Raw genomic sequence first — 72,089 nt, 5'->3', positions numbered from 1 at the left:
TATCTTTGTTATTTGGTGACTTTAGCATTAGACTGGTTTTTATCCATGTTTTTAATGCCGATTTTGAGGCATGGCATTAGTAAAGCTTGATGGAAACAGAAACATTTGAATCAGCTTACCTAATTAAAAAAACAAAAAAACATTTTTATGCTGGCTTAAGGTGATTTTTGACTCTTTTTTTTTTAAATAAATGCACTTGTTAAATAAGTTCTGACATAGCGAAAATTTACCTGACTTATTTAGTGCTTCTGCTGTCTGTGTCCTGAATACAAGCATTAGAATCACATTTCTCGGCAGATATCTCCAGATGGCATGTGACATTGCCAATACTGCCTGTGAGATGATAAAGTAACTAAAACAAGTCACATTCCAACACATTTATTGAAAACTTGCTCCATTACTGATCTGAGGTCTGAGCTGGCTTAATACCCCTACTTCCTGTTTCTTACAAGGAGTAGAAAATCCTAATGATACACACACATTGAAAGGTTAGGAGGAATTAAACAGTTAAAAAAAGGGCTGTAACACCTGCAAGTGTAATAAAGCACGAACATTATAAAAATATGCAGCTTTTAATGTAATAATAATAACGCAAACGTAATACATTTTACACAAATGTAATAGTCACAACCTACTACAAAGGTAACAGGAGATTCCTGTAAAACATAATAAATATTACATTTGCAGATATTTTTTGTTTTTAGGGGAACTAAATAACTTCCTGCAAATGTTATGTAATGATGCAACAAAAAAAATTGTCGTGTTTGTTTCTTGATTGTTGTTTCCTGCTACATACCTTCTATGGTTGTATATTTTAAACTTAGAATATTCAGGAATAAAAAACTTTTTTATTCTAAATTATTTCCTTGTTGAAAAGAATTAAGAAGAATAAAAAGAAATACGTCTCTAATCAACCAAAAATTAAGTATTTGTTATGGTTAAATATGAGAGAAGGGAAGAGAAGAGAAGAGAAAAGGTTTTTATTTGCTAATGAAGGAATAAATTAATATGTTTTTTATTTTCTTATCCTGTTTAAACTACTACAGGAAAAGGAAAAATGTCCCAGCTGACCACAGTTAGATGTGCAATGTAAACGGGTCTCCAAACAAATGCACACTTTTCAGTTCGAAAACATTGCTAAACAAGGTCTAATGTTTTCCAATTTATCTGCAAAAGTAAAGGATATATTGTTCTGTCAAATAACTCTTAGTGAAATACATTGAAATTTGGACTTTCATCATTGCTGAAGTGACAGTGAAAGATGTCTATTTGCTATAATTTCCATAATTGTCTTGCGAACAGCAAACACAAGACAGACGCACACAGGTGTACTGACGTATACTACTGTTTTAAGCATATAAACAAATATGCATAAAAGAGCAGTGGGATAGCTTAAGGTAATCCTCAGCCACAGCGAAACAGACACACAGATTAATTATTCATACAAATAACTTCTAAAACATAAAGAGAAACCCAAGCTTAAGAAAACATGTGTTTTGGGATGCAGTCAATGTATATTAAAGAATATGCAGATTTAAAGAAATGGAAATACATTCTGACCAATGTATTAATATCACCACATCAGGTAATATGGTGGTAAAATATCTTGTTTCAGCTGAGAGACATTTTCCTAAAATCTCTGTGACACTAACAGGAAAGACTAACAAAAACACAGTTCAGCACTTCATATCATAAATTGGTGATGAATAATATTGCAGGAAGTTGAGATTTCTAAGGAATTATAATTGTTGGTCTGTTCTTTAGGTTTATGTACAAAATACCAAATCTGAAAGGGATGATAACCTTACAAATGCTTACAAACTTGGTAATCCTGCTAATAAGTCCATATTAGCACCTCTAAAAAAACTTCCCACTGAAAAAATAATGCAGCTCTAAAGCTAGATTTGTAATCAAGCAAAAACAGACATAATATAAAAAGAGAATGTGGAAAGTAAAATTCCCCAATTTACCTGCAAAAGACATGAGCTGTCTGACATAATGAAAATAAATTTTACATAAACATTAACTAAATATACCTTCCTCTGTCAAACTTCCATGCTGGTTTTATAGGATGTGACCTTATAAGGAATTTTCCTTTTTTCCTCATTACTATAAAACATCCCAGTCTTGAGCCCTCCATAGAACAACCAGGGCTTTGTTACACTCAGCCTGTCTGTCTCCCCAATAATCTCCAAGCCATGGAAGGTGAAGAGCAGTGTGACTTGCTGCAGCCCGAGGGTTCAGGGCGGATCTGGGACGGCGGAAGATAATGAGCAGGGGGATAAAGTAGAGTTATGGAGGTCTTATCACCTTAAACCCCTGGGTATCACAGGCCTGACAGTGGTCACATGGACTTTAATCATTACAACTAAGATATAAATAATCTGTAAATCATCAAGGTACGACTTTTTATTAGAGGGGACTTAATATATCGAGCATCTTCAGAAAACAAAAGCTTTTAGCCTCTGCCAAAATATGTATTCTTTAAAAACAAAGGATGGTATGTTTTTTTTTTTTTTTTGTTTTTTGTTTAGCTGTGATTGATTTTAATCCTTGGTCCTGTCCGTGGTCTCTATAAACTGTGTGGGGGGTCAAGCAGGCAGACAGGGATGAGTGTCACTGGAAAAGGGAGGTATCTCCAGACCTCAGGCTGTGATTTGTTATAGTGCATCAGACGGGAGTTGACCAGATTGTGAATAAATCACTGCAGTGGCACCAGTGACAAACCTTGATAATACCACTGTTATCAACAAGGACATTTGTTTGTCTCTAATAAGACAAGAAAACAGTTAGACCCCCTTTACTGGATCAATAAACATCCAACCAAGACAAAGACTGATGGTACAGCATGTGTGGTGTGTTATGTACTAAGTTATTTTTTTCTGTCTTTACCTTAAAAAAAATGTAATTTAGCTACCTCCCTTAAATATGTGTAGAGTGCTACAGAGAGATTCTAGCTTCCACCCAGCACAATCACAGTAGATAGGAAAATCAACAATGTTTAAACAGGGTATTTTAAATATGTTTTCTAGCTTTAATTGAGCAATGCTTCTGCTTATAGGTTTTATATAAGATTTTTGAACTAACGGGACCATACCACTGATTCATTACTTAAACCGTGTCACGCATTGATTTGCAATATGGAAGCTTTTTAAAAACAAACATCCTGTACATATCTGTGTGGGTGTTAATTGCATATTTGTATATTAAAAATAAAAGTTGGAATGCTGCTTTTGTTGGCATAATGCTTCATAATGCATATTCTATATTGCATGGTATATTGCATTTTCAACAGTAGTCATACTACAATTAACAAAACCTCAACAGCAGTTATTGTTTCAGCAATAAAAATATTTTGTTTTTAAACTATAACTATTTTTTTTTTTTACTGCAAATCAGTTTAGCTGTGTATTTTTTTTTTGTAAGGCTACAGTGCAGTAAAACAAGGGCTTACAGGAAAGGTACTGGTGATAATATAAAAGTTAAATGTGAGTGTGATAATGGGTTGGATAATGACAGGGCCTATGGAATGAAATGTAAATGTAAATGTTGAGCAAAGTGAAAATTTAAGCTCAAAGACAAACAATAGCTAACTTTAGACAGCAAACAAAAAAACAATCCCCATAATTTTATTGAAATCTATATTTATTTTAGTTTAGAACCAGCAATAATATTTTGCTGGGTGTTATTCAAATATTAGTTGTCAGAATGAACAGACATGGTCTGAAAGAGTTAGAAGTTGATGCTACATGTTGCAGGTCTGCTACCATTCTCACTTCTCTAACACACACAGCTATGCTCCTGCACACACACACACACACACACACACACACACACACACACACACACACACACACACACACACACACACACACACACACACACACCATCCCAGATGGTTGAAGGTCATAGAAACACACTCTACTAATAACACCATTGCAGCCTGTGGCCTGATCATATAATACTGCCTCTATTTCAAATTTACTGAGTCAGTCACACAGTTAGAATTCCATGATCAGATATTACTTTGTACAGCAAATCTTCCATCGCATATGTAAGCAACCAGCTTCTAATATGTATGTCTGGAATGCTGTGAGGAAACATGAAAGAAACACTCCTAACACATATTAACCACATCATGCGTGATGAAGATGAACCTCAAATTGTTTCCTGTTATCTATACAACTGCAGACGTGTTAAAAATTGGGAACCTCAAATTCATTTTTAATATTCAATTGCATGTTTTATATCATCTTGTAGTATTTTGTGAAAATGAATGTAAAGTTTCCGTTCCAAAGGAACGCTGTTTTGCACTGGAAAGATGAATTTGCACAGCAGGGACAGGCAGGTCAGTGTAACCTGCAGGAGTATCATGCATGATCCCAGCCAGGATGAGTCAATGAGGGATTGCCTTACCATTAGCATTCTCACTGCAGGCCAACCACAGACGCAGCAGCTGATGAAAAGATTGATTGGAGAAGGTTAAAAAGCCATTTGATACTGCTGAGTTTGATTTAATGACCCGCTTTTAGGATTAAAAGAAAATCAGCAGCAGTGAGCCAGCCAACAGAGGGGATGACAAGGAACAGAGCTGTTCATGGCTAATCATTGTTATCCTACTTGTTAGGTGATAAACCTTAAAACTATCATATTTTTTCCAACATGTGCACCTGGTTATTAGGGACAAACATCAGGTATCCATCAGTTTTCAAAAGCAAAGCAGGCAAAAAAATAGATAAAAACACAGAAGGCCTCCAACTCTCTCCTCGAGTCAGTATGTATCCCATTATGATTGTACTGTGCGGACAGAGGTGCTCTGCCTGCTCACCACAGCTTTATTTATTTTACTGTCTTTCATCTGCAAACCACCGCCAATCTGCATCAGAGGGAAATCTACTCTGTGTATCCCATAGGTGTCATTTAGGATTGATTCCCTGGAATTAGCAGATGTCGAAGTAGAACCATGTGGCAGTCGGTGGGCCTGTCCTCCCCACACCTGTGATAAGACTGTTTGGATTCAGTGAAACATCACATGAGCACCTCTGAATCCTCCACATTATGGATTAGTTCTGAGGGTTTAAAACAGCCATTGTCTGCTGAGCATTAATATGGAACTACAAATTCTACTTCTTTCTGATCTATTCTACTTGATACAACATGCTAAATTATTCAATTTAGCAAAAATAACTCCTAAGAGAAGTGTTTCCATGAATTAATAAAGAAAAGTGCACATTTCTAAAGCTTGTCTGTGAACCAAAGAATCCCTATTAACAATTTTTATGTGATTAAAAAAATATATATATATCTAGAAGTCGGCTTAATAGTATAATAAATTAGAATATGCAAAGTTAAACTGTTAACTGAGGCATCATTAGTTAAAATCTGACATCCAATTGTTTTTTTGTTTGTTTTTTTGCTTTACTAGCTGCTTTTATCATGTTTTTATCTTTGCTTGCTTTAATTTTCTTTCTTTTTGTTGTTTAATTCATGTGAAGCACTTCAAACTGCCTTTGTACAGAACTGTGCGATTAAATATAAACTTTCCTTTCCTTGCATTCTGGGGAGGCTATTGTCAGATTAAAGGAAACATTTTGAAGGTGACCTTTAACTTTAAGCAGAAATTCAGCAAACATTTCAGTATTAAAAATTTCAATTCTTTAAATTAGTATTTTTGTTTTCTTATCTTAAATGTGATGTTTTCATTAGCTCTAAGAGGAAAATGATTATATTAAAGACAAATAAAGGCTTAAAAACTCTGCAAAAAAAATCTATATAATGTTTTTCCCTTTTTGAATTGAGTTAAATTAACATTTTTCCCTATTGTAATTGTTTTAATTGACCTGTATTATTATGCAACTCATGGTTGATGTTATTTATCATGTATCACTTAGCTGCAGGATCCATTTATTTAGATTAGTGGAGAGTATGAGGGCTACAAATCATTTTAAAAAAGTGAAATAATATAAGCTAAGGAAATAACAGGACCACCAGCAGCTTCCTCTTTGCTAAGTTTGTTTCTGACAGTGTTTGTATTTGCTGTAGATCCCACCACGGAAACACAGAGAAGTAATCAGAAGGTTTTTAAGTGGTTCTTGAATTTGGCAGACAGTACGACTCTAAAGCTAAATTTAAATGGAGCAGAGTGCTTTCGCACGTAAAACACTGAATAGAGATAAAATGCTGAATTTCTTTTAGTTTATGATTTTTCTATGTTCCCCGTCAGTGTTTTTAATATGATGTACAATTAAGGACGACACCAAAATCTAGAAGTTTAATTAGTGAATGTTTATTGTGAACATATGCAAAACAGTTTTCTTCTTTATCATGTAATTACAATACTATGAGAGAAATAATATCTCTCATAGTATTGCATTACAGAAATGTGCGGTATAAGAATGATTAAAGAAAAAAACATTTAAAAAAAACCTGATCAATTGCTTTAACAACGCACTTAAGGTATTTACAAGACATGTTGAATTTTTGAAATTCAGTCAAATAGTAACAACCTTCATTTCAATCTGAAAAACTCACACAAAGAGAAAAGATAATTAGAAGAATTTATTGATAAGAAAGTATAGTCTTTGGCGCTCAGACCTCGGCAGGAACATTCATGCTGAATTATGCTTTAACATGCATGAGTAGATGAATGTGAATAGGGATGTTCCCCCCGGGCCTGAAACTGGTGGTGGTTTAATCCGAGCTGGTTGATAAGGTGATCTGCTGGGCAGAATTGTGGGACTAGAAGACTGAGGGAGCTGACGCCGGGGCTTCACTCAGACTCGGATATAGAGGTCCTGCTTGGTGATGCAGGTACCGTGAACTGTCCATGATGAGCAAGCATGAAGCGACAGTGGAGAGGAAAAACTCCCCTTTGGGAAGAAACCTCTGGCAGAACCGGGCTCAACATGGTGGTCTTCTGCCGGACCAATGCGATGAGATGAGGGATGGTGACAACTGGGATTAATACTCTCTGATGAGGTTGAGGTGAAGTCGTGTCATGGAGGACGATTCAGCTGCGATGGCGGAGAAGGGGATGGAGGTGGGTGAATGTCGTCTGAATCGAAATCCGACATTGCGATTGCAGGATAGCGGCTGGGGTGAGATTTGAAAGTTTATAAAGTGGAAGCAGGACGCTGATTGGGCTTCGTGGTGGAGTAGTTCGAAGCTGATTGGCTCGCTTCAGAGACGGATCAGCTTCTGATTGATGGAGGTAAGTCAGAGTTTCTTCAATTGAACTTCCGCTAGAGCTTCATTTAATTTTTTTTACAAATAAAACAAGACTTTGAGGAAGCAGCTTTTGATGTAGTTACCCCTGATTTTTAACTTGTTCTCCTTTAGATTTCTTCTACTGGAGACAGATTTTCTTTTTTTCTTCTTTTGTCTTTTGTTTTTTTTTAATCAAAATAGTTCAAACTCAGACATTTTTGGATTGAGAGCAGCTGCGACCTCTCAAAAAGATTGCTACCAAATTTTATTCATTAAAAAACCCTAAATAAAAACCATCCCTTCAGCTGTGTGTTTATGATAGTTTTCCTGCTGGAAGGCATAACTAAATAAAACAGTTTCAGGGCTATTTTAGCTTCTAGCAGGTTTTCTTCAAAGATGATTCTGTATTTATTTCCATCTCCCATAGCATGACATGGCCCCCACAGTATTTTATGACCAGTAAGAATTGTTCAGGCAGCTAATTTTCTTCTACACTTTCCTCCTTTGCATGTAGGCCAAAAAGTTTATTTTCTTTAACATTTACCCCAAGGACAGTCTGCGTTAATTAATTTGTTTGTCCCCTAATAATTCAACAATATTTCCATGGACCTTTTGGTTGATTCTCTGTCTGCTGTGCTGTTTGGTCTTCATAAAGCTGTTTGTTTACCTATGTTCTGTAGGAAACTAAGTGGCCGAGGATTCGTTCTGAGATTCATTTATATACAAATAGAAAACATTTACAATTTCTGTGTTTCTGTTCTGTTCTATTTTTTTTATATGCACTAAATTTTATTTGGTGACCAAAATAGTTAAAGGGGTTTAATGTAAATATATGCCAGATATCTATGTTTTCATTTGTGACAAACTTTTTAAAAAACATATTATTTCCGTGCTCAGTGTTGATATGTCACAAAAAATTGTTACAAAAGACATTACTGTTTCTGTTTGTTTAAGCAGGTATTATTACCTTGCGAGGTGCAGTATATAGATTGTAAATACTGTTTGCTTTCTCATCAAGAGTCAACCATATTCACCCGCTTCTGCTATCTTGTACAGTAGTTTTTGCAGTCAACAGCTGCTAATTGCTAAAGTGGCTTCAAAAGGAGGTCTAAACACACCTATCTTCAGATAAAACTCTCTCACTAATAAGAACTTTGCCTCATGTTTTTTTTTTTTATCACTGTATATCACTACAGGTTTTGATTTTGTTATCTAAAGTTCTTTTTTTATGGGTGATCCATCAGTTAAGTTTAAAAGAGAGGTTGAAAAGTACAGGAAAAGCAGGACATAGTTGCTCAGTCGAACAGCAAACATCTGCCAACTGACTGATTACATACTGACCCAAACTGCCCAAGGCGAAGGCTCAAACTGCAGCTTTTAAAAGCGCTGTTTCAGCCTAATACATGGCCCATTACCAAATGGCCATTCATCATATGAACCCCATGTCTAAAGCTGCCAGTGTCTCAGAAAGTACAGTGCCACAGTGCTTTCTGTCTCCGTTCAGGACACACTTACAGCCCATCCACTTTGCCATGACTGTGTTTACCTCAGGGATACACAAATACAGCCTGCCGCTGGCTCTATTAACAAAGCGAGAGTGGATCTCTGCTGGTCTACAGACATGGGCTCATTAACTACTCTGTGTTAAATGGAGGATTTTCTGTTTGTACATAAACAATCCCCTTATAGTACTATGCTGCACTCTGTACTACAGTAAATGTCCCAGACAGTGCAAAAAGGCAACAATATAGTCATTTAAAAAAAGACACATCTATATTTAAAAAAAGAAAATGAGAAAACTAAACCTGTTCGGCAAACCTTTAATTAGCGCAAAGTTGGAATTAAGGAGCTTCAGGCTTGGCTGCGGTGAGCCTGATTTTTTAATAATATGGTGATTAAACACAACAATCAATCAAGGTTTGTGACAGCACTTACAATTCAGGAGAGATTGGCCAAAATAAGAGCGGTTTAACTCTCTCATTTTGGCGGTGTGTATGCTGCTGTGTAAAAGGACACCGACTGAAGTCTTTGGAGAAGTGACTTGCGCTAGAGTGATGATGGAAAGAATAAAAAGCATCACTTTAATTTTACAAGATACAACAGCGCTAACTGCAGCCGCATCTGGAAAACAACAGCTGTGCAATCCGAGCTGAAAAGTCACTCAGCCTTCGGGACAACAATGACGCTTGATGTTTGAAAAAGCAGAGGGAGCCACAGTAAACACCCCTTACAGGACAAGGAATATGCAGCTCTTCAGGGGAACAAAATAATAAGTGTCAACATCAGTTTACAGAGCCATCAAACACACATTATGATTGTGAAATTATATCACATTATATCACTCTATTTATAGTTAAGGGAAGCCAAATACACTGATTTATCAAGTCAAACATAACATATTAGGATGATAGTTAGGATAGGTCAACTGTTTACGTTGGTTTGTTAATTTTTTTTTTTTCACATCTCAATCAAAGCTATCATTTAGAGAAATGAACACAGTAATTGGATATTTTTAGAAATCTTACTGAGATTTGGATTTACTTACAAAAGGAGAAATATTGATTTTCAAGAACTTTCAGCCGAGAAACGCAGCAGTGTTCACTGGCCTCTCGTTGTCATGATTCAAATGTATTCATTAGAGATATATACAATAATTGTGCAAGCAAATCAGGGAGCACACATCACTAATGCATGTTGGATTAAGATATTTAAGACTCATATTTTTTAATTTTACTCAAAGAATAATTTGTACATTAGATAAATAGATAGTTACAGTGTGTTTCAAAAGTATTTCCATAGTAACCTCACACCAAGTTTTGGTATTTTTATATCAATTTCTCTAATATCTTGAAATAAAATCCAGTGCAAATACTCATATTCAGAAGTCAACCAATGCAAAGTAGACTTCACTTGTGGATAAATTATTTTCTTTCTAAATATAACAGTTTTCACCTGGAAGAACAAAGGTGGAGATGTTTGAAGTTGGTAAGACTCTCAGAGCTGGTCAGTCCATAATATAGATTGCAAATAACATGGCAGCAGACCTACAAGACGTGGTGAGGAACCTAAACTGAGAGGCATGGGGAGAGGAAAATGAATTAGAGCAGCAGCCAATAGGCCAATGGTGACACTGGAAGAGCTACAATGATCCACAGCTCAATGCTGGTGAAGGTTCTCAGTCATCCAGGTCATAGTCATTTCAAAAAACTTTAAAGTTATAAAAGTACAATGGACTTTGTTTTCCAAGTTTCAAGACCTTTCACTTCCCATCCAGGAAGCTTTTCTAATTCAAAATGTCTGGATTAGCGTTGAGTTTGAAGCATGCATGTTTTCTAAGCCAAAACAAGGCTTTGTTGGGCTACTCTATAAAGCTTGAAACTCAACGCTAATCCAGACATTTTGAATCGAAAAAGCTTCCTGGATGGGAAGCAAAACGTCTTCAAACTTGGAAGAGTGGTTTGTTTTTCTAAACTTGTTCTACTTTTTTGGAATGATTAATAGCTCAAGTATCGCAACCTTTTGTAATTAATTAAATAAGTAATTGCATTGCACTCCACAAATATGGCCCTTACAGATTAGCAAGAATGAAGCCTTTACTGAAAGAAAGCCAGAAAAGGTCACATCTTGCAGCTTTACAAAGGAAAGCACATAATACATGCAGCTCTCATTACATTAGGCTGAGGTAAAACTTTACATTGATTCTATGTCTGGAGTAAAACTAACACTGCACCCTAAACTCGCCATCCCCTTTGTGAAAAACAAAGGAAGAAGTATGAGGCTTTGACTAGTACTTTTCAGCTCTCAAACCGGAGAAAGGTACTTTTTTTCAGATTTGATGGAAAGATGGAGCACACACAGGGCAATATTGTAAGAAAATCTGTCAGAGGCTGCCAAAGACCTTAAAATAGGATGGAGGTTTATTTTTCAGCAAAACAATGACTCCAAACCAACAGCCAGAGATACAATGTAAGGATTTAGATCAAAGCATATTCATACGTTAGATTGGCCAAGTCAAATTCCAAACTTGAACCCGTATGAGAGTTTGTGGCAAGACAAAGTTCTTTATCCATTCTGACAGTGCTTCAGCAATTTTTGCATGAAAGTTATTCTTAAGTAGATGTTTGTAACTGTGAAGCAGACACCCCTACCCGTGCATCTATTGCATGCTTTGCTACTTGCAGTTGCTGTTTTCCTCGTCTTCATCTTCTGCTGCTTTCTGTTGGCTAATCATTCGCTCAGCAGAGGTGATGTGAAATAAATAACGTCTCTGAGAGGTAAATCAAAGCAGCTCCTCTCTCTCACCTCGCCTCTTTTAGCAGACCGTGGCTGATTTCCTTCCTTGCGTGACTTCGAAGCGTAAACACACGGCCAGAGTGACTCATCACTATTTCTCACTTCCATGGCCTGATATAAACACATAGAAGGGTCAGGGGTCATTTTGGGGTGGCGTGTGGGTGGCTGGAGAGGGGTGGGTGGGGTTGCAGCCCTTCTCCCCATGAGGCTTCTTCCATTCTCTGAAGAATTCATGGCTTCCTGTGGCCAAAGCCGCATGCCTACCCACTCGAGCCTGGAGGAAGGAGAAAGAGAAACAGTTGGAAACAGGCAGGGAGAAGGACAGGCGATTTGGGTGATAGATTACCTTCTCTACCATACTGCTCTTCAGTAAAATGGAAAGAATGCAGTACAGATGAGCCTGTGTCTCTTCCTTTACTGACAGGGACAAGAAAAGAGTGATAGCTGGAGGCAAGATGGAGCGGATAAGGCTGGGTCTGGCTGTGTGGTGTAAATGAACTTCACCGTGAAGCTGATAAATAAGTCATGAAAAGATAGTTTACACGAGTTTGCCAACTTATTCCGTGGACCAGTTGGCACTTAGAGAGCACTGATCATCACTTTGGCCTCTTTAACCCAGCATTATTGCAGGGAAGTTTGGGTGAATCGGAGGGATAGCCACTTCCTTTCAGGCCCCCAGTCTGAAGACGGGCCAAACGGAGTCGGGCATCAATCACTTTGGACTCCGCAGCTTTCTCAGTACCATTGTTATAGAGCAGACCAACGGAAAGAGGCCGGTAGCAGGTGAAAATAAAATAGCCCTACGACAATTATAGGGTAAGATTTCTCTCTCAGCATCGTTAACGTTTACACAAGCCAGAGGGAGCAGAGCCTGTTCACTAACACGCATACAAATATTTAGTCAACAACATTCTCCCACTGGCACTGACACATGAACACATGCTGCTACAGGCAGACATAAAACTGGCTGCTGACATATAAATTTATGTGTGCAAAGAAAAGTAGACAGATTTGTTCTAATATCTGCTAATGGCTCAATTACACTAAGACAAAAGGGATATTAGTAAAACTAATGTGACTCAAATTAAGTTAATTGCTTTTAAGCCTGAAGTATAGTTTAAAGATTGGCTTGCGTCTAACAGGTATATATATATATAGGGTTTATGTATATATATATATATATATATATATATATATATATATATATATATATATATATATATATATATATATATATATATATATATATATATTCACTCACCGGCCAATTTATTAGGTACCCCATGCTAGTAACGGGTTGGACCCCCTTTTGCCTTCAGAACTGCCTCAATTCTTCGTGGCATAGATTCAACAAGGTGCTGGAAGCATTCCTCAGGGAGTTTGGTCCATATTGACATGATGGCATCACACAGTTGCCGCAGATTTGTCGGCTGCACATCCATGATGCGAATCTCTCGTTCCACCACATCCCAAAGATGCTCTATTGGATTGAGATCTGGTGACTGTGGAGGCCATTTGAGTACAGTGAACTCATTGTCATGTTCAAGAAACCAGTCTGAGATGATTCCAGCTTTATGACATGGCACATTATCCTGCTGAAAGTAGCCATCAGAAGTTGGGTACATTGTGGTCATAAAGGGATGGACATGGTCAGCAACAATACTCAGGTAGGCTGTGGCATTGCAACGATGCTCAATTGGTACCAAGGGGCCCAAAGAGTGCCAAGAAAATATTCCCCACACCATGACACCACCGCCACCAGCCTGAACCGTTGATACAAGGCAGGATGGATCCATGCTTTCATGTTGTAGACGCCAAATTCTGACCCTATCATCCGAATGTCGCAGCAGAAATCGAGACTCATCAGACCAGGCAACGTTTTTCCAATCTTCTATTGTCCAATTTTGATGAGCTTGTGCAAATTGTAGCCTCGGTTTCCTGTTCTTAGCTGAAAGGAGTGGCATCCTGTGTGGTCTTCTGCTGCTGTAGCCCATCTGCCTCAAAGTCCGACGTACTGTGCATTCAGAGATGCTCTTCTGCCCACCTTGGTTGTAACGGGTGGTTATTTGAGTCACTGTTACCCTTCTATCAGCTCGAACCAGTCTGGCCATTCTCCTCTGACCTCTGGCATCAACAAGGCATTTCCGCCCACAGAACTGCCGCTCACTGGATGTTTTTTCTTTTTCGGACCATTCTCTGTAAACCCTAGAGATGGTTGTGCGTGAAAATCCCAGTAGATCAGCAGTTTCTGAAATACTCAGACCAGCCCTTCTGGCACCAACAATCATGCCACGTTCAAAGTCACTCAAATCACCTTTCTTCCCCATACTGATGCTCGGTTTGAACTGCAGGAGATTGTCTTGACCATGTCTACATGCCTAAATGCACTGAGTTGCCGCCATGTGATTGGCTGCTTAGAAATTAAGTGTTAATGAGCAGTTGGACAGGTGTACCTAATAAAGTGGCCGGTGAGTGTATATACGTATATATGGGGGGACTGTACTAATAAACTGCATAGATTTGTCCGTTGTAAATGTATTCATGCGGTTGGAGCTACGCATTTTTCACTCAAATATTTTGCTTTATTTATTAGGGAACAAATTGACTAATGGAATACAGTAGAATAATTTGTGGAAAGATTTAAATCTATCTATCTATCTATCTATCTATCTATCTATCTATCTATCTATCTATCTATCTATCTATCTATCTATCTATCTATCTATCTATCTATCTATCTATCTATCTATCTATCTATCTATCTATCTATCTATCTATCTATCTATCTATCTATCTATCTATCTACCTGCACGACTCATCCCTGTTTGTTTCCTGGGGGTTTACTGCCTGGATTTACTGCAGGGTTTTTTTCACATCATGCTACACATGTGATGCTTTGCTCAGGAAATGCATTCTGCCATTTTCCCACCCTGATGTTCCACAGTCATTAAACAAATGAATGCCTTTACCCCCCAAAAGCATTCCTGGCTGATTTTAACCACTGCTTTGACTATGAGCTTCCAAAGAAAATGGGGATATGCCCCAGGTTCGAACTGGCAGGGCGCTGAGTATCAAGTTGTAAGCTACCAAGGCTGTTTATGCCAGAACAGAGGAGTTTGAGCTCCACAATAGGCAATTATGCCCACTCATCCCCCTTCCCTCCTTCATTCATTTTGTGGTCTCTCTGTAGGTGGATTTGGTTGTGTGCAGATTAAAAATAGTCAGCTCATTCCAGACAAAAACTGTGAGGGACATGGAACACACATTGCACCAATGATTTCTCCCATTGGGGTGTACTGTTTGGGAATTCTTAATTGCTTTTTCCGAAGCAGTGTGCCACAGGAAAATCCCCCTTCATAGGAGAGCAGAAAAGGGTTGGTGGGTTGCGCGTAAACACCGTAGATGCTATGTAAACATCTACGTATAAACCCATGTTGCCCCATATGCACCCATCAAACTACCATCAAGGCAGTATCAAAGGAGCTAACCTGCAGCAGAGCCAGTTGTGGCCTGTGTCTGTCCTCCCTGTCTCTTTTGTGTTCTCTGCTGTGGTTTCTGCTTCAGCTCTCATTATTGATGTCTCTCCCTACGTTAGACAGGCCATGATGGACCAGCTCTGGGAGGTGTGCGCGGGTCTGCAGGGCGGGGCCCCAAACAGCCTCCTACTCACTGTGAGGCCAAGGCGTTGCAGAGAGGCCAACTTAGGCGAAACAGCTAGAAATCTAAAGAAATAGTGTTTTATTTCCTCTTTATTTACATATCTCAGTGGGATAGAATATGCAATCGTATGTTGTATTTAGTTGCATGTAAAATCAACAATGCTCTTCAACTAAGTGTTAATATTTCTATATTTGGAAAAAACATTTAAACATGGAATAAAAGTGATTAATTAAGTTAATTCAAACCCTCTAAATCATAGCTGTTAAAATATCAAACTTTCTAATGAAATAAAGCTTCTTTTTTTTAAACCAAGACAACCAATAATTTGCATCCACAAACCTCATCAATTAAACTGACGTGTAGACCACACACAAACTGCAAGCAAACCTATAGCTTAGGTCAAAATGATCTCAGTAACCTTGGAATTGAAAAAAAAAAGAGAGATCACAAGTTTTATTCTTAGAACAGTCTGATATGTTGTTAATATCTTATAGTTTATCAAATTAAATCTGAAAAAGATCTATTCAATTGTCAAAATTCATACAATAAAAAAACACAAATCCAAATTGAACTAATCCATTTTAAAATTACAAATATATAGTCAAACAAACACTTTGTGCTACTTCTTTCTCTCAGATATTAAATTATAGTTTCTAGAACACCTATTTTCTGCCCATCGTCATATCTTTTTTAACCAAAAAGCGCAAGCTAGGCCAGTGAAGAGGTATAACAGTGAAACATTATGAATCCTTTCCTGTGCAAGTGTTAACCGCATCTGGATGGTTTGGAGTTTGTAAAAACTCTGGAGCTGCCAAACCCTCCTCTCTGCGGCCTTGGTGTTCATAGATGTGGTAGTGTGTGTAGTGCTGCAAGTAGAACACACTGTCTCTAAATAACACGCAAATTCATGAGTTAGATATTCTTCTTTTTTCAAACAAATAACTGTTTCCATAAATATAATATTAAATATCTATTTATGACATCCTGGAGAATCTGCAAAATATCAGTGATCAAAAGGTTTGGAGTTCTCATATATGCATTTGTGAAAATTACTGAGATTTCAGCGAATTGTCTGACTCTGGTTTGATTCCCCAAGATTTCAAATTAATTTGATTTATTAATAAGTTCCATGTTTAAATTTTATTTTTGTCAAGGTAAAACTTGTACATGATACATGATATAACTTTTTAACCTCAGTCCTAATTGTTGCAAATGTTACTTGCAGCTGTAAAGGTGTGCAGCACCAGGCCAAAGACCTGAACCTCTGCCAACCATTTCACAAGCAATAATTTCTTAAAATCATATCTTTATTCACTTCTATTTTATTAATTGGTTTATTAATTTTGAATTTTTGTAAAAAAAAAATTTATAATTTAATACTGACACTTTATTATTACTTATTTGTCTATTTCAAGTGGTTTATTTTAGTGTCTCCTTGTATTCTTTGCCATTTACTAATTTCCATATTTTCTTTTCCACCTGTTTAGGTTTATTTTTAGATCATTAGTCCTTCTTTTATCTCGTGTTGCTCTCGTTTTGAATGGTAGTACTATATAAAGAATGATTAATCTAGGGTATTTTTATACTTCCAATAAATTGTTTCTTCAATATTTTATTATTATGCATATGATATGCTGCTGTTATCATAAAGCGAACCGTTAATAAATCATTATTTTGACTTGTTATAATTTAAAACTTAATTTTGACCATGGAATATAAAGTCAGAACGAAATGTTTTTTGTTTTTGTTTTCTTTTATGTACATCTTACAAAATAGGTTACTTCATAAAAAAGCAGCGTTGAATTGAGTTTTTGTGACGAAGCGACGGATTTATTAAATGCACTAATTGCAGAGCAATGAATAGGTCATCCTTTTTAACAAGTCCAGAGCAGTCTAGTGTGTCCACAGATTGGATCTAAAAGATCCTGCAGACATTTTCTAGACTTATATTTGGAATTCTGACCGCAGTTTCCAGGTGCGTCTTTGCGTCTTCTCCTAAAAATCAACATCTATGGAAAAGTGCATAACGAAAACGCGTTGTCACATGATGGGGACTGCGGCACAAATCAAACCCCGCTTTAAATTCACGCAGAGATCCACCGCGCGCAATCAGCGGTCTGCGCGCAGCCCAGTTCCTTCCCGATCACATAAACAGCACTTCAACGAAAATATACACGGCCACCTACTGCGCGCAGGGAAAGTGATGGTGGGGGGGAGGGGGGGCGTAGACTTTACACTGTTTTCAATTCAAATGACAATGCTGACTGTGCTGCATAGGGCAACAGATCAGAACAACAAATTACGCTTCATCAAAAAATCCGCTTTTATTGAATTCGATTGAATATTTACACTCCTATAAATTAATATTGAGCACTTTGACATTTGTTTGAATAAACTAACTCCTCTGTTTAAGAATTATAAGTTTTGCGCAAAACACAACCTGTTCAGTTCTGTCTGTTATCATCGATATTCTACACAAAAAATAAAAACATAAAACCAATTTTGGCATTTAACTAACTATATTTATGTACTTTAACACAATTATTTGATGTCCTGCCCTGCTAACATTAAACAATTGTGTTAAAGTAAAGTAAATCTGATTGAGTAAATACCAAAAACGTAACAATATTTTTTTTCAGTGTACATCTTTCTTGTCTCTTCAAAATTTAGAAAGGACATTAAAAAAAAATTAATCCAGTACGGTTACTGCAACAGGTTTCAAACCATGAAAAGGCATTCTGAAGAAAATGCAATCTTTTTAATATTGGTTAATAATCGCATAATTTGCAGTATTTATATAAAGTCTAATTAGACTTTATTTAAATATCAAATCAAAATATATATTTAACTATCTGTTTAATATACAGATTTATGATCCCCCAAAATAATTCTATGTTTTTAGAATCAATGTTTTTTATTATTATTCAGGTTGGGAAAACCTCCATATATTAACCTTAACAAATAAAGCTTTATCCTCAAGTTCACTTCGGATGGGCTTTGGCTGAGTTGATTGATTTTTCTCTCCTCCTGTTCGGTGATACCATGCCGCCCTATTTCACCGCCAAGCAAGGAAACTGTTCAAACAGTTTCTCAGAAAGGATGCTTTGTGGCTTAAAGTGTAAATGTATCATTAACAATTACAATATAAGGGAGGGTTAAGCTGTGCCAGTATTGATTGTCCTTCTGACCACTGCTGAAAGTGATACATGGGCTGCTATGTGTGTGTTTTATGTTTATTATTTGATTTTATTAGATTTTTGTTGTTTATCTATTTGTTTGAATCTAAAGATAAGGAAGGCCATGTAGATTCAGATGACATTTTAATTTTATGTTACCTTATATCCCAAAAGTCACCTTGAAGGTGACCCTGGATGATAAAATAACTAGAGGAGTTATTTTTAGGAAGATCGCTGTATTTGAACTTAAAATTATATATATAGATATAGATATAGATATAGATAGATATATATATCTATATCTATATATAGATATATAGATATCTATCTATCTATATATAGATAGATATCTATATATAGGTACACACAGGAAAAAGATAAAAACTTTTCGACTTTGCTACATTAGGGGATTCATTGTATTTTTTAATCATGAAAGCTACATTTCTTATTTATACACGAAATTATACAAAATTTGTTAATATATATACGAAATTTTGTTTTCATGATTAAAAAATACAAATTCTAAATACGGTATATAAAATTCTTAAAGTTTTTATCTTTTTCCTTTCTTCTTTCAGAATAATTGTTTTTTAAATACAGTATGATGCTTGAAGTGTACAGTGGGGCAGGAGACAGCGAAGTTGGATGTCATTGTCCACCTGAACCCCTCCATACCACCCAGCAGCCCTCAATATTGCTGCAGATCTTTTATGTGCATAAATGTTCTGGACTGATTGTGGGAAAAAGGGAAAAAGGTATACTAACTATAAAGAATGGAAAAAGATTACATTTCACTAATAGAAAATTGTCCTAAATCATAAGTTAACATAATTTGTATTTTTTTTTAGGTAAATTGTAGACTATGTTTAATAATTCAGGACCCTGAGATGCTCGCTCGCTGGTGTACCTGAAATAAAGTGAATGTGCATTCCAGAGGGTGCAGCGCTGTCAAATATTTCATGTTGGGACGTCATGGAAAACAGCAGGACATCGTCTGTGACAGAGCAACAAGGAAGCTCTGACCTTGGCTCTCAAGCCTTTGCATGAAGTGATGGAGACATTGTTCTGTTCACCCACTATCTCATGGCTGAGTTTTCCTTATTGATCATAGTGGCTAAAACTAATCTTCATAACTGACCATATCACTAGAGCAAGGTAAATGGAGGGTATCTAAGAGCAACAAATCCCTATCAACACTGATTCACACTTTCATGTCAGTGAATCTCACAGAGCCAGCCTGATGTACAAGCAGGCTCTGCAACTGGAGTCCAGAGGAAACATCTATAAATTAATGGAGCTATTTTAATTTCTGTTTTGTTGCAAAGAAAATAATGCATTTATCAAGCTGGTTGTTTTTTGTTTTGTTTTGTTTTTCAAATAAAACTTTTTAGTACAGAGCTAGTTTTTTTACAAATCAGCTGGATTGGCTGAAACTTAAACTGAAAGCTTGAGCCTTTTTAATGATATTTTAGAATGTGAATAATTTTTAGCACAATATGCTGCCTAAAGATATATTTGCACTATGGATTTTTCATTTATATATTGGTATATAATAGAGTGGAAATATATTAGAACTAACATTGCACTCTGACAGACTTTTTTAATGAGACTTCTGATCAGATAGATGTGTGATTAGATTCTGTGATATTGATGTTGTTTTTTTGTGCGGAAATGCGGTAAATACAGCTATCTTTAAAATGTAGGTTAACATACATTATGCTTAACACTCCAAACATATGTAATTGGCATAAATAAATTATTTTTATTGCTCTCTCTATAAAAAAAACAATATAATGTATCTCCTCTCAAATAAATAGCTCTTCATCTGTGTTTACCTTTGCTTCTTTGGAAGCTGCGAGATTTGCAGCTTCAAAAAGCATCAAGCATTTAAACACCAGACCAAAGTATTGCTTGATGTCACTATTTTAATAAAAAAAAATGCAAAAGTAAATGGTTGTAATACACGTGGAATGTTATGAAAATGAATGAACCTGAACGTAAACTTGATAAAATTAGTACTTAATCCTAAGTGTAACTTTTTACAGAAAAGATTTGCAATGTTGCTTATTTGTGTATCAATAAAAAATGGTTTGAGTCAACTTAATTCATTCATGGTTTAGTCAAAAAAAAAAAAAAAAAAAAAAAGTTGTAGGGTGTAAGCTGCAGATATGAACAAGCACAATACAAGAGCCTGAACTTAAATCCTAAATTAGGATTTTATTAAAAAAAATCTTGGGCCGCCTCTGGAAACTGGCCTTGGATGCATGAGCGAAAAACAAATGTGCCTTCTCCTTTTGGAGTAATATGACATGAGGCGACTGAGCGTGAGAGAGGGGAAAAGCCTTAATGGAATGAAGTCATCAGCGGTAATTAAATGCAGTGGGCAGAGGGGAGCACGGGCGCGCGCCTGACTGGCTCTGGTGCGCGCTGGGTGGTCTGCTTCACTTATAAATATGCGGCTTTCTGTGCAAGTGAGCGGCCGAGTAGAGAGCAGAATCAGTGACATTAGTGATGCATTTATCTGTGACTTGAAATTTTTGTACAACAGAAAATGTTTGTTACTTTGTTAGGGCGAAAACATGTGAACCAGTCATACACATCCTGATCAAGTCAGAAATCAATTAAACATAAGAGATGTGCAGAGAACGACGCTTTACGCACAAGAAGAGGAGCAAAGCAAAGGTTCTCCTGTGTTGTGCTTTTTTTCATTCGCACTTTATACTAAAGGTGTATTTTTTTATCAAAAATGAGAAATCGAAAATATTTTAATGGAAAGGTTTGACTGAACTCGCGGATTTTGAAGAAACTGAAGGCTGCAAGCCAACCGAGATCCCCTGGGAACAATAAGCAACTCAATGTCAACAGTTATAGGCTATATGGACTGATCTCGCTCCCAGCAGGAAAACGCACCAATGCCAGAGTTCTTTATAAAGTATTATTAAATAACCCTAAAAAACCGAAATTGATTGAATTCAAATCCAGTCAAAGTTCATAAAGTTTCATGTATTTTTAATTCCCTGTGTTGAATTGTTTTTTATTGTCCCATAAGCAGAACCAAGCTCCCCCTGCAGTGACACCTCTATAAAGTGATATTCATGAGGCTGTTAGGTCCTTACCTTGGATCCTGGATCATTCCGTGGTTCTCTGCCGGTTGGAGTCGATCTCAAGTCCTCCGTCCGAGTCTGTGCTCTCCCAACTCGGCTGTGTCTCCACCTCACTCCTCCCGCGTCCCTGCGTAAATATTATGACTGCATTGCACAAACAATATACATTTGTAAAAGAAGAGAGGGGGGAAAAGTCCAACGTGTAGCCTGTCGGGGGACGATGCGCATTTAGTGGCCCTTTTCCACCGGTTGTGAGTTTTACATGATCTAAAAAGGCTTTGGTATTTTTTTTATTTAAAGAATGCCAGGGAAAATGTTTACATTTAGCTGTATAAACATCCTGCTCTAGTTCCTGCTATCTTTTACAAAAATCGGGAGGCTGGTTTTCAATGTGAGCATGTTGTCCAGTAGATGTTTTTTATATATATATATATATAATTGTTATAGGCTATTTTTTAATTATAAATATGAGACATGTCCTTCTTGCAGCCGCATCAAGGAGGCGCACTAAAAAACAGCTTAAAAATTAAAAGTAAGACACATTTTCAGAAATAAAAAGCTTGTTTTTTTTATAAAAATAAAAAACAAAACAAAAAACATCGACTGAGGGGGGAAAAAGCAAAATATAAATCTGCAGCTGAAGACAAAAGTATGTTTTTTTGTTTTTAGTTTATTATAAGTGTGATAAATTACTTTTTTCTTTTTCTAGATGGACAAAAATTCATGTGTGAGATATTAAAGCACCTCAGAGAAAAAGCGAGTGAATGCACCCAGATGTGCATGCTTGCAGCCCACCACTGGAGTAGGAGGGGACTGGGCGGGCCCCCGACATTAGGATGACAAGCCCTACAGCCTCCAATTCGCCGATGGCAACAGATAAGTAAAAAGTGAGCTCCGCGGATGCACGACAACACAGCAACTGAAGTGGAAAGCTGCTCCTGTTCTGCTCAGTGCCTCCTTTTAGGACGTCGCCTTTTTCAAAGCGCTTCGGCCTCAGACACCAAACGGGACACAAGCAAAACCAACAAGGCAGATTCTAACAGAAAATCGCCTCCTTCTGGTTTTCCGCCTCCTTTTTTCCTCTCTTCTCTTTATGCCAGGGAAGTGCTCTCAGTTGTTTTTGTAATCATAGGTGGATTTTTTTCTCCTTTCTTTATAATATCGACTGAATCCAGACAAACTAATGACGGCAGAGGTTCAGCAGCCCCCAGCGCAGCCTCCTGCCCAGAGCAGCCCGATGTCCGCGCAGGAGAAACCTCACGGACAGACGGTGGTGATGGAAACCGGCTCATCCACCACCAAAACTAAGAAGACGAACGCAGGGATCCGGAGACCGGAGAAGCCCCCATACTCATACATAGCTCTGATAGTCATGGCCATTCAGAGCTCTCCAACCAAGCGGCTCACGCTCAGTGAAATTTACCAGTTCCTCCAGAGCCGCTTCCCGTTCTTCAGAGGCTCCTACCAGGGATGGAAGAACTCCGTGCGTCATAACTTATCTCTAAACGAGTGCTTCATTAAGCTTCCTAAGGGCCTCGGTCGGCCTGGGAAGGGCCACTATTGGACTATCGACCCGGCCAGCGAATTCATGTTCGAGGAGGGCTCCTTCAGAAGAAGACCCAGGGGTTTCAGGCGCAAATGCCAGGCGCTGAAGCCCATGTACGGCATGATGAACGGCCTGGGATTCAACCACATCCCCGAGGCATACAACTACCAGGGGAGCGGCGGAGGCCTGTCCTGTCCGCCCAACAGCCTGTCTCTGGACAGCGGGATCGGGATGATGAATGGACACTTGGCGGGTAACATGGATGGGATGGGTCTCTCCGGCCACTCCATGTCGCACTTGTCGAGCAACAGTGGACATTCCTATATGGGAAGTTGCACCGCGTCCACCGGGAGCGAATACCCGCACCACGACAACTCCGCGTCCCCTCTGCTCACCAGCGGGGGGGTTATGGAGCCTCACCCCGTCTACTCGAGCTCGGCTTCGGCGTGGGCCTCTGCCCCTCCGGCTTCGCTCAATAACGGGGCTTCTTATATCAAGCAGCAGCCTCTGTCTCCGTGCAACCCAGGGGCGAACAGTCTGCAACCGAGCTTGCCCACACACTCACTGGACCAATCCTACCTGCACCAGAACGGACACAGCACCACAGATTTACAAGGTAGGCTGCATTTAAAGTCATATTTCCGATTATACAAAACTGCACCATATTCTGCGATGATGGTAGAGATCACACAGAAAAATGCAGTCAGATTAAAATAAAATATACCAAAACGTTACTTCGGTGCCAAATATGCACGGTGTGTTCAGTTATTATAGAGGAGGTTAAATTAAGGCCATCAGGATAAATGACCACCCATTTCATCCTTCTGAAATTAACATACACCTACACACGAGTTCCTGATTAAATACAGCTTAAATGACACCCAGATATTTACTTTCATTTGAGTGATCAAGAGGAAAAAAAGGGCATGGGGGGGTAGAGATGCGTGCAAATTGCTGCGCTATAAAGAAACAGGCACAGTAAGGTCCAGCCAAGCTCCCTGCGGGACTGGCGTGCAAGAAGGCCGATGTCAATTAGCCCTGAGCCCGCCTCTGTTTAAGCCTACTGTAGGCAAAAAACAAAAAACCTAAAAAACATATTAAAAAAGAAAACATATTTCTAAGTAGCTATCATTATTTTTTGTATAATGTACAGAATTTATTTTTGAAAGCATTTTTTTTATTTGAAATTATGTGTTTGTATTAAATTGTAGGCTCTAGACATAAAGCCTGAAATTAAATAATATTAATAATATTGATATGCATTTCAGTTTTAAAAATGTTTAGAAATGAATGCCATCTTTAACAATTCTGTTATTATAGTAATATTCCTCATCCTCTCCACGCAGGTATTCCTCGGTACCATTCCCAGTCTCCCAGCATGTGCGACAGAAAGGAGTTCGTGTTCTCCTTTAACGCAATGACCTCCTCCGCCATGCACTCACCGGGAAACAGCTCCTACTACCACCACCAGCAGGTCTCCTACCAGGACATCAAGCCGTGCGTGATGTGATCCCTGCAGGGACGAGCTGCAGACCGCATGGACGGCGTGTGTGTGTGTGAGCCAACCCGGACTGGAGACATGCAGGCAGCAGCAAGGGAACTGAGAATAATAATTAAAAAAAAAAAAAAAACACCTCTGAGAGACTTTTTTTTTTTTTTTTTTTTAACCAAGGAGAGAGCTCCCTGCCTCCATGTAGAACGGACTACTTTCATGAGTTTTTGGAGACCAGACGACTAAAGCCACACAATAATAAATAATAATAATATATAATGAAACAAACTTTTTATACTTTCAAAGTGGCAAAAGAAAAAAAAAAACTGTTGCTGTTTGGTACTAAGTCCTGCAGAGCGGATGACCTCTCACTTCTCACATGTTTAATCATTTTGTAAAATATGCACACCTTCATTTTCTCCGTTTATTTTTATTTTTTGTATTATTTCTAATTCTTATTTTGTTAACAAATGAGCTGGAACAAAATATCCAGCATTGAATTCTGATTCAATAATTATGGACAATACATAGGCCTATATACTGTAAGTCCATACTGTATACTGTGTAAAAAAAAATGGCACTTTTTGAATAGCCTATAAGCGCAACTTTATTTATTCTCTAGGCCTGTATTTTCAATTTCAGGCAAATTGGCCAAGGCGTTCAGTGCTTTATTGGCAATATTTGTCAAGATGTGTGTTATTTGTTAAAAAAAAAAAAAAAAAAAAGAACATTAAGGATATTACTGTAAGCACTGTGTCGTTTGTGTCAAATGTATGTGGACTATTACTTCATTCACTTAGTATAGACAGGCTTTTATCAGGAAAAACAGCGAGGGTTCCTCCTAGTGAGGTTGATCATTTTTTATGAAAATAAAACCACCCAATTTAAGGGGCAGTCTGACCTACTAAATCTTGAAATTGAGAGCTTATCTTGCATTTTACAGAGAATCAGGTCGATTCTTCCTTAGCATTTTAAATTATTCGCCTTTGCAAAGGTTTTAGCCTATGAGGCACTGGCGTAATACATCAACTTTCTGAAAATTCTCCACAATAATTCATTGATGCAAAAACAATCTAGAAATAAGTAAAAAAAGATGTCTTAAATTAAGCGTGTTTACCCTTAATTTGAGCAGTTAAATATGAATATCTGCCAATGGAATGAGTATTTTTACTCTTAGAATAATATAATTAGACAATATTCACTTTAAATAAGAGAATGCATTTTTTTCTTATTATAAATATAGATTGTCTTGTTCCATTGGCAAAATATCTTACTTCTTCAATTCAAGACAAAATTAACTTATTTTAAGAAAAAAAATACTTATTTAGATGGAAGTTTTTTGCAGTGTTTTGCTGTAAATTCTACGTTTTTAAATGATAAACATTCACATATATATATATATACATATATATATATATACATATACATATACATATATATATATATACATATACATATACATATATATATATATACATATACATATATATATATATATATATATACATATATATACATATATATACATATATATATATATATATATATATATATATATATATATATATACATATATATATATATATATATATATATATATATATATATATATATACATATACATATATATACATATACATATACATATACATATACATATACATATATATATATATATATGTATATATATATATATATATATATATATACATATACATATATATATATATATATATATATATATATATATATATATATATATATATATATATATATATATATATATATATATATATATATATATATATATATATATATATATTTCTACGGGATAACTTCTATTTCTAAGCAATGTGCGCTCATTAAAGCCGCTAAAACCTAAATCTTAAACAAACGGTGCAATTAAATCAACGCAAATGTTCGCAATGCCGCAAACCATAACACAGGATGGAATAAATATAATTAAGTTTAAACGCTTTTAATGTTTATGGTTGCTCTGAATTAACAAAAATAAGGATTATTTTTTATTTTTGTTTATTTTTAGAGAATATATTGGTGCCAAATGGCAGCGCGCTCTGCTGCGGTTCACATTGTAATCCAGATCCAGAGGATGGTGTTTCTGAATCCTAATCTGTAGGTTATGTTGGTGTCCAGGCGTGCATCTTTACAGCAGAGAGCAATGCACTATTTAGTTGATATCTTACATGACCAATGACTGAACCCGAGTAAAATACCACCGAGCGCAGCCTATGCAGGGCAACGGCACTTTAACTAACTGCTGACATTTGCTGGGGTTCACGGCTCTGCTGAGGTTCAGGAAAGAGGGATGGAGCTGCACAGCTGTTCCCAGGCCAGGCCTGGATGACAGCTCCAGAAAAAGCCCGGGCCCCGCTCCGTGCAGACAGATGCACCGTGGGCTGGGGTCTCAGAGGAGCTAAGCTTCAGTGGAAACAACCGACACAGCAGAGATCATTTGTCAGGTAACACAGAGAGCTGTAAAACAAAAACAGAACTACAATGCATCATATACCAATCATCATAAGTGGACTGCATGATTGAATTTCATATGAATCTCCTTTGAGAAACACACTTTCAAAACTCCAGCAGTGGAAATAAAAAACAAAAAGGCACTGAAATTACTTTACTTCACTACTGAAGTCTGGCATATTCTTTCACTATCAAAATTTCCTTTGTTAAAGGAAAACGGCTGCTTAAATGTCACATCTCTCTATGTGAAAATGGAGAGAAGAAATCTAATCTTAGCTCTTAGAAATGTTTTAAACAAAACTAAAGAGGACAAATCCATAACTTTCAAATGTAATCCAAACAGTGTTTGGCAATTTTTTTAGGCTAAAAAGACGAATGCAAACTGGATGAGACTAAATGCTTTAATAGAGTTAAACAGTTTAAACAGAGAGGATCGTTTAAGTCACAGTAAAAAAAAAAGTTTAAAGAATTAATATCAGTTCAAAAATATCCATAACAAACATGTAAAAGAAGCAAACAATTCTGCCTCAACGTGTGTCTTAAACTCCAACTTCAAAACTTGGATTTTTTGGGGGGGGGGTTAAATCCCACAAATGAGTGAAAATAAATAAAGCCAGATTAGGACTATAATCACTGTTAGCAAATTGTAGCAAATATAGAAAAAAAAATGGTTGACTTTCCAAGTTTGTCTAGAAGAACACACATGGTGTCCGTGGTTTCCAATGGAATATTGAATAATAAAATATTACTTAATATTTTATTTGGTAAAGAAAACCCCCAAAAACCAGACAGTAAAAACTAGTAAGAAATGAAATGAACTAAAGATGTAGCCTCTATGCTAATTTTACATTTGCTTTTTTTTATGTTAGTCTGGTCTAATGTGCCCAATATAGCATTTGTATTTCTTAGTCTACTAGATGGTGGTTTCCTTGCACACATTTTTAATTTTTAATTTATATATTATTACCAACCAAATATGAAAACAACTTTAAAAATCTGATGTCTTTCAATCGGAAAAAAAAAAAAAAAAAGAATTGTAGAAACAAGATGACCTGCAGTAAGAAATGAACCTTCAGGGAGGAAGATCATCCAAACGTAATAAGAGTTAGGTGTGAACAGACGAAGGCACATCTGGACATTTTTAAAGATATTTTTCGCCTCAAAACTTTACAACAAATGTATTTCATGTAATATTTAATACTGACACCAAATTTAATTTCCTCACTCCTTCAGGTCCTTCTTTTGCTTTAATATAACTAAGAACATTGACTTCATGTAACAGATTCCATCTGAAATGCTACAAATGAAGCAGCTAAACACTTCTAAGGGGATTAAACGTGCATTAACGCAAACATAGCGCTGCCTGTTGCTGTTAGTTCTCCGCCTCCTTGGCGGTGTCACTTTTAGAACCTGTCGGGGGCGTTTTGGACTCTGCGGCCACTGATGGTTTTTGTCTCTGTCCGGACCTCTTGTGTCCCCGCTGGCTCTTGGCAGGCTCGGCCTGCAGGCTGTGACCGTTCAGACAGAGACCCTGCAGCGCCTCCAGGGCCTGGTCTGCCACCTGAGGGTCACTGTAGTCCAGGAAGGCTCTGTGCTGGGCCCCCTGCCAGGTGAGCCTCAGCGGAGCAGCCTTCCTCTCCCTGAGGGCCACTTTCAGCTCGCTGACGCGCAGGCCGGCAGGGATTCCTCCCAGGTAAACAGTGGTGACACTTTGAGGGAGCTTCCTTTGGCTCACTGTTTCACCTCCACCTTCCTCTGGGCCCTGCTCCTTCATCCTCCTCCTGCTCCTGCCTTTCACCACTTTACCAGCTTCTCCCTCCTCCTCTCCTTTGCCACTTCCCCTGCTCTCTTTCCTGACTCTAGCTGGCTGCTGTCTGGCTTTCTGATCTGCCTCTCCTTTTTTCTCCTGCCTGGATTCCTGGCTGGTTTCTCCCTCGGTATCCTGTTGTGTGTTCCGCCTTGGCCTCCGTCGTGGTTGTCTTTTTGGTAGATTAGTTTGCAGACCAGGCTCTGCAGTATGCGACTGTGTTCCCAGAGTCACATCCTTCCCAGCCTGTTCCTCCAGAGCGCGCAGCTTCTTCAGGATGGGAATTTTCTCCAACTTTTCTGCATCCAGCTACAAAGACAAAAGAACCGGTTTTAGCTCATACTGCTTAATAAATATCTTTACAGCAGCAGGATATTTCACTTCCCACACGGTTAAAAATAAACTCTGCCGTCTTGATTTGTTGGGTCTTCAAGTGTCCTGGCAGCCTTTGATGCTGACCAGTTATGTATAGGATACAGGGCTATTGTTTCTCACGCTGGCCTGTTTGACCCGCCGTTCCTCCTGAACCCTGCAGAGCCAAGCTGGCTGGGCAGAGCCGCCTTTGATGATCAGACTTAGCCTTCCTGACTGGGAGGTCACTGGGGCTTGTTTACTTACATGTGTCTGGAGAAACCCAGAGCTTACACACATCACATGCCCACAAGACAAGAATGATATTCTCATCTTGTCTGATTAAAATTAATCATGGAGAAATTCACACAATGTCTCTGCCAGTCAGTGTCAGTAAATCAGGAGGAGGATTTAAACCAGACCGTGTCATAAACAGACAGGAAAGAAAGTGAGATTTGGACATAATGCAGAGAGGATACTTTGATACAGCACCTGGACTTTGTATTAAAATACACACTGAAACCTCTGCTAATTTTTATGAGCACAAGTATTTTATTATTAATTTTTATTATCTAATTGTTAATATGTTGTTATAAAATATCAAATGAACAGTTAAAGAAACAGCGATTTCAAAATATTATGAAGATAAATAGGTTCAGTCCACTAGGGGGCAGTGTTACCTTAAATAATCAGTAAAGTAGGGATATCAAGCACTGAAGCTTAGTCTAGGCAAGGGTCTGAAACCTTTTAAAGCCAAGTTAAATAAAGGTTGTTTGGAGCCACAAGTATTACATACCCTTTAGTTACAATAAAACTTGGTAATTTTGTTATCTGTAATATGAGATCTCTTGCTATTTTATTGAAAAAAAAATTTTTATTAGTATTTTTAGTTTTCAACCTTTTAATACGAAGTGTGCCATATTTCAACTTTTGAGACCTCCACATCATCAGCATAATATTTTGGCTCTTGAAAAACAGGATTTATACAATTAAACAAAAGACGGGAACAGAAAATTCATAATAAAATAAAAAAGAAATGCTTAAATGTGTCACAAATTATGCAAATAGCTTCTCTAATTTAAATGATTCAAAGTTTATGGATTTTTTTTTATTATTATTTACAATGTTGACAACGATGACCCTAGTTTTGAAAAATTATAAATTGTCTGTCAATATTTAACGTTTTAGACTTTACAGGATAAATCAAATCTTTCATAAAGAGGAAGAATTACTTTCCGTTAAAGGATATTGTAACAAAAAAAAACTAATGACAAGGAATATAGAGCTAAAAACATATGTGTTGTGAAACTTCAGTTTGAATGTTGAATTTATAAAAATCTGCAAAACCTTCTAAGAATGGCATACGTTCATTTACTAAATTCAAAACAATCAGTTGGTTCTTAATCGTTTTTAGCCACTGTTAAGAGCCATAGCAGCTCCGGAGCCACAGGTTGCTGCTCTAAGGAAAAGCCTACACAGTGAATTTAAGAAGTGAAACACCAAAAAAAGAGAGATATCTTTTGATATGGTGCAAGAAAACTAGCAAGAGCTTCACAAACAGAAATCATCTATTTTTGCATATTTCTAGTTAAAAACAAAATGCAAGAAGATTTCATGCTGTACTTGTTTAATAAGTAAAGATAGGACCAATATTTTGTTTAAACAACCTAACATGTGTTAGGCGCATATTGGGAGAAAGGCTGTTGCACTGAAATAGTTAAAAGGCAGTGAAAATGTTGAGACATTGGACTTAAGTTCAAGAATTGTTTATAAAATGAAGAATATAAAGGACAAGCCTGTGCACCCTCTTCATCTGACTGCTGAACAACAACAGAGCATCTTCAGTCAGAGGCTTCTCTGGATCCGCTGTCAGAGCTAAACTAACACCATGCTCCAAGGAGAGTCAAACAGGAACTGAGTCATTGTGAGTTTGGAACCAAGCCAGCTGTGGCAATGATGACCTATTTGGTAGTTTTCGATGTATATATAATGAGAATGTTAGTTAAAATTAATATATTTTGACCATTTTCAAGGACAGAACTGACATTCCAGAAATGCATTGTGTGCTACAAGCCCCTAACGACCTCCCTTTCAGAGGCATAGACCAGTATCTGGTATTGCAGGCTAGCAAAGAACCCAAAACGATTCCCCATTTCTTAGGGGGGGATGTTCTTCTGGTTCGATTTGCATGTTTTCTAAGCCAAAACAAGTTGTTGGGCTACTATATAAAACTTCGACCTCAACGCTTATTCTGACATTTTGAAGTGGAAAACTCTTCCTGGATGGGAAGCAAAACATCTTCAAACTTGGAAACAAAGTTAAATGGACTGTTTTTTTTAACTTTTTTTTGGAATGCTACAAGCAGGCATGGAGGGGATAAGATACTTTCAAAATAAAGTGTATAAATAATGACATGATCTATGTCTCAGACTTATTAATGAGACGTCTAAGGGGCAACAATGAACCCCGCCCTACACAGGCAGGTCTAGTGCCTCTGTATAACTAGTCCTGGCCCCTATTATAACCCCTGCACATATATTGACATTATACTGAATCAATATTTAAAGAAAAAAAAACGCAGTTGGTTGCTTGCTTTAGATAATTATATTTCTTATGTATTATTAATTTACCAATGATGTAAAAAGGAAGGTGTTTTAGTTTTAGCTTTACCAGGTTTTAGACAGGCTCAGAGTTTTCACCTGCTAGATCAGGGGTCTGCAACTTGCAGCTTCACTTACTGCATGAAATGGTGCCCTTGTCCCACCCTGCCCCTGATGGTTGTAAAGCATTTTATGTAAAACAAAAAAGTAATTTTTGAACAAAACTCATTAATCAGAGAGAAAATAAGAATGTAACTGGCATGCTAACAATATATTTAAATGTAATTGCTCCGTGGCACCGTACGGGATAGATACATAGCATTTGCTCTTACCTTAGTCCAGATGATTCCCTGCGGTTTGGGCAGCTTGCATTCAGTTTTAATGACTCTGGTTGGAGTGAGGATGTAATCGACTGTTAGGTCATGACTCCCCATGAGCTCCTCTGGAATATCTACCACCTGAAACAGACATGCATAGATACCATTAGCTTATAACAGGACGATGGATAATAAAATCTTTAATGAAGCAGTTGTTACTTGCCAGGAAATTGGGCAAAAACTAACCTGGCAGTCATGGACAACAGTGACGACCACGGTGGATTCATTCACAGCTCCCATGGAAGCCATCATGGCCCACTCCATATCTGCAAAGCCCTCCCCCTTTCCAATCCGGCAGCCTGAAGGTGGTGCACACAAGCAAAGATGTTTTTCAAAGTAAGGTTTAAATAGATAGGACATAGTTTTACAAAATAATTAAAAGAATACAATTTTTATCATCAGATTTACTTAACTTGAAATAAATCAATGAAAACATATCTACATTTTAAGCTTTGAAGAGAATGTGTTAATAAAAAAAAAACACCTTTTTCTTTGGTAAAATGAACAAACCTTTCTCAGAAACTGCCACAGAGCCAACAACCACCAGGTCCACCTTCACTGTTGCATCCAGGCCAACAGGAACACTAAAGTCCTTTACACCCTGTAGGGGATCCAAAGGACTGATTAAAATCTCTTGATCTGTCTGGGACTCATGGTTATTGTCGGGGTATGAAACAGCTTTCAAACCTGAGAAGAACAACAAACACGCAGCTGCTCCTTGTTGGCACCCTGCGGGGGAGTGATCTTATTGAAGAGACCAGAGCGAAGACGAGGAGTTGGAACCAACAAAGTTTTTTGTGCCTGTGAGGATGATGCCAACCAATGAAGAACAAGAGATCAGGAATTTTTTAAAAAGACATAACAGTGATGTATAAGATATGCAAAGTGATGATGAAAATAACAATCAGATAAAAACAAAAACAATTATGATTGTGTTTCATTTAATGTTTTACATTTTAGAAAGGATTTTGTTTTTTCCTGCAAAAATGACAGATTCTAAAACATGTATCTCTGCAGATCAGTGTTTTTTGGTGCCTTTCTTCCAGCAATGCAGTGCTACCTGCAGCACTGCAAACCGAGCACCCTCCAGAGGTTTGTCAGGATCCACTTTCACCTCAGCTGTCTGGGCGAAAGCCTGCAATTCTGCCACTTTGCCGCAGGCTCCGAAGGCCCCCTGTAGAGGAAAGACAGCAATACATGGAAGGGTTTCTTTCTTGCTTTTGGTTCAACTTACTTCCAGTGTGACAAAGCGAGCCTGCTGCTGGGGTCTGTCTGGGTTTACTTTCACTGTCTGGCTGGATTTAAACTCCTGCAGCTCTGCAAGCCTGTTGCAGGCCTGATTTGCTCCCTGACCAAAAAAAACGCAATGAAAAAAAATTTAAACCACAAGAACTATGCAGCGAAACTTTCAGATATAGTAACATCTGATTTAAGCTACAGCTATAACTACAACTGCTATTCATTTGAATATTGATATTATTTACTTATCTGTGCACAGCAGTTTTCCAACAGCTCAACATCTAAATCAGTGGATCTTAATGCTGGGTCCCTACGTATTTTAGAAGAGCCCCTGTTTGAATGCATCCATAATAATCAATATAACACCAACAGCAGAACAAGAACTTATGAAGGAGCAGCAGTATTTGTGTACTTTAAGAGAAAGATTTGAAGGCTCAGATAAATGGAGTAGGACTGTAACAAAGGAAAAACCTGCAACCTGCACTATCGAGTAAGATTACAAAAAAATCATATACCTATATTTTTTTAAAGGTTTGAAATTCAAACTATGCATTATAAATAAATATTTTCCCTTGGGTATCAAGGAACATGAGAAACAGTACTGCAGAAAAGTTGTACTATATATTTTTCCACATCTATGTAGCTATGTTCATACTTCTGACAATCTCTTATTCAGACGAGAAACAGGTTATAACTTACCATGTCGTAACCTGATATAAGTAGACATAAATCAAGATAAAGTTGCTACAGCAACATGTGAAAGTAGTGCTTAGTTTAACACATTAAGAACCAACTTGATTTGATTTTATTAGGATTTTATGTGATAGACCACATCAAAATACTGGATGGATGTGAAGTTAATGGTAAATAATATGGCAGTTTATCTGTTTTTTTTTTTGTGTTTTATAAAAAAAAATGATGTGTAGATAAATGTATTTAGTAAAAACCCCTCTCTGCTCTTTCGAAATAAAATTTGTAAAAAAAAAAAAAAAAAAAGGGAATCTGTTTTTTATGCAAAAATATCTTAAAATGTAAATTTTCATTCCAAAAATGTTTTTTAAATAATAAACCATAAACTATTGGATTTAGATCTAGATTTTAAAATGGAAGATGCTTTTCTGTACCTATGCCAAGTCAATGGCATAGGTACAGCACCAATAAGCACCAATAAGATGCTGGTGCATTTCTCCATTTTTAGCCTTTTTCAATGTCGTTTCCCTTCACAACTGACAGATTTTTGTTGATCCTCAATATTAAAATCCTCATTATACTTCTATATTATGGACTAAGGGGTAAAACTAAGGGGTATGAATATCATAGCAGCCTCTTAAGTGCAAATTATTTTTAACATGCCAGCCAGCAGAAAATGACCGTGGAGCACAAAGAAAAAAAGAGGGGATTAAATGTATTCCAGGGGGTAATTTTAAATCTATAAGATCTGCTTTAGTGGCAGTGATCCGGCTGTAAAGTATCTCCCCTAAGAAAACGGAGGAAAACAGTTGCTCAATGCTATTTTTAGTGTCCCAAAAAAATAATGACCCCAGAGACCCGAAATAGCCCACAAGCCGAACTCGTAGGACAAGATCTACAAACCCAACCAAAGAAATAAGAATCAAATTGAATAGTGACGTCAGAACTACTAATAAAATACACGGTGGTTCTTCCTCAGTCCGAACCTGCCTTAAAGTTTGGGATTCTGTTGTGAACAGGCCTGGGAAAGTTAGCTAGGTTCTTTTCTTCTATGAAGTCCCAAACTTTCTGGCGGATGTCCCACTTCGACGCTCCTGCACGTTAGAATAAGAAGAAACAGGGTTTAGGAAAAGTATGACCGTGCAGAGCTACATCAGCGAGTGTTGCTCTTAGCTACATTTTAAAGCAGATAAAACTGGACGATCGATCTTCTTACCTGGGTTTATTTTGATGACAGGCTCCATGATGTTGTTTTGTGTTGGAAAAGGACTGATGCTTCAACACTGAACTGCGCTGGGAAATCCTCCACGTGAGCATTAACATGTAGAAACAGCTGCTTGTCAATGTTTATCGCTGCTACGGCGGCCTGTAAAGGACAGTTTTTGTAAAGCGCGAAGTCGACTTTTAAGCATCTGTGAGCTCCATACCTTGACGTTATATGAAGTAACACCGGGAGAGGTAAGAAGGGAAATAATTACATTATTTTAGGAGTAGTTCTACTGCAACATACTTTTATCTTCTACTTTAGTCATATTATTATAAAGTAATGCCATTCTTATTGAATAAGCATCTCTGACTGTTTGTGGGGTATCAGGTAATTTGACAAGACAGTAGGGAGCCTTGGAAATTGGTTGTCATAGCTTTAGAAAGCAATCCTACATTTAATTAAATATCTAACATTTTGTTTTTAACTAATATGTAGAATTAGTTTTACTACTTTTTAAATGACTGGATATATGGAGCCACCTTGGAGCGCATAACTAAGCTTAATAGAATAACAACAAAAATCTGGTCAGTGGTAAGAGAAAATTAAAAACCATGAAAATTTCAATGTGAGGCTTTCTAAATCATACAGGAATCTATACATTCATTGTATTGAACATGCATGACCTAACAGCATTTTAAGACTGCATATTTGTTGTTTAAAAAAATCAAAAATTTTCACACAAAGCCTGAATGAAAATTAGAATTTAATAAATAATGTTGAAACCAAATATTTACATACATTGTATAAAAAAAGTAACAACAAATAACATTCTTGCAGGCTAGTCTAAGTTAAAAAAAATGATTCACATTTGCTAAAAAAAATAAATAAAAAGACTTAGATTATTACACTATGAAATGTTTCTTTTGCTTTTCCATTAAACTTTAGTCACCACACTTTTCCTTAGTTTTTGTTAAATTTTTTTTACACAGGATGAGCTTTAGAGCAAATAATTAAAACCAGGCAGTGGTGTTCTCAGTCAGCCATATTGTAAAAAGTGTTGAACTAACTCGAATATTTTTTGTGCTTGGCAAAAGTTACAGTCAGGCATCTCTTAATTTGTAAACTTAAGGGCACAACTCCAATAAAGACTGAAAACATTACCTTGATCTGAAAAAGATTGGTATTTAAAACTAGCCCCAGAACGAGGTAAAAAAGCAGATTACGTTTTTTATTGGAAATAAAAGCTCTCACATCACTCATCTGCTTTACAAAAAATGTGCTTGACTAATTAAACCATCTAATATCCATTATACCAGTTTCTCTATTTTGAACTGAAAAAAAAAACTTGACTAATGCTCCATTTTTTCCTACAAAGAAAACTTCCTCCAAATCTTTCTGGCTTTATTCAAAGAGGTTGATAAATAAACCCTTATGCTGTAGACATTGTGAAATTGCATTATTCGTCCAGTAGGGGGCAGGCTGTAACAGCCAATTTAACTAGGAATAGGGAGGCACCATTTCCTTCTTATCTAAAGGTGTGGGATTTTTTTTTAACCCCTTTATAAAACCACCTTTGTTGCAGTGAATCGTGCTTTACTGTCATCTAAATGTCATGTCTTAATTTCCTGTATTCCATACACTACTATCTGACAAGACTGGGTGTGTCATTTTGCCTTGAATTATGGATTTGTGTGCCACCCTCACACATGTCTATACTGACACCCTAAGAACCAGCTTCCCATCTCCAGTGGTCCACAGCCCTCCCTGACCCCCCCACTCTCTCTCTCTCTCTCTCTCTCTCTCTCTCTCTCTCTCTCTCTCTCTCTCTCTCTCTCTCTCTCTCTCTCTCTCTCTCTCTCTCTCTTGCAGTCTGGGCTGTGTGCCAGCCCAGCCCTCCCCTTTTTCTGTTTCTCTCCCCTCTTAGCTCTGGATCTTTCTGTGTTTTCTGCACAGAGCCAAACCTCACAATGCTGCGTTTCCCAAAGCGAGTGGCTGATAAATCTGGTGTGATGTTGCTGTTTCCAGACTTCCTTGTCTGCAGTGCAGACTTCACATTGCTCTGATGGAAGAGTGGGACAGGTGGACTGAGCTGGAGGAGGAACTGCACATCTCCTGTCTGGAACAATTCTAACAGCTGTAGACAAAAAGAAAAAAGGGTGGAACAGAGTCATTTCAGAACCTAGGTCTCTCTGTGTCCACCCACCTCCACCACCCCCCTCTTTATTCTCTCCTATGCACACTCACTTGCATACATCCCCCTTCCCCATTTGTGTCCTCCTCTCCCCAATGCTGGTGTGGTGAGAAGCTGAAGAGCTGCATGGAGGCACAGGGAGGGGCAGGGAGCCCAGGTAAGAGCCATTTTCCTCTTCTTTCTATTTGATATCACAGCTGTGAACAGGGTTGGCACAAAATCCTATTCTATCCATCCCACTTCATGAGACTTGGGTTAAAAACATCTTAAGTTCTTTTTTTACATCCTCATTTACACTGTGTGAGTTTCTCTTTTAGGTCTATGGTCTTAAGCAACTCTTGAAGAGTTGATCAGTTGTCATTATTTCTTTACAATGAATTTCTTTTTGTCTATTCACACAGTTTAATTGTATGTTCTTTTGAAATCAGCTTACTGGAGGTCAACCATGCAAAAGCCGGACTGCTGAAACACAAATGGTTGAACGATAGAATGGTCTTTGTGTAAAAGCCACCCAGAGAAGGAGGTACTGTGGTGCTACTGAGTTAAGCTTTATTGAGGCTTTTGCACAGAAATACAATTAAAAGTGATTAGTTTACAAATGCATATGTGTGTAGCATACGTTTGTTATAGATAGCATATGAGCCCTCAGTGACACGCCCATCAAGATGTGATGAATAAAAGGAAGATTTCCAGTGAACTGAGTTTTTATTTATGGAATAAAAATAAAACGTAGCACCAAAATTATTGTTTTGAACAACTGAACATTCTTGCTCCGTAAATCATCCCTCATTAAGAACATGTAGGATTGCTGAAATTAACTGTACATATTTTTCGGGAAAAAATTATTTGAACCACACTGCAATTAGAATTTCTAAAACAAATATCTAAAACAAGTATTAAAATCTAAAAGTTAAAAGTGGCTACACAACTGGTGCAACAAATAGGTGTGGTTTGCACAAAAATGTCTAATTGTTCAGTAGCCATTCACAAGCAACTGGAGTTAGCAGCAAATGTTACAAAGTCATTATTGTGTTTAAATGGACCTATGAGCAGCAGCTAATTTATAGTCCCTCTTGAGGCTTTTCAACATTGTGTTAACCCAATAAAATAAAATTCTAAAATTGTATAAAGGGACTGTACTTTAAACCAAACATAGCTTACAATATGTAAGCTTGTATGAGTAATGAAAACAGCAAGTCTTAAACAGAGCGTGCACCAGGAGAAATGGGCTTGAGCATGCTCTTGCACGGGTTTAATAGACTTCCCTCTAGGGAATGGGTACGGGGTTGTGCATGTGCATTTTTTTTTTAAGTGGAGAGTGCAGGTCTTATAAAAAAATCACGAAAATCCTCCACTATGCCTTTTAGTGTTTTGTAACTATCTTTTTGTGAATAACGTTTATAATTCCTCGTAGGATGTAGTATATTTCCTTTGCCATGTGGCCTTTACTTTCTTAAGAAAGGAAACATTTCTGACTATGACTAAAAATTTACTTTTTAAACATTTCTGACAGTTACATGAAGTATGTTTGCTGGGTTATGCTTTACATAATCAAACACAAAGCCAAACAAATAAATATATATGTACATTGAGAATACAGGAAAAAAATCCTTCCCAGTATGGCACCATGGGGTATGTTTATTTGTCCTTCTTGTCCTACAGTTGATCTGTTAATCCAAGGCGAAATTCAACTTATCCCCAGGAAAGAATCCCACTGTAGATCATTATCCCCAACCCCCCACCCGCATACATCTGTTCTTGTTCCATAATATGTTCTGGATTAGCTTTTTGCAGGGACAGCAGCAGTAGACCAACAAAGTCATTAGCAGAGAAAGACACACATATAAAAGCCAGCTTTGTCTTCATTTGTACGACACCAACACAACACTCAAGCTTCTTCATCTGCTGGTGGCTGGATAAGCTAAATAAACTTCTCTTTCGCTTTTTGCAGATGATATTGGGACTATCTCAATTAGGGCTGCAACTGACGATTATTTTGCAAAACGATTAATCTGTCGATATTTTTTTCAATTAACAATCAGATAGCCAAATATTCTTTTAAGAAGACTTTATACCAAATCAAACCATGTGAAACTAACTTTTCCACTTGAAAAAAAAAAATGATAGAAATAGAACTTTATTGATCTCACAGAGAAAGGAGAAAGGAACTCTTTGCATTTGACCCATTCCCGTTGGGGAGCAGTTGGCCGCCACTGTGCAGCAACCAGGAAACATTGTGGGATTAAGGGTCTTGCTCAGGAACCCAGAGTGCAGGCGTGGGAATCAAACCAGATACTTGCAACCTTCTCAGAGCATAAGCGCACTGCTCTAACCCACTAGGCTAACACTCCCCAACACTTCAAGTGTTCTGGATAGAGCATTTTGCCAGACGGAAATGTTTTTTTCATCATAAATGCTAAATGTTTATATATTTTTTTTACAATCTTGGTATAATTACTGCTCTCAGTGGGTTTCTCTGTTAGCAAAAGGCATGTTTTAGAGTCTCTATTCTCTAGTAAATTATTATTCAATTACTAAATTAATTGACAAGTATCTCAATAATCGATAAATCACAATTAAATCAGATTAATTGTTTAGCCCTAATCTCACTGTCTCTGTAACAATTGCTATGTTATGCTTGAAGGCCTAAATCATTTAAAACCAGTGTAGGTTTGAACACTGGATGTGTTGGAATGCCATTAAACAATAGATAGTTAGTTATTAAACAATAGATAGTTAGTCATGAACAATGCAGAAGTCAGAAAAGCTTCATTTCAGGCAGAAAATTACGTTTGAACATGTATATTATGTATAATTAATTATACATGTGTAAATAATAAGATTGTGTACATAATTTCATGTTTATGTCTGCAAGGGGGATGAGGATTTGAAACTTATCTAATCATACCACTTCTTCCTATAGTCCTTAACAAAGTCATTCCCATTCCTGCTTTAGTTATGAGTCCATATTAGTCCAACGTCAACTAATAGAGTAAATAAATTAATGTATGTACATATAAACCTACAAATTCACATCCATGTTTGCCAACACACATCTTCATTCATACAACTGTTATCAACAGCTTTCACAGCCACAACAATTGTGAAAATATATATAGACCTATGTACAACCACCAACAAAATGTTCACATTCCTTCTTCCAACTGATATTTATTTATAACATCAACCACTTTAAGTCTTTCCTAAACAGTGTAATGCTTGGACATCGCTTTAATTCATCACTGACATATTCATAAGTATATTCTAATTCAATAATCCTTTTTCGTTAACCATAATGCAGCTTTTTATGGATAGCTGCCTGGTTAGATTAGATGCTTTGTAAACTGAAACCCATTCTGGTGTCTAAATATTGAATAAACATTTCATTCCAACCACAGAGGTTAAGCTGAAGCCTTTCAGGCTGTGGCTCCAAAGTGGAGAAATAAATCGATACCCAGTGATTCCCAATGGTTCTCTGAGGGATATCAGAGAAGGTTCCTCCTAACACAGGCAGTTATGCATTCAGTTATCTCTTTCCAGAAATTCAAAAAAATTTGAATATATACTGACTGTAGGAATGGTGGCTGCCATCTGGAGAGGCCCATCTGCTGCACTCCCACACTCCATTGCAACAGTCCTAAAGGTCTGATCATTTTTCATTTAAAACTGAAGCAGTGATTTCTGATTATTTATATTATTGTGCTGTCTTTAAATGCTTTTCAAGCAACTGTCCACATTCCTATATATCTATAGATTGCGTAGCACCCTAATGCAACCTTTGTTTTTAGCTGTGAAACATTTGATGTCTTGACCTTGATCAAGCTTGACCTCTGCAAGGTGTTAACTCCTAAAAGAAAAATGTGCTATTTTAAGTTCCTTCTATTTAGAGACTTTAAAGCCTGTTAATAGGTCATGTGAAGGAGGTTAGAAATGTTTTAACTATTTGCTCAACAAACATTTCAGTAGAGCGTAATGAATGTGGCTGGATCCTGATGAATGTCACGTTTGAAGATGAAACACATGCTTAAAATAAAGTGCCTAAAACTGACTTTATGCTCCATCATCATGATAATATTATCATTGTGTCACATTGATGTCGCAACAGTTTTCTTAAGCGTTTCACCACATTTTGGTTATTAACGGCTGAGCAGACAGTTCAATCCAGCATTGCCAATAATGTTATGTACAATAATCCAATTAATGCAATGACAAAATATGCCTGATTTTTGTTTTTAATTTGATCCCTAAGTGTTTTTTACCATAGCTCTGTCAAAGCAAAATACCCATTCTTTTAAAATGAAATAGTTTCTTCTTCCTTTTTGTCAGACATAACTAACAAGAACCTACAGTGTTGAAAGTAAAAGTGATGACATTTTGCCTCTGAAATTTCTGTGCACTTTCATGCAGTACTACACTGATGCTAAATGGTCCCATAAATCACAGTGCTTGTGTGATTAGAGTCTGGTTTTTGTTGAAACACTTCCCAGTTATTCCATCGATCCCTCTGTCTTTCCAACACCATTTTGGTCACAGAATAGGGCCATTAAGATATTATGTTTCCTATATTTTATTATTGTAAAAATAAAAACAAAAAGTCAACATAATGCAAGTGTTTTGTATGTCATGAAAGGCATAAATATGGGATTGTGGCTCTTGGTATGGGTGCCCAGTCAAGCATGCCAACTGTTTTTTCCATTGTTGTATGATAATTGTAGTACAATCTTAGTAGTACAAACTTTATTTAAAATTTTAATGTTTTTAATTAAGGTATAATTGTGGAAGCTGATATCTTCTAAAACCCTCAGCTCAGAATCTTGACTATGTTGGATCTAGGCATGCAAAGAACACAAAATGTTCCCTTTACATATGCTTTACAAATTGGCTAAAATGGGCTGAAAACTTAGTTTCAGTTTAATAATAAGTGATAAACCTGAAAGAAAAATTGTCTAATATATTTTTATTAAAAAGATTATGATTATATAGTTTGATAACTTTGCTTCCCCTCCCTCCCTATGCTAGAGCCCAACAAAGACATCCAGAAGCTGCTGAAGCCATCCAGCTCAGGTGATCTATCCAAGGAGCTGTTCCAGCACCATCCAGGGGAGGGAGAGGGCAGCTTGTCAGGCCACACTGCCAGCCTGCTGCACATCAGCGAGAAGAGACGTAAGTGACAGAAAAACCGGTAAAGAGAAGATGCCATGGCATCTATAAAACATTTATAAACAAGAACGAAATCACATGGACTTTTCAATCGTGAAACTTTCCATAAAGCTGCAACATTTTTCAGTTTTGACCATCTCTGTGTACTTTAAGTATTCTGCTCTACCAGTCGCAGAGAGTGCTGTGACACAGTTTTATCTGAAAGGACTTATTGTGCCACAGAGAGGCTTGTGTATATTTGCCGCCAATCCTCCAGGCCACCGAAGCACAGCCCCTGAAAATACAGAGGCTACATGAGTGACAACAAGGCCACTTTTATCTGCTTCACTAACCAAACAGTCAGAGGCTCACATTCCTGTCTCTGGGATTTGAAGCTGCACATTAACTAGCCTTATAACCTGGCAGGTCAGATTATATGGTGAGACAGGTGAGGGCAATCAGGCAGAGGAAGATGGGCCGGATTAAAAAAAAAGAAACACTATATTAGCTTTGAGACAGAATATAAGGTATCCCAGATGCCTGGAAAGTTTGACTTATTTTCTGAATAATTAATTTCAGTGACATTTGTCAGTGTTTCCTGAATCTAACTAGAAGCTATGCACCAAGATATCATTAATTTAAAGTCTATTGGTATCAAGATAAAGACAGAGGGGAAGTGAAAGCAGCTGTTAGTGTGAAGTAAGAAAATCATTATCAGGGTATGGTTTCTAAGATGACTCTGAGATACTAACAGGCCAGAATGGTATATGGGATTCGCCCAACATCAGCTGCACAAAAGCTGTTGTTTTTTGTCTTATAAGAAGCAGCCGGACAGCCCCACGACTCTCCTACCTCAAAAATGAATCCAGTACTGCTTGATACCACAACCCAAAAACTACCCGAGGATACAACTTTAACTGCACTGCAAAAACGATCTAGAAATAAGTAAAAAATTCTTAAATTAAGTGTATTTACCCTTAATTTGAGCAGGTAAATGAGATAGTTTGCCAATGGAATGAGTAATTTTACTCTTAATATAGGATAATTATATAATATGGACTTGAAATAAGGCAATGCAATTGTGTTTTCTTATTTTAAGGGTAAATTGTCTTGTTCCATTGTCAAAATGTCTCTTTTACCTCCTCAATTCAAGAATAAATGCACTTATTTTAAGAAAAATACCTTATCTAGATTTAGATTTTTTGCAGTGTGTGATTGTGCCTCTTAATGGTATGATCCATCAAGAGGCAATAAATTGTTACAATGAGTTTTTCGAATATGAAATATGGCATATCTTCTACCTCAGACTGGCTTAAAGTCAGCCCTTTGTTTTTGTAGCAGCTCAGAAGTAGCTTTGGTCAATAGACAACATGTCTTCACTCTTTCCATTTCTGACAGTGCAGTAGCGTACGCACATACGTGGAAGATTCTCCTTCATCTGGAAATGCACCCATGGCACCTTTGAGTGACAATAACCATGAATATTTCTGTGAGTTTGAACCTTGCAAGATGGTAAATACTGTATATAGGGTTACCTGTTGTTACACAATTGATTGTGTAAAGATCAGATCCAATTCAAGGAGAGCTTGTTTTGTAGATCAGCTTTGTCTGTGCATCACAAGCATCCCTTTAGTGGATAAGACTTCAGTAAACAATTGAGGCATTTATGGATTACATATAGAGTCCTAAACCTTACCCTAATCCTACCCTAATCAAATCCTGTATTGTGTTCTTAAACTGGCACCAAGGGAAAGTGCAGTAGCACATTATACACGTTTCATTACAGTATAAATGCAACGTACAAAACAGCAGAGTAAAGCACAATCAAAAGTTAATATTTTATAAAATGCCCCAAATTACTTTACATTTAGACCCAGTAAATCTGTTATATATATAAGACAAAATTATGTAAATCTTCGACACAAAGACATGAATAAATAACTGAAAGTCTTACCATAGTGCTGCATAAATGTTTTGGTTACTTTTTATAAAAGCAGAAAAGTAAGAATTATTTTTGCAAAAAATTAAGAGAGAACTGGTTCAGTTTGAGTCTAAAAACACGTATTTTTCTTAATAAAATTAGCTTGAGGCTTTCTCAGTGGTTACAATATTTTTTCATGCAGAGAGGGGCAAGAAAATGCTGTACTTCATTTACATTTGCTTCAGGCAAAAAATCCTTTCGGGTTTTTTAGGCATGAGACGTGTCTTAGCAGGATTTCCCCCGCAATCAGATCTCAGGGGTTCCTCTGATCATCTTTTGAGATGAGGCAGTTGTTTCAGCCTGGGAGTGAAATAGCACTGATCAATAATTTAAGAGGTGAGGGGGATGGGGGATGCTTAAAAAGAAGATGCAGGAGAAAAGGCTGAAAAGGAAGTGCAGATAATTGGGAATTATAAAGCAAGAATTGAGGAACCTTGCAGCATAATTTCTTATTCCCATTGTTTCACTTTAATATGTTATTGTTTGAATTTAGATTCTCCCTGGAAGCACGTCACTCCCTACTTTCTGCATTATCCCTCTTCTCCTGCTTTACTTTTTATCTCCTCCCCCACAACTCTCTTTATGTTTCATTGCCTCTAATTTCCACTTACCTACCAAAAAAGGTAAAAGCTATCAAGTCCTTCTCAGTAAATTAAATAAAAGACATCTTCTGGGGACATTTGAAACATTCGATACATATGTCCAATTACAAAAAGTATTTTTAAAAAATGTTTAACAGGTTTTTAGGATGTCTGTGCCCTTAAAATAATTTAAAAACATTTTTTCTTTTATTTCAAAACTGCCTTTTGATATATGTTGTGTGTGCCATGTTAATTTAGGTTGTTTAGTAAAAGGAGTGTTTAAAACGTTTTTAAATTTTCATGTTTCCTTTTAGGATGTGTATGTTAAATTTTCTGAGAGCCCAGTGTATCAGTTTTTTTTGTTATTAAAGTTGCATAAACAATATGAGAATACACTCACTAAAACAAAAGGAAAAATTGCTTTTTGATTTTTTTAATTAATTTTGAATTTTGATTTTTTTTTTATAATTTTTTTTATTAATTTTGCCAAACTGGAAATTGACTGAGTTTTTATCTTTAAATGCTTTTAAGTTGAAAGTGAAAGAATTTCAAGCAGCCTCAACAATCTGTAATTGTTTTACTTGATATGTTTTTTATTCTTGGCCAAAACTCCCTCGAAAAAGAGGTTTTAATCTCAATGGGATTTTTCCCTGGTTAAAAAAAGGTTAAATAAAAATTAAAAAAAATATATATATATATGCCCCCATGTAATCATATTTAAATGGTATTGGCAATTAGCAGAGAGATGTAAGTTTAATATAGAAAGAAATGCTTGGTGTAGGGTAATTGAGAGAAGAGAAAAAAGTGTTGCAACTGTTACTTAAAAAAATCACTGGAAATAGTTGGAAATAATAAAATCTGTCTATTATATGTCTATACTTTCTTGTTATTACATTTTGCTAGTTTATTTTCTATGTGTCTCCCACAAAACCATGTGTTGAATGTACTTGATGTGTTTTACACCTACAGTAAGTCATTGACTAGGCTGTTTTTGAATGACAAATTATCTCCTGTGAAACAATACTGGGACTGTTTGTTGGAGGATAAAGGAAATTAGGTACAGGAGACAAATAGAGCAGTAGGAGGTTTGGCTTTGCCTCTTCAGCAGGAAACAGCCTTGAAAGCAGCAAGCAGACAGGATAATAGCAGCTTTCATTTGGCCAATCTCCATTTGCTCTCCTCTCCAAGTTGGGCTGAAAGCTTTGCTTTGGACCTCATTAGGTGAACTGTTGTTGAATAAATTATGAAAACATAACAAAATTCTGTGTTTCTTTGACAACTCTGGATTCTATATAGAAACATATTTATATAATGCCATTTATTTATGTGGCACACAATCATTAAATCATAAAAAGTCAAATATCCTGGCTTCATAGCTAGGCATCACTTGATTAATTTGCAGCACGAAGGCTCCTTTAATTGCCTTCCATAAGTTTTAGTAAAATTAGCTAAAGTTGAACTTTGCAGTCACATTTTCTTGACATTTCCACATTGGCATTTTCAAGCAAAAGCAAAGTTTGAAGAGAGAGTACATAACTATGAAAGGATCATATATAAAGGATCATATATACATTCCTGTCAAGGGACCAGTTTATATAAATACAACAACAAAACAAGAGATAAGGAAAAAAATGGAAAACAAAGGGATTTTATTGAATTCTTAAAAAAAATTCTTAACAAAGTACAACAATTAATGAGATTTAATGTAATAGAAGGTTGGAAACACTTAAGGACCGGCAGGAACTCTTTATGAAGGGTTTTAAATGTTTAGAACAAGTTCAAATATTGGTCAGGTTTGATCCACAGTATTGATTTTTTCTGCATGGAAGCTGAAGACAAAGAGAGGTTTTATTTATTTATTTATTTATATTAATATTTAATATAATAAATATAATATAATAAAATATAATATAATATAATATTAATATATTGTTTTTTTTGGTACTGTTTATATTGTATTATTTCTTTATATCTTTTTTTTATTTCTACAAGGCATTTATGCATTTATATGTAGATAACGTTTTTACAAGGATTTATCCTACAAAGCACACTTTAATGATCTTAACTGATTGCTTTTGGACTTGCAGCACCGTATGTATGAAGTTGTCGTGCATTAACAGTGTGACTTCCCTTTAGGCCTGGTCGGAGTGCTGAGTCATGCACGCTACATGTAATTATGACCCTGCTGGGTGCAGCAGAAGAACATTTGACCTGCTGAAGAACAAGCTTTTGTGATAAAATGAACAGCTGCACTTTAACCAGGAGAAAAATGATGTAGTGGCATATTAAAGATGTTGCTATTTTCATCTCTTCCAGCTCCTTATTTCCAGGTTTTAGTCACAAACACAGGCGTGAAGCTGAAACAAAGGAGAGATTCAACAAATCTACTGGGAATTATTTAGAGGGTGTTTACCCAGAATGTGAAAGAAATCAGCTAACATTTCTTTTTAATAACCTTTCTACTTTTAATACCTTTATTTGTCTAAAGGCATGTTGGTTTTGTCCTGGTTCCCAACAGAACCTCTGAGCAGTGTGTCATCTCTGGAGGTCCACTTTGACCTGCTGGACCTGACGGAGCTGACTGACATGTCTGACCAAGAGCTGGCAGAAGTATTTGCTGACTCTGATGAGGAAAATCACAGAGAGTCCCCAGCAGGTAAGGCCTTCGAAATGAAACGGTCCTACAGTAAACATGATGGATTAGGAGGTAACTGAAAGAGATAAACAAGTTTCATGATTAAAGCTGATCAGTTTTCCTAAAGAGGGAAAACAGGTCATCTATAATAGAGTGGAGCTCTATTGGAAAAAGAAAAAGTTTAAATATGCAGAGTAATTACAGGGCCTAGAAATATATTAATTCCTCCTTAAGTTTTTTTTTACATTTTCAACTAACAAATTCATCTGGTATTTGATTGTTTGGTTGCACAGTTTGAGTACCGTAAATTAATAAAATATGAATTAAATGTAAAGAGTCAATAATAATGAATCAGGGATACTAAATAATCTGTATACGTGTTTCAGTGAGATGTAAATAATCATGTCAGCAGGATCCATAAAACTTGTCAAGCAATAATAAACTCAAAGGTCATGGTTTGTAGGCTACATATTTTTTGGTGAGTTCTTTGGGGGTTTTTTTTTTCAGAGGTTCCTTTTGCCGAGTATGTTAACTAATTACAGTGACTTGACATGTTAATTTCCCAATAACTTTTTCACATTGCCCTTTAAACTTGTGTATCACTGGTGTTAAATGAGGAAGACCAACACACACTAGGTTATGATGATGATGATGATGATGATGATGATGATGATGATGATGATGATGATGATGATGATGATGATGATGATGATGATGATGATGATGATGATACAGGAAAGTTATACATCAGGTTTTCTTTGCTGTTAAAAATCCAAAAAATATGAAATAGATTTTTGTTTATCCATCATTATTCAAAATCTCCTTAAAAATCCAGTGTATTCAAAGCCTTTTATAAGTCATCCAATACAGATAATACAGATATTCTCTGAAGCTCTCGGAGGATTGTTCGGGAATGTTGGAAAACTAAAATATCATAAAGACCAGGGAATAAAGCAACCAGCCAGGAAAGACAGTAGAGGAGACGTTTAAAGCAGGGTTTGGTTATGAAATAACCTCACAAGCTTTTCATATCTAATGGAGCACTGATCAGTCTGGTTTTAATTTATTGTTCTTTTTTTTTTTTTTTTACTTTACATGGAGTTGTCATTGGTGTCTGAGTTGAACTGGATGCCGGTCACTTCCGAGTATCCGCACAATCTACAGGTGCTGGTCATAAAATTAGAATATCAAGAAAAAGTAGATTGATTTCAGTAATTCCATTTAAAAAGTGAAACTTGTATATTATATTCATACATTACATACAAACTCATATATTTCAGATGTTTATTTTGTTTAATTTTGATGATTACAAATGACAACAAATGAAAATCTCAAATTCATCATATCAGAAAATTAGAATATAACTGAAGACCAATAAAAACAAAGGATTTATAGAAATTTTGGCCAACTGAAAAGTATGAACATGAAAAGTATGAGCATGTACAGCACTCAGTATTTAGTTGGGCCTCCTTTGGCCTGTATTACTGCAGCAATGCGGCGTGGCATGGAGTCGATCAGTCTGTGGCACTGCTCAGGTGTTATGATAGCCCAGGTTCCTCTAATAGTGGCTTTTAGCTCTTCTGAATTGTTGGGTCTGGTGTATTGCATCTTCTTCTTCACAATACCCCATAGATTTTCTATGGGGTTAAGGTCAGGAGAGTTTGCTGGCCAATTAAGAACAGGGATACCATGGTCCTTCAACCAGGTACTGGTAGCTTTGGCACTGTGTGCAGGTGCCAAGTCCTGTTGGAAAATGAAATCTGCATCTCCAAAAAGTTGGTCAGCTGCAGGAAGCATGAAGTGCTCTAAAACTTCCTGGTATGTGGCTGCGTTGACCCTGGACCTCAGAAAACACAATGGACCAACACCAGCAGATGACATGGCACCCCAAACCATCACTGACTGTGGAAACTTTACACTGGACTTCAAGCAACGTGGATGAAGTGCCTCTCTTCTTTTCCTCCAGACTCTGGGACCTTGATTTCCAAAGGAAATGCAAAATTTACTTTCATCAGAGAACATGACTTTGGACCACTCACCAGCAGTCCAGTCCTGTTTCTCTTTAGCCCAGGCAAGACGCTTCTGACGCTGTCTGTGGTTCAAGAGTGGCTTGACACAAGGAATGCGACAGCAGAAACCCATGTCTTTCATACGTCTGTGTGTGGTGGTTCTTGAAGCACTCACTCCAGCTGCAGTCCACTCTTTGTGAATCTCCCCCACATTTTTGAATGGGTTTTGTTTCACAATCCTCTCCAGGGTGCGGTTATCTCTCTTGCTTGTACACTTTTTTCGACCACATCTTTTCCTTCCCTTCGCCTCTCTATTAATGTGCTTGGACACTGAGCTCTGTGAACAGCCAGCCTCTTTAGCGATGACCTTTTGTGTCTTGCCCTCCTTGTGCAAGGTGTCGATGGTCGTCTTTTGGACAACTGTCAAGTCAGCAGTCTTCCCCACAATTGTGTAGCCTATAGAACTAGACTGAAAGACCATTTAAAGGCTTTTGCAGGTGGTTTGAGTTAATTAGCTGATTAGAGTGTGGCACCAGGGGCCATCAATTTTGAACCTTTTCACAATATTCTAATTTTCTGATATGATGAATTTGAGATTTTCATTTGTTGTCATTTGTAATCATCAAAATTAAACAAAATAAACATCTGAAATATATGAGTTTGTATGTAATGTATGAATATAATATACAAGTTTCACTTTTTAAATGGAATTACTGAAATCAATCTACTTTTTCATGATATTCTAATTTTATGACCAGCACCTGTATTCAATTGTCAAAGTGCACTCTCACAAACAACTGCACGTGCTTGGTTCCAGGTACTGAAAGATTCCCTTCCATACAGAAAGCCCATATTTTTGTCTTCAGGTAACACAGAATACATGTCAGATTACATAATACTACTTATATTTCAGCGATAGTATCTAGGTGTTACTTTATTGTATTCCTTGTAACACGTTGGTTGTTCTGTTCTTTTACATCTTTGCAGGTGATGAAGCAGACTGAAAATCCCTTTTATCCCTTTTATCTCCTCTTTCTTGCATCTTTTCTAATTTTTTTCTGTTTTTTTCTTTCCTGTTCTACGTGCATTGCAGTGTCCAAATAATCTGTAAAACTCTCTGCATAATTATAATAAAGCTATTTATATGCATAAATCAAGTAGGACACTATGGCGATAACCGTACTGCTCCACTTGTGAAAGTAAAATCCGCCGAACAGTGTGGGAAGTTCCAACCAGAAGTATATTCAGGGAAAAAATGCTAGATGAATAGGTGCTGAACTGCTGTTGTGTCAGTCTGCTCATCAAATAATGAGGCTCCAATAAAAAGAATATTTTAAAGATATCAGCAAAAACTTACAAAACGTCTCTGTAATGTGTTTTTTTTTTTATATTTAATCAAATAACTATCAAACTTTCATGTGTTGCTCTGTGCATACACGCTACTTGGTACTTGAGGCATTCAAAAAGTGGTGAATTTGTAAGGGGTGTTCTTCTAAATGGACCAAGCACACATCTCTGTGTTAAAGTCAAGGCGATGAGAAATAATGTGGAGTAGCCTTTTTTAGGTATGGCATGATTTTCTGAAAGAACTAGCATTTAATCTTCAACATTAGAAAAATCAAGCTTGCTTTTCGTATTAATATGAATCAGAAGGTATATATACATACATCTGCACAAAGTTAAAGCTGCAGTCCCAGATTTGGCCCTGAAATTAGGAAGCAGTGATTATTCAGCACATACTGAGGTAAATCCAGTCTCCTGTTTCTCTCTCACTATCACCTCAGAACTAAAAATAGCATTTTAGTCATTTTTCTTGAACAGCATTATCACCTTTATCTTCAAGAAATTCATCTTTTCCCTTGTTCGTCTTTTGGTTTATTGCTGAAGCTTTGTGAAAGGATCTTGCTTAAGTTTTTTTGTTCTTTTTTCGTTGAGCATAATGTTGCTGTTTGAAATGCAAGGACATATTTCTTGCACAGAACTTAGGGAGTTTGTAATAAAGCATACGTTGCTAACAAAAGTGCTGTAATATATGTTAAAGTATCTATTGAATTACTTGAATAAAGGAATAGAAACAAGCTTTGAACCAAAATCTAACACGTTTACATTAACTACACCCTTCATGGACCAACATCATTAATTAGTTCAGATTTTTTAGTACCGGTAAGTCAAAGTAACAGCTGAAGTCACTCAACTAAAAATCACCTAACACGTGTGTAGCTGCATGAAATGTTTAATCATGCTTCTTCTTTTTTTATTATTATTTCTACTCAGCACTGTTGAGCAAATAATGAAATTCAGCACCTTCTCCCAAATAACAATTTATCTTTTGGCAAAAAAGATAATCAAACATTTCAGACTTAAAACAGAGAGGAAATAGACCTTAGTTCAACTGTAGGGAGCAAATATATCCTTTTTTATTAAAAAATATCTGTTATCATACTGAATGAAATTTGCAGTTTGACTTTATGGCGCCTAAGACAATAAAGGCAAACACAAATTAAATACCATGGCAAGATATGTATAAATTATTTATTTTCTTAATAATGAATTATTTACTGTATATTTAAAAGACATCAACTTGTTACTTCTACAGTCTAATAAACACTCAGATAAAATGTCTCTTTTTTTAACTTAGTTATGATAAGAAACATCATTTATATTTGCAAAATGCTTTTTTTTTTTTCAATCAACTCCTGTATTAAAATTTAGAAGTTTGTACACATATGTTTAGTATTTATGGAATAAACTCTAGGTTGGGTTTTAAGTAGTTTCAGGAATTGTGGATCATACCTCGGGCCAATTTGCTGTTACAGAGACAGGTCTTTAGGCCACTTTACTTTCCAGCTCTGCCCACAAATGTCCTTAGAGACTGAGATCAGAGCTCTGTGATGGTCACTTCAATACACACACTCTATGGTCCTAAAATTGATTCACTGCTAATCTGGAGGTATGCTTTGGGTCATGGTTCTTTTGGATGATAAAACTTTCAAGCTTTAACTCCCTCACTGGTGTCTTGGACTACTGCTTCAGGGCTTCCAAAATATGTCTTTTCCTCACGATGCACTATTTTGCAAAGTGCACCCGGTATCTCCTGCAGAAAACAATACACACAAAATGAAGCTGACATCATGCAACTTAGCAGTTAATATATTCTTTTCAGCATAATTTCTTTATTTCCTCCATCAGTATGCCAATACGCTTCAGCTTTTGTCTTATTAGATCATGTATTGTGACTCCATAGGGCAACAGTATCTTTTTTTAAATCTTTTTTTAAATGTTCTGGGGCTGATAAACACGCAACCCAAATTGTCTGAAAAATATTATGATGGGACATTTTCCTAGTGTTAACACTTTGTGTAATTGCTTGAACTGAAGAAAGTGGGGTTTTTTGAGCATCTGTAAATTGTATTAAACATGAACCAGACTTGTCGTCCACAATGCTCTCTCTGATATCTTGACTGGTTCCTTTTGATTTTCCTATGATGTCACACAGAATAGCATAGTGTTTCAAGTGTTGTCTTAAATTACATCTACAGGTGTGCCTCTACCTAGCTATGTCAGGTTATGTGGAGGTTTGAAGAGGACCCAAATGCAGAGACTGAAGTGGTTTCTTGCAAATTTAAAAATCCAAAAGGTGGCAACTGAGGCAAAACTCCAAAAATATCAAAATAAAGAAAACCAAAAACCAGAAGACTTCAGGGAAGATACACATGAGAAATGACGAGGAAGCACCTAACAGTGACTGAAGAGGAGGAGTATAAATGGGAGACTGAACAAAGACAGGAACAGGTGTGGATGGAAGCATCTATAAGGGAGCTGACACAAGGGGGCAACGGAGGGTAAACAGGAAAAAACAAAAACAACTGCAATAACACAAAATGGAAATTAAACCAATTAAAACTAAAAAAAGAAAACCTAAACAGAACCAAAACCATGACAAACTACTGCAAAGGCATAATCAATCAAAAGCATACAGGTTATAACATCATCATGTGAGTTTTACCATTTTAGTAAATTATTGCAATCCTACTGTATATATAATTTGACCTTAACTTATGTCATTTTAGAAAAGTTGTTGAAATAAACCATATCATTATTCTGGCATTTAGCAGATATAAATGATCTGGTAACCCTATGTAACCTTTGGCATTATTCTGACTCTCACAGCAACAACAGCTGTGTTTCTTTATTAACATATATGGCAGAATTAATCAGTTTATTGGAGTGAAGATGACAAACAACACATCAAATTAGACTATTATTATTTATTTGGACTAAAAAAAATAGATGGGGCTGGCAAATGGATTGCTGTCATAAGATGTGTCATCTGGTGCAACACAGTGACCTGATTTATTATTACATTATTCAAAGTTTTATATTTCTACTGTTTTTTTATGATGTGAAGCTCAATAGCATTAGCTGTCCATAAGGAAGCAGTCTTCATATATATTTTAATAGAGCTATAGAAATGTAAAATTGAAATGCAGTGATATGCAGGATTAATTCAGTCAAGAAGTCAAATAATAGTAAAGCCTTAGGAGGCCTTAAAAGTAAAACAAGCTTAATTAAACAAGGGTTTTAATGAAATAATCAATGCACTGTATGGAAGAAACTATCAGAGGGTCAGTCTATATGTTTAAAATGTAACATTCAAATATCACTCTAAATAAGACCAATGATTTAACGCGTAAAATAATATATTTTTGGTGGATTCAGATTTTCTAAATTGTGTTTTTCAATCTAAATTATGAATCAGGTGGGAAAACACTGAGGACATGTCAGGGTTGAGACAACGGTTAAAGGGAGGAGGAGCTAAAGATGGGTTACTGAGTTCAAGCTAAACGGAGGCTCCTAAATAATTGATTTTCCCCTCTGGAAACAAAGCCTGTTCCTTCTCAAGCCATTTAAACACAACCAGAATGCAAGGAATTTATTTTTTGCACATTGTCTTCTTAGACTCAAACATTGTGCTGTCTGAAATTTTTCCTTTAATTTGTTTTGTCACAGTCACTTCCTTTTGAAGAGTAACAGATTTTATATTATGTAAATTTTGACATATTGCAAATAATGTTCAGTCGGGGGAAAAAATAAAAAACAGACAATAATTTAAAGGGTTTTTCAATTCTACAGACTTTCAACAAAAGAATGACAATGGTGTCCCATTGGTTTGCCCTTTGTTTTATCCTCAAATAAGCTTCATGAACCATGAAGTTTAGGCTCACACACACAACCGACCACAGGCAGAGCTTTGTCACTTCAGCAGCAGCATGAATGTAACTGATGACATAGCAGTCAATTTGCAACTGTTCAGCTTTTGCTGATTAAAAAACATCATTTAAATAAGAGCTTTTTTAGAGTGGATAATTGCTTTTTAGTCAATACATGTGTTATATTTGCAGTGATCAAATGACTCAGTAAAAATCAATTGAGTAATCCATTTTCAGACTATTTAATGAGAAAGTGTGGCTGCATTTAGAAAAACCATTCAGCAGCAGGTTCCTGGCCCTGTCATTGTGTTTCCACTGAGAAGTATCTAAGCTTTTTTTTTTAATTGAATTATTTGTTATCTAAAAGCTGTTTTGATTAGGTGCGATTTACTTACACTTAGACTTGGACAAACTTCATTGTCATTTTGTATACACAGATTGGTTACAAAACAAAATTTCTTTTTGTACAGCTCTCAAGACATTTTCTATTTCTCAAAGTGCAGTGATCAAATGTAAACATTACACTTAGATATGATTTACAATTTTTCCTACATTCAGCTTTTTCCCCCCGTTTTATTTAACATTCATCAGTCTAATGGCATTGGAAGAAACTGGTTTGGAATCTGCTGGACCTTCATCGGATGCTTCGTAGTCTCTTCCCAGAGGGCAGCAGGGAGAACAGTGCATGTTGGGGGTGTGAGGGGTCATTTATAACGTTACAGGCTTGGGACACGCAGCGCTGGGATGAAATGTGTTTTATGGAGGCAAGAGGAGCCCTGATAATCTTCTCTGCTGTTCTCACTACACTCTTCACCTTCTTCCAATCTTAAGGCTAATTTATTCTTCTGACGCATAGCCTCTGCAACCCTCAAATCCGTCTCTGTGCCTGGCCACGCCCCCCGCGCAGAGGCTCTGCAACCGTCGTCACACACCTCAAAAAAACCCTGACTACACATTGGATGGTCGCAAACCAGCGCAGACCTCAAGCGGAAGTGCGCAGACAAAAAGCAGCTGTGATTGGTCCTTGGTATGCCTTTCTGCATGGTCGTCCTTCTCGATTCGGTGCCGGGTTGCGCCATTTTTAAAAACCAAATCACTTTTGTGCCTTTTTGACCAGTGAGGTGGTGTCCAGGTGGGGGTGTCTGTGATGTGCACCCCCAGGAATTTGGTGCTGCTGACCATCTCTACAGCTGAGCTGTTGATGAGCAGTGGAGCGTGGTTAGGCAAATTTTTACTGAAGTCAACGATGATCTTCGTTTTCTCCAAATTCCGGATCAGGCTGTTATCTTTGCACCAGTAAACCAGCTGCTCCACCTCCTCTCTGTTGTCCAGGTTGTTGTCGTCTCTCATGAGGCCCACCATCGTGGTGTCTGCAAACTTCACGATGCGATTGGTGGTGAACTTGGGGATGCAGTCATGTGTCATTAGAGCTAACAGCAGGGAGGTCAGGATGCAGCCCTGAGGGGAGTCTGTGCTTAGACTGATGACATTAGAGGTGTTCTGTCTGAGCTGGACTGATTGAGGTCTGTTAGTGAGGAAGTCTAACAGCCAATTACAGCTGAACTGAAGTCCAGGAACAGCATCCGCATGTGGGCGGTTGTTCTCCTCCAGGTGTGCCAGGCTGAGGTGAAGAGAAGAGGACATGGCATCCTCAGTGGAGTGGTTCCGTCAGTAGGAGAACTGGAATGGGTTGCATGTTGGGGGGAGACTGGAGATTATGTGTTTTTTTAACCAGGCTTTCGAAGGACTTGATCATGATGGGAGTCAGTGCGACAGGCTGGTAATCATTGAGTGAGTTGACCTGAGGCTTGTATGCTGATGAAGGTTCTCAGTCATCCAGGTCATAGTCATTCCGTAAAAATTCAAAAAATATCCACTGGACTTGGTTTTCAAGATTTGAAGACGTTTCACCACCTGGAGAGGTGGCGAAACGTCTTCAAATCTTGAAAACCAAGTCCAGTGGATATTTTTTGAATTTTTACGGAATGACCTGAGGCTTCTTTGGAACCGGAATGACGGTGGCAGACTTGAAGCATTCAGGCACTATGGATCTGTCCAGCGAGGTATATGCCTTGCCATATCCTGCTGGTGGTTCTGGCGACGTGGAAAAGATTTTGGATTTTCTGGCTTTGGTTCTGCTTTGCTGATCTGATGGCACGGTTTAAATTGGCACGCGCTGTTCTCAGTGCCTCTTTATCACCAAACTTGAAGGATGAGTTCCATGCTTTTAGTGTTTTCCGAACCTCTCCATTTATCCAGGGTCGTTAGTTGCTCGGATGGTGACGTTCTTTGTGACGCTGACATCCTCAATGCATTTGTTGATGTAGGCTGACACAGTCATGGCATAAACATCTATATTTATTTTGTTGTCATAGGTTGCTGCAGCCTTGAAGATATTCCAGACAGAGCATTCAAAACAGTTTGGGAGTTTCTCCAAGGCACCCTCAGACCACACTCGGACCTTTGGTTAGCTGGGGCTTGTAATTTACAGTTATGCAGTTTCACAGAATCCAATTTAGTCCAAATTGATCTAATAATAGGAGTACAATTCAATAAGATATTCACATTTGGATTCAACGAAAGTGCAGCTGCATCCTCATTAAGTTTTTTATTTAATTTTCCAACTGCACATTTTGTAAACTGGTTAGAAAAATGATCTGTCTAGGGAAACAGACAGTTACACCAGATCTGTGACTTTGCAGCATTCATTTATACGGGGCAGGAACGCGTGACATGGGAGAAAAACAACCCACTATTAGCAGAAACGAACATTGAATAGAATCAACAAATCTATCTGCTTCAATTAATTGAGTTTCAGAGGACATAAAGAAAAAAAAGCACAGTTAACAAGTTTTTTTATTGGAGAAAGTAATAGAGTACACTGTGGTTACAAAGACAGTATCATCTTTTAGTAGCTTGATCTGTGAGGAAAACAGCTGAACAGAGGACCACTGAGACATTAACACTATTTTGAGATAAAATTTAAAAGAAGAAGCATAATGACTAGAAGACCGGCCTGCTGTTCTACTTTTAAAATCTAATAGCCATTAGTACGCCTGCAGGGAGGGAAGGACTCTGTTGGGAACTATTACAGATGTATGATGGATTTAATGGGAGCCAATGAAGAGAAGCTATAATCCATTGAAAATGGTCTCTTCCTTTAATTATGAACTGTATTCTTTCTATATTTTTTCCAAACAGCTAAATCATCATTGATAAAAAAGGTGTATTGATACTACCATTTAAAATGCAGACAAAAATTGTATCCTTCAAATCTATAGTTAAGAGCTACTTTCTCTCTTCAGCCTTTCGGCTTTGCTCCTCCTTTGGGAGCACGAGTCTGTTTATAAAAGCACCACCGATTGTAGAAAAGGTCAGATTCCAGTTCAAACTGACTGCTTTTAGCACTGTTCTAAGCCTTTAATGACCTCACAGATCATTAAATGCTTGTCTTAGTTGCCCTAGTTTTTAGATTTATTTGGGCTGTGCAAGAACACATATGCAGACAGAAAAGAAATATTATTTTAGTTTATTTTGTTCGATCTTTAACTCAGGAAAAACAAACACATGCACACATGTAAATTTTTACAAACACTGAATTAATGTTACAGCTTATTGTGATGTATAGTTTACTGTTCTGCAACATAATATGCTGAACCACAATCATAGAAATCCTAACTTTCAAGCTGTACCTTACAAAGTGTTGGAAAACTGGAACACAAAGTGATTCAAATTGACTAACAGAAGCAGAGAAGAATATATTTATAGCACTGTTGCGACATAGACAGCTTGGTGCCTGGCAATAGAACAAGGGGCAAAAAGGAAATCATCTTTACCATTGTAATGCAGAAATATTTTCCAATTGTCTTTCCATCTTTCCTGCAACCCCAGTGCTAAAAGAGACTCAAACAGGGAATGAAAAGCATGCAAAATTATCATGTGAGCATTACACAGGCAACATTCACGTTACACAAACTGCAGATATTTATTTAGTAACATTAATACACCAGGGAGGTTACTTCCATGGCACACGCGACTGCGGAGTCCTTCCTACTTCAGAAGAGGTTGACATCTCATTAAAGTCCAACAGGGAGGCAATCAATCATCTGAGATCAATATTTGTCTTAATCCAGCAGCTCTGCTCCTTTTTCATCGCCTCTCAGGCTTTAATTCATGGATGGAAACTATGCGTTTCTGAGGAGATATAAAACCAGAGCAGCAGGAAAGAAAAAGCCAAGCATTAATCTAATATGTGCTGTGAGAATGAGCTCCCTTTTACTCATTTGTAGATGATTTGATGTCATCTACCAAGGGTTGATATCACCACCAAGTGGCTTAAAATGATAGTAAAACCTTAAACTCAGCTCCATGTCTGACCAGTCTTGGTGTCTTTCAGGTTGTGCATTTACAACTTTTTAATTGCTTAATGAATGAAATTATTTTCTTTGACTTTATCTGAAGAAAAAGTCAGATATGACGTGCCCTTGCTTTGTTAATGTTTTTGTCTTAATTTTATTGTTTTGTCCTAGATGCAAAAATGTGAAGAAAAATGAAACAGGATTAAAAAAAATGTTTTTTTTTGAACCTGTAGTCTCCTGGAGTTATTAAAGTGTAGACTCACCTTCCAGTTACAAATCTGTTTCTGTTTCTCTTTACCAGATTTCATATATTATTGTCTTTGCTTCATAAAGTTCAATGGGGGGGTGGGGGTTTGGGGGGACTTAAACAATCTGCTGGATAACCCTCCACCAAACTGTAAAAAGCACTTGTTATTGCATTTGACACAATATGGCTGCACCATCAGTGTGAATGACTGAATATAAATAATTTTGGAGTCTTTCAACTTGAAAAGGTGTTTTTTAAGCAGAGGTTGTTTAGATGGGAGAGACAGCAGGCTTTCAGCAGCCTAATATGTGAGTTTTTACATGATAAAACTTCAGTAATTTTCTTAACTTACATCAACTTAGTAATTTTCTCTAAATAAACCTCAGAGGTATTCCAGAGTTTTGTGGTTTGACTGGATTTTAAATTGAGTACACATAATAAATGCAAGTTTAATACCATAATTGTGCCTCCATCTCACAAGTATGCTCTATATATAGTCAGTAAATAACAATAAATGTCAAGAAGCATTTATTTCATGAAGGTTATTTTGTATGGAAGAGCAAGTTTTAGTGTAAAGTATGCTATAAAGATTCCGTTTCATCCTGTGTTGAGCTCCTCATATAATTGCCAGTGTAATTAAAATGATAAACGTAACACTTAAACTTTCTCCAGTATAGTTTCTATAAATTATACCAGAGAATTGTCATTTCTGTGCTTTTATCCTTAAAGAACCAGCAAAAACAAAGAAAATATCCATCTGTTTTAACCAGTGTTGTCTCTGGTCCCCAGGTTCCCACCAGCCTGTGCTGCCCAGGGGTGGCTACATGCGCTCCCCGTCATGGACGCGGTGCAGTAAAGTGGAGCTTCCTCGTGAGAGAAAGCATCACAGTGACTCAGACACAGCAGAGCCCTTAATTAAGCTAGAGAGGACAAAGCACCCGTAAACCCCAACATGGAACAAGAAGGAGAGAGACCGCCCAGAGCCTGTTGGAAAGACACAGTGGTGAAACCAAACCACCAAGACGTCTCAAACTGCCACTGTACGCTCAGCCGATGTCTAACAGTGCTCATCTGTCGAGGCTCAGCTCTGGAAACTCTGCTCTCTACTTTAAAGATAATGATGATGTCCAATATTCTCACTGTTCCTACTCTCTTCTCACACTAATACGAGCAAACCTTTGCAGCCATCATGTTTTTATAGGAGAAGGATTGTTTTTTTCCTACACTGGTCTTCCAGATGAAACAGACAGGGTATGGGGTTAACAGTGTATTGGCGCCTTTTTCCTTACAACACCTCAGGGTGGGCCAGTATAATTAGATTGGCCATAAAGGTTAAAGCCACAGTGATGGCAGACCTTGAGACATTAGCAGAAAGAAAAATGAAAACATCCCACTGATGCTGACTGAGATTTACTGTGTTTCTTATAAATTCATCATGCATTTTTTGCTGCATCTAAAGTAAACAATGGTAGCCTTAACAGAGGATGTGTGAGGTGAATCTCTATCTTTTAGTGAAATGTGTGCTGTGATGCAAAATGCCTGAATGAAAAACAGTTGCACTTCTCTCTCTAAATTGTACACCTAGGCGCCCCCTGCAGGATTGTTGTTCGTTGCAGCAACAAAGACACCAAGCAGTAACATGCAATAATTCTTTCCATACTCACATTTTCTTTACCTTTTTTAAGACACCCCACCACCACCAGCCAAAACACAAATTTTTGGGCTGCTACAGCTGCAGTATGCAGACGCCCGTGACAGTGATTACTTGAAATTAAAATAAATCCATGGCAAATTTCAGCCTGATTTGTGTGGATGCCAAAAGAAGCAAAACAACAAATACCTGGTTAGAAAGTGCCAACATTTTTTTTTATGATACAGTTAATTCTTTACTGCCTGTGAATGGGTAACATAACGCTTAGTTTGTAAAATGTATGGGCTCCTTTTAGAAGGAGTGTTAATAATTCAGAATGCCGTGACACACTGGATAAGGTGAAGCTTTAGGATGGTTGAAGATTCAATAAAGTATGGCTCCTTGTATGTTTTCTTGTCTGTTTTTTATTCTGTATGCTATACTTGTTGAAGTTACATTTATTAACTCAGTAATGATGCTCAGACGATTTAAAGTTTATAAGGTTTCTGCAACAGATTCACTCACAAGGTGAATTAAAATTGTTTAGATCATAAGGATATTTGCAATAATGCATTCTAACTTTTTAGGAATATTAAAAACTAACCCTGCAATTATCAATATTGCTCCACAGAGACATAAAAAGGTGTGCTAGCCTCAGTAGCCTCATACAAAACAAATCAGTATGTTTGTCCTACCCTTTGTACATGTCATCAGATTTAGAAATATTACAAAAAAGTGTAATTTTGACTGATGTAATAACAAATTGAAACACTTTTTTTAACATATCAATTCTGCACCTTGACAGAAATATTAATATTGGATTAATGTCACTGAGAAACATTAAGTTAGTTAATAAGAAATAATCTCCATGCATGAATTAAAAAAACATAATCTAAAACAGTTATTGATTTAAAACATGCAGAAGACGTACATCTGGAGTTTTATAAACATAATGGAACAAATAATTGAAAGAAATCTTTTAAAATTTGGTATTTCAAGGACAAATTTCCAGCAAAAAATCAACCAAAATAAAAGCTGAACGCAGAGCATTCCTGGAAAGAAAACTGTTGGAGGATGCAAAGGCTGGAAGTTTCGGTGGAGGATCCAGGAACTAGAATTAAAATGGAAAAGTTTAGATCTAGGAAGATTCATGTGTGAGAATGGCCTGGTCAAAGTCAAACCAATTTCAATTTAGCCATCTATATGTGTGTTCTTGGCTGAGCTTGAGATATCCTACATACAGGGCAAATATACCTGTCTCTAGGTGTGCTATGGGTAGTTATACAAAGTTTGGACTTTGCTGAATGCATATAATCACCAACCTATTTTTACATACGATTTGTACAAAATGCATGTGGATCCCTCTTCTTCCACCTCATATTTAGCTCATATTTTGTCTGGACTACATGAGTAATCTAAAAAGCAAAGCTTGAGGTTGAAATATGGATACAAATATTTTTGCAGGATACTGTTCATTTGTGAATGAAGCACAAAACAATCTGCACATCCCTATCTACAGATAAAGAGCTGATTTGCTTTGTTTATTGTTCTCTTCACTTCTCTGCCCCTCCTTTGGTCCTTCAGGTAGTAAATTTTCCTCTTCAAAGTGCAGCTCTTCACCAAACTCCTCATACGAGCTCTTCTCCTGAAAGGGTCGAGGTCCTAGAAGCTCAACCATGTCAACTATGTTTAGCATCTCCTTTTCAAGAAGACGCTTTGCCACCTAAGATTAACAAAAAAAAATATTTCATAACAATAAAAAAAATCAATTAGCTAACAACAGCTCAACAATAGCCAACAATTCACCTTTTCAACCATCTCCTTTTTGTCTACAACAAGCTGAAATGTTCGCTTGAAGGCGACATCAACCAGTGTTCGGACCTCCTGATCAATGAGTTGCGCTGCAGATTCGCTGTAGGGCTTCTCTTGGAAAGCATTTGGCTGAAGGTGGAGGTCAAATGAAACCAGGCCAACAGCCTTGTTCATTCCAAACTGTACAACCTGAACAAGAAATGATCATTGCTAGAGTAAATATCCAACATGCAAGAAGAACATTACAAATTATTTTGTAACTTGGCAGGGATCCTGGTTGTTTTTTGAGTTATTATCCTGATAAACACACAATGGTAATTACTTGCTCATACGCTGTCTGTGTGACTTTCCTGAGGTCCTCATGGGCTCCAGTAGTGGTTTGTCGGAAAAAGACCTGCTCAGCCACTCGACCTCCTAACATCATGCACATCCTGTCAAACAGCTGATCCTGGCTCAGCAGGTGCACCTCTTTACCTCGATACTGTGCATAACCCAGACCTCTCCCATGAGGGGTAATGGATACCTGATGATAATGTGAAGTACAAATCTACCTAATTAAACATAGAAACTAGGATCTTATTTCATGAGAAATGGTGAACCATATTGAAGGGGATACCTTAAACAGTGGTTCTGCATGCTCAAAGAACCATCCTGCTACGGCATGACCTGCCTTGTGATACGCCACAGTTGTCTTTTCTAGAAGCTGAATCGGCTGAGCGTTTTTCTCCAAACCTGAAATCAGAAATATTGGTTTACACAATCAGTTGACAGCAAAATCTTCCCAGATTTTTGCATGAAACACCAAATCTATGCGTAGTTTTTATCAAAATGTTTTACTCTACATTTTTGAATTCATATCAAAATTGGTCTCTGATATGAAACATGCTTTCAGAATGAATAACATTTAGTTGTTTATCAACTATATGTTGATCATTTTGATGTTGATAATAGTTAATTAGCCCAGAGATAGTTCTTATAAAAAATACAAGAAAGTAATAGTTTTGAAAAATTAAAGGCATGAAATACTCAACTCACAAAATGTTCACACTATTTATATTCAATCTTTCTTCCATCACTGATTAGAAAATAAAGGAATTGTACTTTAAATATAAAATTTTTACGATTTATTTTTGCTTCTTGTTAAACAAAATGCATTTTCAACAATGTGTATTCTAATTGACAAAATCATTTGCTTTAGATAAATTAATGTTTCAGTTGACTCTTAAAAATATATTTTATTATCACCACGTTGTTCAATCTGGGCGGTTTGTCTTTTATTTCTCACTAGAAATTCTGATTTTGAAATTCTATTCTGTCTGTTTTTCTGAAATTTCTTTTATTCATTTTTTTATTTTATTGAAATTGATATTGTATTTTTTTCTGTCCACATATAGCAAGTAAAACAAGCAGTCAGGTATTCTGTATCTTTTCTCATGACCGCTATATAAGTTTATTATAAAATTGAGCACTCAAATGTCCAAACTAGGATGAATGATTTTGCCAAAAATTGAAATTGCGATTAACTGTGTCCAAAATTGCGATTTTATTTCTGTTTTCTTCTGCACTTACTCCAAGTTTATAGATGTTTTACACCAGGCTTACAGTTTATGAAATTTTGCATGCATACCCAGAGATCATTCTTACAGGACTTTATTGTAAGTGCTTACTCCTACTTGCATGCATGGATCTGCATGCTAGCTGCAATTCTCACTACTGTGTGGCCCTGACGGGCTGGAGAGAAAAGTTTAGTTTCTAAAAAAAATTTTAATTAGTGTCCTACTGTTGTTAAATATGATGTGATTAAAAATCAGTGCCTCTGCGATTTGAAAATTGCATTTTGTTTTTGTTTAACGTACCTCCAATGACTCTCTCAACAGCCTGTTCAAAGTGTTGAGCACTGATGTCCTGGCTGAGGTGGCGAGCAGCTCTCAGTGCAGCTTCATTACAAACATTGGCGATTTCAGCCCCTGATACACACAAGTACTAGTTAAAGGGCCTAGTAATATAACTGTCATCTGATGCTTTAAAATGTTTGTATGTTTGGATTAACTAATTTATTACAGGCTTGATAGTAAAACAGTTTACCATTTTTTAAGCTAAGATAATAGCATCAGTAGCAGATGCTTTCTATTCTTACCATTGAGACCTGTGGTCTGTAAAGCCAGCTTCCTAGACAAATCTTCTAAATTTAAACCAGGCCCCAACTTCAAAGGTCTCAGATGCACTTTGAAAATGGATGCTCTGCCTTTAATATCTGGCAGGCCTGCAGAAAAGGAAAAAAACAAGCATGGTATGACATTGGTGATCCATTATTGAAGGAATATTAAGCCAATTTGCTCTGCTTTCCTCTACTGACAATGAAGCCTTTTATGTAAACAAATAAATTTGAATTACTGTATTGCAAAAGTGACCATAATTCAACATGGTAAGTAGCTTCATAAATGACTTAGATGTAACATTATTTTAGTTAAGTTATAGGTAAAGAAAGATAAGACCCTTCCAGGCAAATGTTATACTTTAAACTTGAACCTTTTTCACATTTTGTCACATTACAACAGCAGAATTTATATTATTAGGATTTAATTTGATAGAATGAAAAAATATCATTAGGATGGAAAAGGGTTTGTAAATAAAAACATGAACTGTTTTTGTGCCAATTACTCTAACTCTTTAACAGTAACCAAATTAGTGAATAGAGTCAACTTGTTTAACTGAATATTTTTACAAAAAAAAAAAAAAAACAGTCTGACACTGGGCAAATTTTAACTCTCTTCCACCCCTCTTACATACGGTAGTGGCAGCATCATGCTGTGGAAACACATCTGCAGAAATAGAGAAGCCATTGGGGATAAATGGCAAGATGAAGTGAGCAGAGCACAAAAAAAATAAAATAAAATTAAGTGATCTAAAGATGAGGAGATGGAGGTTCAGATTCCAGCAGAGCTAGAATGGTTCATGTTTAAGCCCATTCATGCTTCAGTCTGCCGCTCAAAGTATTGACCTAAATCCAATTCTGAATCTTTGACAAAAAAAAGGACACTAGCTGTGGGGAAGAGCCCCTCCAAATACCCTACCAAAACAATTCTCTTGATATTTAATCCAACAGACTAATTGAAGCTGTTTCAGGCCTTTGGCCAATATTAAATTATATCAAATGTGCTCTGAGTCTTTCCTTTCTAAAACCTTCCTTGTAGACATGGCTATATTTTTCAGAAATGTCATTATCTATATAAAAATAAAAATCAAAGATCCAAAATGTTTTGTTGATCAAGTGCTGATGCAATGAAGTCACCGAAATACATCAAAATCAAAAGGGGAGAGACATGGAGCATTGCTACAAAGTTTTCTCTTAAGGCGCCTTCTGCTTGTTATTGTAAACTGAATTTAATTAGTTTCCAGTTGCAATGAAAACAGAAACACTTCCTAAAGATGCCTTTCTGGGAAAGTCAAATATCCGTCTCCAGTATTGCTACAGCACATGCATGATTTAGAAGTTACATATAGATAGATTTGATACAAAGGATGGTGGCGTTTTAAATCTGATGCAAACTCAAACATATTTCTCGTGGTTTCAAAGTTAAACTAGAGAGAAACGCCTTGCTTTTGGTATGTACGGTATTAGTTTCAGAAACTAGCACACCAGCTAATGACAAATTGCACCATTGTCCGGCTTTCAAAATAGAAGGTCCTAATTTCCCCTAAAGTTATAAATGTGTGTGTGCATAATTGTTTGTTTCTGTGTGTACTGACAAGCAGGTATTGACAATGAATACAAGAATGTAGCCTCCGGCCCACAATCTACTGCACTTGTGGGTCTAAAGACTCTTGAGCAAGAACATTAATATTGAAAGAGGCTCAAAATCCAGTCTGATCAAGCTTGATCTACTCTGGAATAACTGGCTTCCAGGGGTGTGAAGCCAGTAGACACACATTTATAGCATTTAATGCAGCAAAGGGTCGTTCTACAAAGCTGAAAGTCTGGGGGCTGAATATAAAAAACCTGACACACTTTTCAGATTTTCATACATCTTAAAAAAGTGCATTTCTTTTTTCTTCTGTATAACAATTAGGTTTTTCTTCCTATTGTTGTATCGTAGGAAATGATGATTTAAATCATATGACAACATATTAAAAAACAAACTTTTTCAAAACAGTTATATAATAACCCTTTCATTGTTTTCTTATATATTTTTTTTCATAAATAGATCAGATCTCTGCACAGATTGCATCAAGCAAATTAAATATTCTCTGAACAAAAAATGTCAACCATCCCACAATCCCCAGAAACATAAAAGCACACAGACAGCACCGTATGGGTTTAAATGCTATTAGAGAGAACCAGATGAGAAAAGAAGATGCAAATTGAATGAACTTTGAAATCTAACCTAAGTATCTCATCTCTTGTAAAAAAAAAAAATAAAAATAAAGAAAATAAATAAATAAAAAGGTATGCTCAGATCTGAATACATTTCAGAGCAGGTGAACTGTAGCAACAGTTCATCACAAAACACAGGCAATTTAGGCCGAAAACAAAAATATGTAAACAGGAAAATGTTGTATAAAGTACAATTAAAATTGGACTTTTCCAAAAAAACTTACATAAGAGCAGGAAATTATACAGGAAGACAGGAAAAAAAACAACAGGGAGAGATGAGAGTCTTCAGAAAAGAGTCTGTTCTGCTGTTCTTTACCCAAATGAATATGTCGATCAAAGCGCCCCGGTCTCATAAGAGCCGGATCCAGGATATCAGCTCGATTTGTGCCGCCTAACACCACGATGTTAGTGTTGCTGTTGAATCCTGTAGCAATAACAATATGCAAGGCTTTTAAAATGCAATATCAGGATTATGAGGAAACAAATAACATGTTAAAAATGTTTACCATCCATTTCCACAAGCAGTTGGTTCAGAGTGTTTTCCTGCTCGTTCTGCCAGCCAAAGCCCTCTCTGCCTCTCTTCCTGCCAACTGCATCAATCTCATCGATAAAAACTATGCAGGGGGCCATTTTGCGAGCCGTGGCAAACACATCTCTTATCTAATAAACAAATCATAAGTTGTTTGTATTTTGGGGAGACAACACTTTTAAGCACATTCCACTCCTTTATAAAGCAGGACTCACTCTTGCAGGGCCCATCCCTACAAAAACTTCTTGAAATTCGGAGCCATTGACTGTGATGAAGGGGACATTGGCCTCCCCTGCAGTGGCTTTTGCTAGCAACGTTTTTCCAGTTCCAGGGGCTCCTGATAACAGTGCACCCTGAAAAGATAAGAAACCTCTGATATAAGGTGAAATGGAAATGTATCAAACTTATTATGCAAGCAAAAAATCTTGGATGCACTTAACATGAAAATATAGCCAGACCTACCTTTGGGATCTTAGCTCCCAAGTCATGGTACTGATCTGGGTTCTTAAGAAAGTTTACTAACTCCAAGATCTCTAGTTTGGCCTCTTCACAGCCTGCTACATCCTTAAAGTGAACAGTTCCAGTTTCTTTAACTATCTTGGCTTTTGATGCATTCATCCAAAATGGATTTCCTTTTAAACTGCTGCCATGTGCTCCTGCCATGGGCCCTTGTCGGGTTGCAAAAAGTAAGAAGCCAACCAGGAATAAAGTTGGGAGGACACTTAAAACTATTGACCTGTGGATGAAGAAAAGTATGATGATACTAGAACATAAAGAAAATGTAATCAAAATGCAGCTTTAGTATTTAAATGAATCCAACCCGTCACTTTCACTGGTGTAGAGTACAGGTATTTTTTGTGTGGAGTCCAGACCCATTTCCTCCTGAACCATGTCCAGCTTATGTTCAAATGAAGCCACACTACCAATGTTGAACCACAAATAATTCTAAAACACAAAAACAAGGAAAGAATTAAGATGCAGCCCTTCTCTGAGAAGAAGCAGGACACAGCCGTATCTTTGCCTACTGACCACTTCTGAGGAGTTCACTCCATCAGCAGGAAACACTTTGACATACTGTTTATTGACTACCTCTACGCGCCCAACCTGTGTGGACAACATGATCTGTTTACACTAACAACGAAAAAGGATTAAATGAGAAAGAAACTGAAAACAAACTAATCTCACCAAGCCTTTGCTCAAGAACCGATGCACAAAATCCATCCAGGAGATCTGGACTCCGGTCTCCCTGAAGTGGAAGTATAGAAACGCTGTGGTCATACCTGCTGCACCTAGTGCAATGTTCTGCACAGTCCTTTCATCTAAGGGAAAATCTTTCTAGAGGATTGGGAAATGTCGAAATGAAAACAAGTCAGCTTATCACTGCTAATATGGATTGTTACAAAGGAAACCTAAGGAAACCCGAAAGGTATAGGTGCAGTTTATTAAAACCTAAAAACATCAATAATTTCTCATTCTTAGCCTCAATGATAATTTTCCTATGAGTAAATATCTTTTCCATCTTTCCTTTTATATAAATATGTATGGTAACAAGAAATAAAGGCTTTGTATGTTTTCAATGGTAATGGTATGTTTCATTTATCTTTGCATACTAAATAAAAGGGTTGAATGATTTGGGCAAAAAATCAAAGTTGCAAATGTTTTTAACCAATATTATTATTGGTTTCGTTTGCATGATGCAAACGAAAATCAAAATAAAATCGCTTGTTGCTTCTAGATACTTTATTTTAACCTTCTGTTTAAAAAAATGCATGCATGAACCTGCATGCTAGCTGAAACTCTCTCTGCCTTTCAGTGTTTTATTTTTTCTTCAGATTTACAAACTCCACAATTAAATAGCATCCTTATCTCAAAGATATTAACTAGATTTTGACTATTTATTTGAGGAAAATATCATATGCTTTACTGGATATTTTCTCATAAAGTTATACTGCAGTTTAAAAGGTATTTATTTTTTCACCAAAAAATATGTTAAGCTGTGTAAAACATGGATAAAAGGATTTGTACCTTAAAACGTGTCCACCACTGGGATTCCTTTTTACCTCCTCCTTTTTCACCTCTGCCATCATTTCCTTCCTGTTTTTGGCTTCGAAGTGAAATTTGATCCCTCTTTCTTGTATCTAAATATTAACAGCCAAACATGAATTGTAGAAAAGCGGATTTCAGAGCATATTTCAAAATCTCTTTGATAATGAGGTCTCTTTTTCTATGCTTTCAATGAGTGTTCTGCTGCCAGTTCACTATTCTTTTGGAAATAAATTTCTTAACCTGACAGAACAAATTAAACGATGAAATAATCACACTGGTTACACTGGCCAAGAAAATTTTTGGTCACTGGGTCTAGTCATCAGTTGGATTTATTGTTGTGTGAAGCATAAGATGGCACATTGTGCTCTTCACGTACCTTTTGGAAGCCTGTTTGAGCTCAATAACCGTGAAAAACTGTTGTGAGGCAGTCCTCCACATCTTCTTCCAATGAGCGATGCCATCTACACAACAGATGAAAAGCTTTGATATGCAATATATCTGTATACCAGAGAGGTACAACAGCTGTATGACGGTAGAAAAAGATTTATAAAAATCTAATTAGGTTTTAAGCTATAAGAAACCCCCCTTTGTTTTCTTCCAGCATTATAGGATTATTTAATCTTCTTAGTTAGGTCCTTGGTGCTGTAAAAGTCTGTGACATTTCACCTATTTTTATATGATAACAATTTTTTCACTAAAATCTTAAAAAAAGAAAAACTTTTGGGGAGTAAATTTTACTTAGAATATTTGTTCTCAACATTTTTACAAAAGCTAAGCTTACTTCATCAACAACACAGCTCCCACTGACTTTAAATCTTTACACTTGTCTTAATTTTCTTACAGAATTTAAAACCAGAAAATAAAATAGATTATCCCCCCATCCATCATGTTAAAACAAGAACAGCAAAAAGAACATTATGCAACTCAGGAAACTCGCATATAAACTGCATAATCAGGGCCTCTTGGTCCCATGAGGATACAAACAGAGAAGGAATGATGCAGAAACAGCCCATGTTTGTTTGTTTGAGGCTTTGAGGGGCAGCTGTCAGTAGTAGCCTAACGCAAAGTTTTTTTTATCACGATAGATGCGGAAACCTACAGTATGCATCTTAAAGGAAACGCTGATGAAAACTACATAATATATAATTTATATTAATATGCATATTTTTGCGTCTGTGTTTGCATATCTATGTTATCTCATGCTGATTTGCTTGTTTTGATAAAAAAAAACTATTTTCCTTACCCAAGCATTTCTGGAGCGAAAATAAAAATAAACTGTGGAAAAGTTTCCTTTAAAAATCCGGAGGTTCCATAGAGGACGCATGCTGAGTAAGAGGAATCCCATCAGTGTGACAGAAATAGGAATATGGATCCTGGTCTCATACATCTGTAGCCATCTGTCCAGAGACGCGCAGTGGAGGCTGAGCTCTGAGCCGCTGGAGGAGCGCAGCGCGCACCTAGCTACAAGTTCAACCCACAATCTCGCGAGATATTTAGGCTCAAATCAATTGCAGAGCCATGGAAAGAACTATACAAATTTGGAGTTATCAAAAATATTTCCGGTTATGACAATTATGTTTGTGTCTGATACTCCTTTGTTTATTTTATGACTCTATTATAAATAGATAACCAGGTTAAAGGAGAAAAACAACGCGAGCTACTGATACTTAGGCAAAAATCAACTGATACCTAAAGACAGGGCCCAAAGTGGCAGCCTAGTGGTTAAGGAGGAGTTCAAGCCCCACTCCCACAGACTGCCACTCTGAGTCTCTGAGCAAAGACCCTTAAACTCACACTGCTCCCCGGGTGACGCACGACGAAGGCAGCCCACTGCTCCTCAAGGGGATGGGCTAAATGGAGAGAGTTAATTTCATTGCTCTGTACTTGTGACAGTGTAATGACAATAAAACGCTGGAAAAAAAACAATTGGAGGCTGTGCAAAAATGTCTCAGAAATAATTCTAGGTTAGAGCAGGTTTTTATCCAGAACCAGCAATCAGGTGTCTGTGTGCACCCTGCATCCTGTACCCCTAACTTGCCTCTTTTAAATTCAGTTATTTGTCCTATTAAATCTACAGCTCTCTTCCCAGAAATTATTTATTTTATGTATTA

The 72,089-nt window shown here is 36.9% G+C and overlaps 4 protein-coding genes across 4 annotated transcripts; 2 read left to right on the top strand and 2 right to left on the bottom strand.

The window, feature by feature from the left end:
* The first annotated feature begins 22,287 nt into the window (after positions 1-22,287).
* Positions 22,288-25,386, top strand: foxf1 (forkhead box F1). Its single transcript, XM_038306744.1, has 2 exons — positions 22,288-23,601; positions 24,332-25,386. The coding sequence occupies exons 1-2, from the start codon at positions 22,623-22,625 to the stop codon at positions 24,493-24,495; spliced, it is 1,143 nt and encodes a 380-aa protein (XP_038162672.1). The 5' UTR covers positions 22,288-22,622; the 3' UTR covers positions 24,496-25,386.
* A 1,968-nt stretch (positions 25,387-27,354) lies between these two features.
* mthfsd (methenyltetrahydrofolate synthetase domain containing) lies at positions 27,355-35,390 on the bottom strand. Its single transcript, XM_038306746.1, has 8 exons — positions 35,245-35,390; positions 35,019-35,122; positions 33,160-33,273; positions 32,787-32,900; positions 32,610-32,700; positions 32,286-32,398; positions 32,055-32,180; positions 27,355-29,080 (listed from the first exon to the last, which is right to left on the bottom strand). The coding sequence occupies exons 1-8, from the start codon at positions 35,270-35,272 to the stop codon at positions 28,337-28,339; spliced, it is 1,434 nt and encodes a 477-aa protein (XP_038162674.1). The 5' UTR covers positions 35,273-35,390; the 3' UTR covers positions 27,355-28,336.
* A 1,744-nt stretch (positions 35,391-37,134) lies between these two features.
* On the top strand, positions 37,135-61,623 carry dbndd1 (dysbindin domain containing 1). The gene is made up of 4 exons (XM_038306758.1): positions 37,135-37,583; positions 42,446-42,589; positions 47,646-47,783; positions 60,376-61,623. The coding sequence occupies exons 1-4, from the start codon at positions 37,553-37,555 to the stop codon at positions 60,528-60,530; spliced, it is 468 nt and encodes a 155-aa protein (XP_038162686.1). The 5' UTR covers positions 37,135-37,552; the 3' UTR covers positions 60,531-61,623.
* Positions 60,050-71,396, bottom strand: LOC119797607 (AFG3-like protein 1). Its single transcript, XM_038306757.1, has 16 exons — positions 71,222-71,396; positions 70,355-70,439; positions 69,958-70,070; positions 69,118-69,267; positions 68,962-69,036; positions 68,753-68,877; positions 68,395-68,668; positions 68,148-68,285; positions 67,910-68,063; positions 67,720-67,827; positions 65,166-65,291; positions 64,885-64,995; positions 63,645-63,760; positions 63,351-63,551; positions 63,023-63,217; positions 60,050-62,939 (listed from the first exon to the last, which is right to left on the bottom strand). The coding sequence occupies exons 1-16, from the start codon at positions 71,363-71,365 to the stop codon at positions 62,730-62,732; spliced, it is 2,325 nt and encodes a 774-aa protein (XP_038162685.1). The 5' UTR covers positions 71,366-71,396; the 3' UTR covers positions 60,050-62,729.
* Between the last annotated feature and the right edge of the window lie 693 nt (positions 71,397-72,089).

Source organism: Cyprinodon tularosa, unplaced genomic scaffold, assembly GCF_016077235.1.
Source record: "Cyprinodon tularosa strain WSP-4 unplaced genomic scaffold, ASM1607723v1 ctg59, whole genome shotgun sequence".
Lineage (NCBI taxonomy): Eukaryota > Metazoa > Chordata > Actinopteri > Cyprinodontiformes > Cyprinodontidae > Cyprinodon > Cyprinodon tularosa.
Note: the sequence above shows the minus strand (reverse complement) of the source record. Positions and strands in the feature narration are given on the sequence as shown.

What these genes read in the sequence shown, in the direction of transcription:
- foxf1 (XM_038306744.1), top strand. Translation starts at nt 22,623, where the DNA reads ATGACGGCAGAGGTTCAGCAGCCCCCAGCGCAGCCTCCTGCCCAGAGC. An exon ending in CAGCACCACAGATTTACAAG is followed by an intron (nt 23,602 to 24,331) that starts GTAGGCTGCATT and finishes CTCTCCACGCAG; the next exon opens with GTATTCCTCGGTACCATTCC.
- mthfsd (XM_038306746.1), bottom strand. Translation starts at nt 35,272, where the DNA reads ATGGAGCCTGTCATCAAAATAAACCCAG. An exon ending in ACAGAATCCCAAACTTTAAG is followed by an intron (nt 33,274 to 35,018) that starts GCAGGTTCGGAC and finishes TTTCCTCTACAG; the next exon opens with GGGGCCTTCGGAGCCTGCGG. An exon ending in CTGTTGTCCATGACTGCCAG is followed by an intron (nt 32,181 to 32,285) that starts GTTAGTTTTTGC and finishes TGTCTGTTTCAG; the next exon opens with GTGGTAGATATTCCAGAGGA.
- dbndd1 (XM_038306758.1), top strand. Translation starts at nt 37,553, where the DNA reads ATGGAGGCACAGGGAGGGGCAGGGAGCCCAG. An exon ending in GGGAGGGGCAGGGAGCCCAG is followed by an intron (nt 37,584 to 42,445) that starts GTAAGAGCCATT and finishes TCCCTATGCTAG; the next exon opens with AGCCCAACAAAGACATCCAG. An exon ending in GCACATCAGCGAGAAGAGAC is followed by an intron (nt 42,590 to 47,645) that starts GTAAGTGACAGA and finishes GGTTCCCAACAG; the next exon opens with AACCTCTGAGCAGTGTGTCA.
- LOC119797607 (XM_038306757.1), bottom strand. Translation starts at nt 71,365, where the DNA reads ATGTATGAGACCAGGATCCATATTCCTATTTCTGTCACACTGATGGGA. An exon ending in GAGTGAACTCCTCAGAAGTG is followed by an intron (nt 68,878 to 68,961) that starts GTCAGTAGGCAA and finishes TTTGTGTTTTAG; the next exon opens with AATTATTTGTGGTTCAACAT. An exon ending in TGGGAGCTAAGATCCCAAAG is followed by an intron (nt 68,286 to 68,394) that starts GTAGGTCTGGCT and finishes TTATCTTTTCAG; the next exon opens with GGTGCACTGTTATCAGGAGC.